The sequence below is a fragment of the Pinus tabuliformis genome, chromosome J (genome assembly GCF_031772625.1).
Source record: "Pinus tabuliformis cultivar Carrire ecotype Pingquan chromosome J, CPIR1, whole genome shotgun sequence".
NCBI classification, from domain to species: domain Eukaryota; kingdom Viridiplantae; phylum Streptophyta; class Pinopsida; order Pinales; family Pinaceae; genus Pinus; species Pinus tabuliformis.
The window spans coordinates 114646463-114718551 of NC_142295.1; the positions used below are offsets into that span (position 1 = coordinate 114646463).

The 72089-nt window shown below is 37.6% G+C and overlaps 1 protein-coding gene, 1 non-coding gene and 1 pseudogene across 2 annotated transcripts; 2 read left to right on the top strand and 1 right to left on the bottom strand.

Annotated features, from left to right (window-relative positions):
- Positions 1-481: 481 nt before the first annotated feature.
- LOC149225804 (pentatricopeptide repeat-containing protein At1g11290, chloroplastic pseudogene) lies at positions 482-7949 on the top strand (annotated as a pseudogene).
- On the top strand, positions 4100-4207 carry LOC149225805 (U6 spliceosomal RNA). Its single transcript, XR_016248499.1, has one exon. It is a non-coding gene; the product is annotated as a U6 spliceosomal RNA (small nuclear RNA).
- A 1338-nt stretch (positions 7950-9287) lies between the features above and the next one.
- On the bottom strand, positions 9288-39577 carry LOC149225806 (uncharacterized). The gene is made up of 3 exons (XM_089380020.1): positions 39391-39577; positions 12569-13020; positions 9288-12386 (listed from the first exon to the last, which is right to left on the bottom strand). The coding sequence occupies exons 1-3, from the start codon at positions 39575-39577 to the stop codon at positions 9288-9290; spliced, it is 3738 nt and encodes a 1245-aa protein (XP_089236146.1).
- Positions 39578-72089: the final 32512 nt, after the last annotated feature.

Genomic DNA, 72089 nt, shown 5'->3' on the forward strand with positions numbered 1-72089 from the left:
ATAGTCGGCCAACATGAACCATAGCCAATCATGATCAACAAATCTACACCACACACATCAGTCGTCAACTAGCACAACCACATTAGTAGATGTGGTTGATATAGCCAATCAACATATGAAAATGACATTGATCAACATATATCAACCACATCTACTAATGTGATTATGCTAGTATATAACTTGTACCATATCATTTTTATCTTCTTACAACTAAAAATAATATATATTCTTTCATTTTTCTTACTATGGTGAATGAGTAACTCATTATTCGAGTAATTTGGGTGATGCATACTCCTTGAGTTTTATTATGACAAGTCAGAAATGTGACTCCGTGTAAAATTTGAAATTAATAAAATAAATAACATCCCATTGTGCCAACCACTAAATCATCCTAAAAAAACACAAATACTTAATTTATTATAATATTGGCTATTTTAAAATTTTATCCTTCGAAACAAACCTTCGTAGCGTGTTAGATTTCACGTTAAAAATAAAAATAACAAACTAAAAATCTAACCATGGACTGCCACTATAGTCGACGACTCTAGTTAATGCCAGCGATGGATTCAAGGATTCTCTTTCACCACCATTACCGCCCTCCATTCGGCATTTCCATAAGGCACATCATTTTTCTCTGCAATGTTCGTCTTCACGGCAATTCTCTTACAGTGTTTGAACATCGCAAACAAACGCCAGACTCTGCTGCACAATCGAGTAATCTCAACACCGATTACAGAGACCATGCATTGGGAAATCCCAATATCAATACTAATGCCTACGCTTCTCTATTGCAGGCATGTACGCACGTGAAGTTACTCAAAAAAATCCATGCCCATATCCTTATCACAGGGCTTCACCATAATAACAACACCCTACAAACCAAACTTGTGACCATGTATGCTGTGTTGGGATACATGGAGTATGCCCGCCAAGTGTTTGATAAAATATGCCAGGGAGATGTTTTCATATGGAATGTGATGATGAAGGGGTATACTCGCAATGGCCTCTGTCATGAAGCTCTTAAGCTTTATTATCAAATGTATGGTACTGTTATGGAACCTGATAAGTTCACCTTTCCCTTTGTACTCAAGGCTTGTGCTGGTTTAATAGCTATGCAACAGGGCAAGGAGGTTCATGGTCATGTAGTAAGAACTGGACTTCATTCAGATGTGTTTGTGGCGACCGCACTTGTAGACATGTATGCCAAATGCGGAAATATGGAGGATGCCCGTCGAGTGTTTGACAAAATGTCCGAGAGAGATGCCGTTGCTTGGAATGCCATGATTGTTGGTTATTCACAGAATGGACATGGGGTTCAGGCCTTGGTGCTCTTTTATGAAATGCAGCTTGCTGGTGCAGTAATGAATCTGATCACCATGGTGAGCGTGATCCAAGCGTGTACGCATTTGGCAGCTCTGCAACAAGGTATGTCGATGCATGGTTACATGATTCGGAGATTGTTAGAGTCAGATATTTTCGTGGAGAATTCCCTTGTTGCTATGTATGCGAAGTTCGGGTACATAGAGATTGCCCTGCAATTGTTCAACAGAATGCCCGGAAGGAATGTTGTTTCATGGAATGCGGTGATTACTGGCTATACCCAGAATGGGTTTGCTGACGAAGCTTTGGAGCTCTTTCATCAAATGCAATGTGCAGAAGTGACACCGGACTTGGTTACAATTCAGTGTGTGCTTCAAGCATGTGCTAATTTAGGTAATCTGCAGCTAGGCAAGCAGATCCATGCCTACATAATTCTTAACAGATTGGAGTTGGATGTCTTTATCGGGAATTCACTTGTGATCATGTACAGCAAGTGTGGAAGTATCGAGTCTGCGAGAGAATTGTTTGACAATATGACTATAAGAAATGTGGTCTCGTGGAATGCAATGATTGCAGGGTGTGCAGAGAGTGGAGATGCGAAAGAGGCCTTGACACTCTTTTATGAAATGCAACTGGCAGGGGTAACACCTACGTTGGTCACTATGGTAAGTGTACTCCAGGCATGTGCTCATTTAGGAGATTTTGAACAAGGCAAATTGATACATGGCTATATAGTTCAAAGTGGTTTTGAGTCTGATATTTCTATTGGAAATTCTCTGGTAACCATGTACACAAGGTGTGGGAGTATAGAACCTGCACATCAGCTATTTGGCAGAATGTCCGAAAGAAATGCGGTTTCATGGAATGCTTTAATAGCTGGATATGCGCAGAATGGACAAGCTAACAAAGCCCTGACACTTTTTCACGAAATGCAGCTGACAAATCTGATGCCCAACTCGGTCACTGTGGCTAGCATCCTACCAGCTTGTGCCTCTTTGGCCGCTCTGCAACAGGGTAAAAGGATCCATGGTTACGTAATCAGAAATGGATTTGAATTAGATGTTTTTGTGGGGACTGCCCTTCTTGACATGTATTCAAAATGTGAAAGCATAGAGATTGCGGAGCAAATCTTCAATAGAATGCACAAAAGAAATGTGGTCACATGGAATGCAATGATTGCAGGCTATTCTTATAATGGGCATGTCAATAAGGCTTTGGCTTTCTTTTCTGAGATGCAACTGGCAGAAGTTCAAGCAGATTCAACCACCATGGCAAGTTTGCTTCAGGCATGTTCATATTCAGGAATGCTGCAGCAGGGCCAATTTATTCACAGTTGCATTATTCAAAGTGGAGTTGAGTCAGGTGATTTTGTGCAGAATTCACTTGTAGCTATGTATGCGAAGTCCGGGAGTATAGATATTGCGCGCAAATTGTTTGATGGGATGCATAAAAAAAGTGTGGTCTCATGGAATGCAATGATTGCTGGATATGTTCAGAATGGTATGGAAAAAGAGGCCTTCAATCTGTTTCATGAAATGCTACAGGCAAGTGTGCCTCCTGACCTGGTGACCATGGTGAGTGTTCTTCCTGCATATGGCCATTTAGCTTCTCTACAACAGGGCAAGTTGATACACGGTTACATGCTTAGAAATGCATTTGAATCGGATGTTTTTGTGGGGACTGCATTAATTGACATGTATGCCAAATGTGGGAGTATCAAGATTGCACGCAAATTGTTCGATAACATGTCTAACAAAAATGTTGTCTCATGGAATGCAATGATAGTAGGATATGGAATGCATGGGCATGGTGAGGATGCCCTTGTGCTTTTTAGACAAATGCAACACAGAGGCTTGAAGCCAAATGAGATCACCTTCCTTTCTGTTCTGTCTGCATGCAGTCATGCAGGCCTGGTGTATGAAGGTTGGAAATGCTATAACTGTATGACTCTAGACTATGCAATCACACCTACTGTAGAACACTATGCTTGCATGGTCGACCTTCTTGGGCGTGCTGGGCATCTAAATGAGGCACTGGACTTAATTGAAAAGATGCCAATAGAACCTGGTGCCAGTGTGTGGGGAGCCTTTCTTGGTTCATGCAGAATTCATCGCAATATAGAGCTAGGAGAACGTGTGGCAGAACTCCTTTTCGATTTAGATCCTGATAATGCCGGGTATTATGTATTGTTGTCTAATATATATGCTGCAGCTGGCAGGTGGGATGATGTAGCCAAAGTGAGAAGAATGATGAAAGAGAGGGATGTGAAAAAGTCCCCAGGATGCAGCTTGATTGAAGTAAATAATAAGCTCCACTCATTCGTTGTTGGTGACATATCACACCCTCAAACACAGGCAATTTATGCCATGTTAGAGACCTTGGCTATGCAGATGCAGGCAGCAGGGTATGTGCCTTGCACAGACTTTGTGCTGCATGATGTGGAAGAAGAAGTCAAGGAAAACATGCTCTTCGTTCATAGTGAAAAATTAGCTATTGCTTTTGGTCTTATCAGTACAAGTTCTGGGACATCTATTAGGATTACCAAAAATCTTCGTGTTTGTGGTGACTGCCATATTGCCACAAAATTCATCTCCAAGATTGTCAAACGAGAAATCATAATGAGGGATTTAAACCGTTTCCACCACTTTAAAGATGGATTATGTTCTTGTGGGGATTACTGGTAACACCCGTTAAACTAAGCAACAAAATAAGAACTTGTATCGCTACAGTTTGTAGCCCAAGCCTAATTTTTATTTAGCTTTCATAGATCAAGGATGTAGTCTCTTTAAAGACATCCAGTAAAATTGGAACGAGACAAAGAAGATTAGCAAGACGTCTGCCTATGGATGACATGACAGAGACAAGTTAAGAAATAGTCCAATTTTTTTGGCATGAGCATGTCCTCTAACAACAAAGTGGTTAAAAGTGTCAGATAAAAGTTGCAAGTTCGATGCTCATATGCTCCAGCTTGCTGCAGTGTGCTAGTCAAACTCAAGTTGACTAATATCAAAACTCGTTTCTATACGCACTAGTTTGCCATTACTCAATTGATATGACTGTTATAACTGTATCAAACCACACTCAGTAATAAATAGATTTCACTTCAAGAAAAAATAAGACAAACATAGATCCATCTTTACCTTGGATCTATTAAGTCGATCAATACCTTGAGGTTTGCTTGCAAATCTTTACCTTGGATCTATTAAGTGCATAGAGGGATCAAAACCTTGAGGTTTGCTAAATAAATCCAAGGTGAAGTATCGATGCAGTGGCGTCACACAAGTCTTTGCAAATGATAATCCAGGACAGAGGGCATACTTCAAGTTATGGCTTGCATGTGTTTGTGCATGGAGGTTAGGTCAGACATGTGTGTCATGCCAGGTGTGAGTTGGGCGTAACAGTGGTGCTGAGACAGGGAAAATCTGGTGGGAATGTGGTCAAAAAGTGCATCTCAGTCATAGCCAAATTGGGAAAAAGGCGGGACAAGTTGCAGAGATCACCATGTGGGAAACCGAGGCACTCGAGGAAGCTAGGAAATCGAAGTGTGGATCGATAGAGCAGGTACACGATCAGTTTTACATATGGCAAAGACGATGAAGGATAAAATGAAGAGTCATGGGAATGAAAGATGCATCCCAACAGAGAGAGATGATGTTATACCATAGAGATGATCGCCATGGCCTTTGGCCTGGCAATATAGGGTCTAGCATATGACAATGGTATGACATTGTAAAAGTCTGCAAATGTAGGCGACATTGGTTTTACGGTGGTCGAGGAACGAAGCATGCGCCCTTGTGGCGGGCCGTGTGCACCTTGAGATCCTGAGCTGTAATCTTTGATACAGAAATCAGGTTCTTCTTAATACCAGGAACATACCACACATCAAATATATTCCTGATCTTTCCATCAGGCAGAGTGACAAGAACATCTCCATGTCCCTTGATCCCGTACCCTCTATTATCTCCAAGGTATACTTTTACTCCAGTGTTGGATTCTCTAAAATTTCTAAACCATTGCTTTTTACCTATCATATGTGAGGAGGCTCCAAAATCTACGAACCAAATATCTGATTCATTCTCCTCAGTGGCTAGTGCAGTCTCAACCATAAATAATCTAACATCCTGGTTTTGATCTGCATTAGCCAGATGGCCTGCATGTCTTCTTTGCTTGTACCTCTCCCCATCTGCCTTTTTCTTATGGCAAAATTTAGCAATATGGCCTATCTTACCACAATAAAAACATTTAGGAGCAGAGTCATGTTTATGCAAGGTTATACCTTGTGGTGTCCTTTTTCGTGATACGCTGCCCTTCCTATGATCAGCCACTGCTTTCCCTTTCGGCTTGAACTTGGTCATCAATGCAAGATATGGATTTTGAGGTTTGAGGGACAACCTCCTTTCTTCTTCTTGTAGCAAGATCCCGGTAAGCTCTTCAAAGCTTGGAGGATTTTCTCTTGCATTCAATTCTGTTATAAACATCTGATAATCATCCGTCATGTCGTTCATGGTAATTGTCACCAGATCATCATTTGCCACAATTTGATCGATATCAGTTAGTTTATCTTTAACCTCCTTTATCCGGGATATGAATGAAGAAACAGACTCATTCTCCTCCATCTTGATGGAGAGAATCTTCTTCCTAAGGTACAAAGTTCGACTGGTGTTCTTGATCTCGTACATTTCTTTGAGAATCGTCCATATGTCATTCGTCGTCTTGCACTCCCGAATGTGAGGGATGATGCAATCTTTGACTGATAACTTGAGGAGAACCTTTGCCTTCATCTCCCTTTTCTCCCAGTCTTGAATTGTTGTATTCGATCCACCAGTTGCAGTAGTTGACTTGACCTCATCACCGGTGGCAATGCCATAGGCTTTCTTTCCTTCAAGCAGAGTCAGGAGCTTAAACTTCCAATTGGTATAATTGGAACCATCAAGCTTATTACTCATTGAGATAAGCTTCTGCAATTTGATTATTCATCTTGAACGAATAAAAAATTTCAATAATTTAAATAAACCCTAGATCTTCACCCCAAATTCTTTTTAAAAAAATGCCCCCCTTATATCAAATAATAACTCCTTCAAAATAATGCAGAGCTCTTCTCCATATTTTTAATTAAAGATTTAGGGAAAAAGAACTTTAATTATCTGAGCGATAATTATTTTTGCACCACCGTGGGGAGGAGGAGGAGCAGCAAACCAGCATCACCTCGCGGAGGCAGCAAACAAACACCACTTTTGCAAGCACTCTTTATTCAATATGTCCAGTGGTTAATGACACCGTCAACTCAACAAACTTGGATCTCATCACTCCAAATGTTTTCGACAACAATTACTACGTCGACATGCAGAACGGTGAAACACTTTTCACCTCTGACGCGAGTCAACTGCTCCGTTGTCAATAATGCTTCTTCATACTATCAACAAATTATCGAGCCCATCGTTGGTCCAGAGAAGCGGTCTCAGCGACTCTGCGCGCGCTCCAGACAGACCGCTCTCCACACCCGTGGTTGCTCTCGCTACCACTGTTACCACGCCCTCTTTCTAGTGCCATGGCAAACAAAGAATCCACGGCCTCTCTCAGCCCACTATGCACAACACTCAGATGCCAACGCTTTTGCACGCAGCCTTCACATGGTAATCCGCACGCAAGATACCAAGCAGCAACCTCTGCTCACGCCACAGCTGCCACAACCACCTCAAGCACGCTTTCAAAGGAAAACAGGCAGCTACAGGGTTGCGCAGCCACCACGCAGCCTTCGCAGCCACCATACAGCAGAATTTCACGGCAATCTCACGGTAATCCCTCCGCGATCAAGCCTCCTCGGTAGACCTCGGCATCCAACAGTGGTGGCTCTCACGCAGATCTCCTCCACGCAGATGCAGTAGAAGATCGGCGTGCTTATCCACCAAGGAGTTGTGAAATTAGTCGCAGCTATACAGCTCGGAATCACGACGTTCCACCCAAAGCTCGTGCCGAGTTTCCAAAACGAGAATTGTGGAAATTCTACAGTGCGCTTGTCGCACTTTACCACCCAAATCTCGCAACGAATCTGCTTCAGTCGCGCCCTTCACTCAGCCATGCAACTTTGATACCATGTCAAGAGTAGCGCAAGGAAGACATGAAATGAGAAACCAAACAAGAGGAGCTCATAGGTGCGGATCACTAGGAGCTACCTCAAGAAAAACACCACACAGGCTTCACATTAATCTCCAATAATAAATAGATACAATTTGTTAGGGACAGCGAATCATATCCCTGAATAATAGGAACTGAATAACTAAGAAAAGGAAAATGACAACTACATAACAAGAAGAGCCTATTCTCCATTAATTCTAACAGGTTCTATATGCACTAGTTTGCCATTACTCAATTGATATGACTGTTATAATTGTATCAAACCACACTCAGTAATAAATATATTTCACTTCAAGAAAAAATAAGACAAACATAGATCCATCTTTACCTTGGATCTATTAAGTCGATCAAAACCTTGAAGTTTGCTTGAAAATCCTTACCTTGGATCTATTAAGTGCATAGAGGGATCAAAACCTTGAGGTTTGCTAAATAAATCCAAGGTGAAGTATCGATGCAGTGGCGTGACACAAGTCTTTGCAAATCATAATCCAGGACAGAGGGCATACTTCAAGTTATGGCTTGCATGTGTTTGTGCATGGAGGTTAGGTCAGACCTGTGTGTCATGCCAGGTGTGAGTAGGGCATAACAGTGGTGCTGAGACAGGGAAAATCTGGTGGGAATGTGTTCAAAATGTGCATCTCAGTCATAGCCAAATTGGGAAAAAGGCAGGACAAGTTGCAGAGATCACCATGTGGGAAATCGAGGCACTCGAGGAATCCAGGAAATCGAAGCGTGGATCGACAGAGCAGGTACACGATCAGTTTTACATATGGCAAAGACGATGAAGGATAAAATGAAGAGTCATGGGAATGAAAGATGCATCCCAACAGAGAGAGATGATGTTATACCATAGAGACGATCGCCATGGCCTTTGGCCTGGCAATATAGGGTCTAGCATATGACAATGTTATGACATTGTAAAAGTCCGCAAATGTAGGCGACATTGGCTTTACCCAGCCACCAGGGCTGACCGCTGTAAACAGTTGTGTTGATGTTGATGAGTGATTATTCAATTCTTGAATTCTATGTATTTGCGACTAGTTGAATGCTTGCGTGAGCCTTGTATATATATTTATGCATCCTGATTGCTATTCTATTTATATGGTTATGTTTTTGAAATCCAATGCCATGGTATCGGTATATATGTTGTGTAATTCCAATTCGTTGAGGGGCGATTTCCCTATTCATCAAGTTGATTTGCAGAGTTTTGTTGTAGTTGAATTGTGCGTATTTGGTAATTGAACGTGTTGGACTATTGTAGTGTAATGCTGTGTGATCAATTGATACTACAGGAGCTTATGAAGTCAGCGTGACTCTGTTTTTGCTGCCATTTGAATTTGAATTGCAGGGAGAGGTGTTGTCTTCTCTAGGATCTATTCTGCAATATTTATTACATTAAGAGTAATGAGGTACATAATTCAGAAATGAGAGAATTTGTAATTGATGTTTTCTAACTATTAGATTTGGAGTTTTTTTTAGAATTCAGCGAAAAAAATTGTTCACATCTTCATTTTTGTTTTTTTTCAGAGAGAAAAAGCAATATTGTATTATATTGAGGATATATAATAGAAACAGATAGTTACAGAAAAACAGCTCTTTGAAGCTGGAGGATCATGATCTTGATAGAGACAATCTACTATGGAACCACCTGGGCTGTTCAAAAAACCAGGAAACAGAGCAAAAGATAACATATACCCGATATATGTGCGCGCATACATCATCTATGTGAAAGACTCAAAGAACTAGATTCATGGCTATTTGACATCCAAAACGCCAAAACATATACAAGTATTAAAAAACAAAAGGGAGAAACTAGAGAAAGAGAAGGACAATCATAAACCGGGAATAGAGAAGTCCTGCATAAAGCATGAGAAATCTCCATATATAACCTTCATGGACCAAGCTCCAGGTTCAAGTAGCAGGCCCTCCTTTGACAGTCTGTCCGCTTGCTGATTCTGAGCACGGAAAATGTGATGAATGGAGCAATCCCTCAAGAGACCCCAAAAGAACTTAATTCTGTCCACCCAACCTGCAAGATGAGGGGCCATTATATTGCAGGATCCTTTGACATGATCAATCATTGATTTGGAGTCGCCAAAGATCGAAATAGATTGAATATCACAAAAGATGCAGAAAGCAAGGAGGCCCGCTAGAGCCCTTGCTTCAGCCAAACTGTTTGTGCCCTTTCCACTGTGCCATGAGATAAAATATTGAAGCTCCTCATCCATCAAGATGTGAAAACCACATCCACAGTTGTTTTGCTGCTCAGCACCATCAAAAAAAGCTCTTGGGAAACCTGCGAGACTAACATCTTTCGCTTCTCTGTTGCATCTTTTCATACTGGGCTGCTTTTTAGGCACAGAGTCATAAGTGGAGATGATGTGTTGCAGGATAGATTTGAGTGGGAGTTTTGACTCTTTGAAAATCTTGTTATTTCTCCACCTCCATGCGCACCACAACACGATGATAAGGATCGGCCTCCATGAATCCCTTTGTCCACACCACCATTCAAAAGCAGATTGAATTGAATCAAAAACAAAATGAGGAAAACCATATAGAAGAGCCAAATCATGCCAGATTTGCGAGAAAGCTCTGCATTTAAAGAAACTGTGAAGATTGGATTCTTCTTCTGCCTCACACATCGAACATCTACTCGGACCGTGCCACATTCTTTTTCTCAGATTATCCCACATCAAATTCCTATTGTGGTAAACCATCCATGAGAAGAAAATAGATTTTGGGGAGCAGCCTAACTTCCAGAAAATTGCAGGGTACTTTGTTCTAGCTTGACTGGACTTTTGCACTATCAAGTCTAAATAAATGTCTTTAACACGAACCGGCAGACTAGCTTTAGGCAGCCGCCATAACAGCTGGTCATCCTGCATGGATCTGTGAAAGCCGCAGCCCCTCAACGCTACCTTGACATGATTCCAGAGCATAGCCAGAGGCGCAGGCATGCCAAGATCACTGGCCTCTTTCCAGAGAGGACAAGGACCACGCCAAGCAGCAATAAGCTTATCCCAAGTGAAAATGCCAATCCTGTGGAAGAAGAAAAGAAGGTTTTCGGGGATGGCAATACTTTCCCGACCATTCCATAAGGAGTCTATGCCGATGAAGATTCTGCTACCCGACTGAAGGGACCATTTCAAATTCTTTATAAAATATTGTTCGACTTTGCGGAAGCTGAGCCATATGGCTGACCCGTAAGATATTCCAATCCTGCCATTCCTGAACCAGTGCTCCAGGGATTTTCCTTTCATATACTTATTTTTGATGGTAATGCTCCACGGCCCATCTCCGAACATGCCTCTCCACAACGATTTGCATAGGAGAGCGTTTTCGAAAGACCTCAGGTCCAGTAAACCCCAGCCACCTGAGCTCTTGGGCAGGGCTATCTTTTCCAATTTTGAAAGGTGAAATTTTCTCTGTATTGATTTACCACCCCATAAGAAATTTGCAGTGACCTTGTTTATTTCGTGAATGATACTAGCAGGGAGGAAAAAAATGTGAGCCCAATAAACAACCAATTGCGTTAAAACAACTTGAGTTAGAACTATTCTTCCCGCCAAAGATAGGTACCTATATTCCCAGGCCGAAATTTTTTTGTAATACCTGTCAATAAGCCACTGCCAGTCTGATTTAGAGTACCCTTTGGCTTTTAGCTGAAAGCCCAAATATTTTAAACCATCCTTGATCGATCTCGTCTCTATACCAAACTGCTCCGAGATCCACTTCACCATGTCCATATTGGTGTCGTTGTGGAATAGAATTGATTTTGCCCTATTTATATGTAACCCTGTAGCATTTTGGAATCTGTTCAGAATGTCACTGAGGCATATCCATGAGATCCTACAGAGCATAGCAAAGATAAGCACATCGTCAACAAATAAATTATGCGATAAGAAAATGTTCCTGCAAATTTTTACAGGCTTGCACTTGTTTTCAGATACCGCCTTATTTAAATGAAGACTGAGAGTGTTCATAGCCAGGATGAACAATAGCGGTGAGAGGGGGCATCCTTGGCGCAACCCTCTTTCTGCACGGAAAAAGGGAGATGGCATCCCATTAATATTAATAGCATAATGCACATTTTCGACGCATGCCATGATCCATCTGATGGCATTTGGATGTAAGCCAATTTTTGCTAATAAACACCTTAAGAACCCCCAATCTAAGGAATCATAAGCTTTTTGTAAATCAATTTTGAGAATGGCAGCGTCTGACTTTTTTTGAAACATAGAGAACAGGCATTCTTGAGTAATTGTGACTGCATCTAAAATGTTTCTTCCCTTTAAGAATGCATGCTGATCCTTTGTAATGAACTTTGCTAAGGTCGCTTTTATCCTTTCTGCAATAATTTTTGTTATGATCTTAAAAGATATATTGCACAAGGAAATTGGCCTGAAATCTAGAAAAGAGTCTGCTTCCACTTTTTTTGGGATAAGAGCTATTTGAGTGGAAGATGTGATCTGGTGAATACTGCCGGAGATCCTTGAAGCTTCCACCATCCTAAGCAGATCATGTTTGATAATATCGAAAAAGTGAAGAAAGAAGTCAATTGTCCAGCCGTCTGGGCCTGGACATTTATCCTTTTTAAAGGATTTCATTACTCCAAGCAGCTCTTCCTCTGAAATGGGATTAAAAAAACTCTTATTTGTTTCCTCATCAAACATTTGAGGAGCCAAATCTATACCCCAAAGAATGTCCTGGAAACCGCATCCCCCTCCTCTTTTATATTGTCTTTCAAAATGTCTGACTGCTTCCTCTGATATATCTTGTTGAGAGAATAAAAATCCTCCCTGACCATCCTTTATTTTCCATATTGAATTTCGCTTGCGCCTTGAGTTTGCATACTTGTGAAAAAACTTGGTGTTGCGGTCCCCTTCGTTGAGCCATAAAGCTCGACTATTAAGCCTCCAGGAGACTTCTTCCTACTTCAAAAGGCTTTGTTTTTTCCGTTCAAGCTCCCTTAAACGACATCTCATACTAAAAGGAGGGGAATTTGCATCCATAGACTCGATAACGTTGTCGATTTCTCTCTGAGTTTCCTGGAGAGCATTTTTATCCCTCTGTCTTTTTTTTTTTTTTTTTTTGTTTGCCACTCTTTAACAACCTTTTTCGTGGCAGACAGCTTATCGCGGAACGTCATAAACGGAGGAGTCGTGTTCTTTTCAGAGAAATCTTTCCATGTTTTAATTACGATTTCATTGAAACCAGGGTCCTCCAAACATATTCGGTTGAATTTAAAAGGATACCCATTTCTGAAACTTTTTTCCCTCCAGGAGAGATAAATCGGCCTATGGTCCGAGATAAAGACATTCCCAATTGAGAAGAAAGGCATGCCCATTTTTTCAATGATGCTAACATGGACTATGAACCTGTCAATTCTTTTTGCAATGTACGCCTTCTCCGCTCTCCCATTGTCCCAAGTGGGCATCATTTTCGATGGGGCTATGTCTACAAGATTCCTGAGCATTAGTTCATTCTTTATGCGCTCTGCAATCGGGTCCCGCTTCCTGCAGTTACCCCAGCATTCTTCTGAGCTAAGTGTTAAATTTAGATCACCTGCAATCATCAGCGATTCAATCTCAAAAATTTCTGAGTCAAAATTTTTTTCCTAGAAAGGAATTCTGTTCTTATATGGGGCATAGACATTTAAAATATTAATAGGGCTCTCATATCCTCTGATGGACGCAGAGATCAGGATGCCTGCAAAGCACTTATATGCTTTTGCTCTGATCCATGCTGGGTCCCATAAGACCGCCAGACCCCCTGAAAGACCCTGAGCCTCCGAAGCAACTAGGAACCAAGAGGGAAACATTTTTCTGAAATAAGATATGTATACTTGCTTGTTGTGCATAGTTTCTTGAATTAGAATGATTTTAGTGTGGACTGAATAGAAAGTATCTTTTAACGCCAAAAATTTGAGGCCTGCTCCCAGACCTCTAATGTTCATGGACATTAAAAAGGTCATTTTGACAATCTTCATTTTTGTTATCTAAACTGGGTTTTTGACTTTATATATGAATTGAGCACTCAGAAAAACCTCTGGGTCACTCAAATTGTGGAGAGTTCACAACTCAAACTTGTGAATTTAGTAAATCCTCAAACTTCTGAATTTAGTAAATCCCTATAGCATTGACCAGAAAAAGTGTCCAAATAATCCTCCAAAAAGTCTAACATTAGCCCAGCAACATAATCTTACATTTAAAAATAAAAAAGTATAAATAAATGTTATTTTAAATCACACAATATTAAATCAAACAAAAAATTTAAATTATATATATATATGCTCAAATGACATTATAAGCTTTAATAATTGAAACATGTTCATGTATATATGTTACAACATGTAAAAAACAATTAAAACAGCTTTGATCCATCTTAAACCTAGGAACCTAGGTCAATGAAGTATAGAGATATAAAATATGAAATATAAAAAATTTCTATATTTATTGATAGGTAGTTTTTTTAAGTATGAAAAAAATAATATATAATATGGAATTAAATAATAAAAAATTTACAAATTAAAAAACTTGACCCCTCCTCATAGTTGATAGTTTGTTTCCAACATATTTAACATACAAAGGGGCAGGATCGTCTCCACCCAAGCTATTAAGCACCTATTGTAAATATCATAACATAATTATGTATATCGAGTCCCTTTAACATCTTGAAATGACATCTAGTAATCCATCAAAAAGTACATCTTGAAATGACATCCAGTAATCTGTCAAAAAGCAGTGTAATAAAAGAAGTGGTCATGCTACGGCAACAAATACCACCCTGCCATAGGGCATTTAATGCCCCTATGGTGGCCCTTTCACAAACATGACCCATGCATCGATTTGACATCCCAAGGTGTTGGCCAAGTCAATTCAACGAGGGGAGGGACCCACCCGTCGCCATGTTGGCATCTGAACACTCCCTGCCATGCTGGCCTGTTCAAACAAACATTTGGGCGCATGCGTTATGAACTTCCAGTTTCACAGGCCATCGTCGGCTCTTATTCGCCTGTGACCAGATCTGTGAATCAAAACCAGCGAGGAACCATACATTCCTAGCATACGAAGCTACTCCCATCGCCATTCACCTTCCAGCAGACGGAGCATCACCGAGACGGAACCAGCAGACCGCCCGTTGAATTGAGGTATTCTACCTCCAGAAACCTCTTCATCTGCAATCCTCTAATCTTGAAGTTTGCACCGAAGCTTCTCTTGAACTTTGCATTGAAGCTTCTCTTGAACTATAAATGAATTTAGTTTAAAATGGAAGAATACCCATGCCCATATTACAGTGCATACCCACGTATAAAAATGAGATGATTCATTTTGAGTTTGAACGTTGCCATATAAAGCAGATCGACATATCCATGTAATAATTCTAAGACATGGAAGGGCATTCATTTATGGGTTTGGGACATTAAAGAATTCATTTTTAAGATCACACATCTTATGTAATGCCTATGTTACACTAGTAAAACCCCAAATTTAACAGTTTAGCCTTTGCAGACAGTGTAACATAAAAAATGATTATTCAGCAAGAAACAAATTCAACCAAATTTGTTTGTTTAAAAAAGGAACAACATCAAGATCACAATTCAAATAACCTCAATGACAAACTCTAATCCCCATGGAAAGCAGTGAAGTTGCAGTGCAAAATCTTATTGCTCTGTAATTGGTAGTGGATTGGAACAAAAGGTTACATATGCCCAAGTAAATGAATTGTCACAAAGAATGAAGAAACAAATCTATTTAGAAAGTGGTATAAAATGAACCAAATTTGATTCCACGAATATTTTGTTTTATAGACCACTACTGATTCCTCCAATTTTGGGAGATGAAGACAATATCTAGGTTGATCTTTCAGGACTTTGTATGAGCTATGATAAGACTTTTCCTTTCTAAAGTAGGGAAGGACCTTACAGCCTTTCAGAACCTAACGTTTTAGGACTGTAAGACCTAGGAGACAGATAGATGATTATATGCACAAATAAAAGATGTCAAATAAACAATCACAGTGATAATAATAATAGAAACTCAGATTCAATATTGAGCCTATTGTTGCATACAAGATGTCATATAAACCTCAACTCAAAAATACTAATGAAGATAGAACAATACTATTTGAAGTTTGGTAAAACTTCTAATAAATAATATTACTAACAAAATGTTTGCAATACGGGAAGCTAAAACAACAGAAGCATCACAAGAGGACCAAGATCCCCCAATTGATCAAGATGTGTCATATTTGAAGGGCACCTTAAGTGCATTTGATATTAGTTTCGAGCAACTTACTAGGAAGGATGGTGCAACCTAATGAATCAATTAGAAAAATTATGATGATGTGTAGTTTAAGCTAGGGGATGTGCAATCACCCATTTCAACTATATTGCAAAAGGAAATTGCAGCTGCTATTGGCAAGCATGAAAGTTGCCCCATGGATAGCATGTTATAAGTAAAGGAGTAGTTGAGAGACAAGCCCAAGTTGAGTCTTCCTTATGCTAACCCTTGTCAGAAAATATTTGGCTTCCCTAGTTCATTTATTCAGGGGAAACGATAAATATCAAGAATGAATCTCCCTGCTCACATTGAGGCTTTACAATGAGGGGTATCCTTTTGCATTTTTTTTTCGGATCAATCCCTAAAGTGAGAAAATAGTTTATAGGCCATTCTTATTAACGTACAGACCCAGTATGACCTCTGTTAAGATGGACTGTAGTGATAATAAAACAACTAGTGCAGGGCTCTCAAGCCACCGTACGAATATGGATGCCTAATCAAATGAGGTTGTGTTTGAACCTTCAACTTCCTTGACTCAAAATTAAAATTTTAAGACAAAAAACATATAGGATTTTTACTCTTGCAATGTTTTGTTCTTTGCTTGGATTGTTGTGAAAATAGAGAAATATATATATATTGATTTATATGCTTTTCATTTTGGACATTTCATTTCAGAGTCAACTAGTTTTTGAAAAGTTATTTTCATGGTTTTATGTTATGTTTTCCGAGGATTTTGCATATTTCTGCCCATATAATTAACTCAATGAGAAGTCTTAGCGTCTGTGAAAGCCTCTTTCAGACAGGCGATAAGGTTTTGTCCTCCTTAAGAGGGTCCTAATAGGGCTTAATGTCTCTTGCTTTCAAGTTTCTTGTACATTTTTATTCTAAGGAAAGAAATGAGCCTCCCTCTTAGCCCGAGAGATAGAGTAAGGTTGTTGGTACTAGGCCAGCCCACAAGTATACTCACTTAAGGGTTTACAAGGCTTGAAGCCAATACAACAATATTCATAGGCATGAAGCCATTACAACAATATTTATCAAGGTGTTACAGTTCATCATGTCATTAACAGGGATTTGAACCTGGGTGGGGGAACATAGCAGCCATTTTTCCCAACCACCCTTGAGACAATGCAATGTGCACTCAAGCTGCAAAATTTGGTTCATTTTTAGTGGGGATCCTAGAGATTGTTAGTGGAAAATCTTGTTTCACATTTGGGCCTCCTTGATGTGCATTTCATTCTATAAAGGGTATGACCTTTCTCTTTATTTTGATCTGTGGGCACTGGTCATCTCTCTCTATTTCTCCGAGAGTGTTTGTTTCTTTTAAAAAAATCTTTTATTTTGTTGAAATATGTTTCTTATATTTATTAATAAAACAATAAGTGACATGCATAGATACAGGAACATACTACACAAAAACTTAATTTCATGGACCCAATTCCAAAAACCATAAAACCCTATATCCAACAAAACCTGAAACTAGAAAGTCAGACTACTGTAAAGGTAGAAACATGGAAATAAAAACCATAATTAACAGATTAGACAAACCCTCCCTTTAGAAAAATCATATGGTGTCATGCAAATGAGCAACATGACCACTACAATAGGCAGAAGCTAAAGTCGACCTCCCCAAAAGTAAAGATCTTTAATTTCTCTTTTTAAATTAAATTGGTTTGCAGAGGTGGATGAAACAAACTTCTATGATTTTTATCCTTGTTTTATAAGACTTACTGATGCAGTTACTTTGCCCTTCCCTAGTTGAGAATTAAGCAAGTAGCTCACAATTGTGACTTACATAATCTTGTCTTTTTAATCAGTGCTATCCCTTTTTGAAATAAATAGTTTAAAATAAACAAATACTGTTATGGCATAGTTTACAGTTTGTCTATAAAGTCAATGCAATGAAGTAAAATGCTAAAACTATACTAATTATACTAAATGATTTCTTGCATATATGACAACATTTCACATTTTGATTTTTAGCAGGGGCTTGGTGAATTGTTTGAGGTCATTTGAATATCATTTTTCTTGCTTTTTCTAGTTCCAAAAGCTCAGGTTAGCGAGCTGAATAAAATTCTCTCTTTACTCACCATAGAGCACCAATAAACATGGTAGTGAAAGATGGACTAGTGGTCAAACGATTGGATATGGTGTTCTTAAATCTTAATTTGCAGATCTGGACACCATATATCCTGTAAAAAAGGGATATTTGCATATAGTAGTATCAAATTCCAATTGAACCATGAAATCCTAAATTATTTATTTTTGATAATTTATTGATGTATAGAACTCAGAGTTGCCTACATTTTTTGAAAGACACAAGATGAGTGCCCCCATATGTTTAGTTAATATTTTTGTGGACAATGAAGGTGTGGTATGGGAAATTTGGAAACATTTCTTCATAATATGAAATGCCCCTGTATAGTTCCACAACTTAAGTAGATTAGAGTATATTAGGTATTTACCAGCTAAGGATGGAGTTAACATGTTCATTCTGGGAAATAACTTTGGATCATCAGAAAATAGGACCAAAAAATGTCTTCTCAATCATGAAGTTATCTAACTCTATCCTTGAGTTAAGTTACATTTTCTGAAAGACACAAGATGAGCACCCTCATATGTTTAGTTAATATTCTTGTTCCCTCATTTGTATAGGGATTCGAAGAATGAAAAAGTGGGACCTGATTAATGAGTTGGAGGTTGAGGACCCAGAAGGAATGACAGAGTTTTTAGTGGAAGATTTGACATGGACAGAAGTAAAGGGAGACCAAGTCACGATTATTTTGTATTGTCGACTTGAGGATTTTATAAGTGGGGAGCAATTGAGGGGAAGTGCACCTACTTATTTTGTTGCTAAAACTCGACGAAGTAAAGATGTGAAGGATATCAAGAAGACAAATTCTTTAACATATCTAGAATATGTTCTTTCTCTCTCTCTCTCTCTCTTTAATATATATATATATATAGAGAGAGAGAGAGAGAAAGAATTTTGATTTGAAGTTCACTATGTCAAACATGCATAAATATTTTATTTAATTTGTTGTAAATTCTTGATATTCAGATATTGGTGTGCCTATGGGTTGAATCATGTACAAGCGAGTAATGTAGTTGAACTTGAATCTACAACTAAAAAACGTCTTCCATGTCACAACATTAAAGTTGGTTTCCAATGTCACTTCATTATGAAATGACTTGCTTTTAGACCAAATGATGTTGTTCTAGTATATATAGCATGCAAACATATTGATGAGAAAAACGTTGTTTGTCATGGCAATGAGGCAAATGACATGCCCAAGAAATTCAATTATGCACTGCATTTAACAGAGAATATACAAACTAGTGTTGAAGATTTGATTCGAGATGGTTTTAATGCTACGATGATATGGGACAAGTTTATTTCTAATGTAAGGTATGGATCCAGTGAGTTGTTCACAAGGGCACCTAGAGATTCTTTATGACAAGACAAGATGTGTTAAACATCTACAATAATATCAAAAGGCTAGAGTATGCGAGGGATGAAAATGATCCAAGAAGTGTGGATTGTTGGGTTAGTGATTGCCGAGAAAGATTTGTCTCTACCAACAACAAGATATTGTTAAAAACATCTTGTTCATTGTAAGTATACAAACAAAGTGGATAATTTCAATGATGGTCAAACATTCACACAACAACATGATATCAATGGACTCCGCATTCAACACTAATAAATATAGGGTAAACATATTTAACAAAACTTTATTTATTCAACTTCATTTTGATGTTGTCCTTTTATATACTTATAATTTTGTCTTTTTTGTAATGTAATATCAACTTTACACCTTAATGGTCTTTTATGATCATCATAATGAGATTCTAGTAGTTTGGGTAATATCATCACGGAATAGTACTCATGATATTTGTAAATGGATGTCACCATTATTTGCAAATGGAAAAAAAAAAAAAAACATTCAGTTTGACATGTCCAAGCTTTCATCACAAATGATGCGATAGTAGAAATTGAGGCATTAAAGTGAAATGTTTATTCTTTTTAGAAAAGATAGGAAGCAATAATGTTTATGGATATTCTCTTTTAATGTTATGTTATTTCAGGACTTGCACAAACTTTACTTTATTATTGTGTGTATGGCATGTTTGTCGAGCATGGTTGAAGAAAGTTGGGAATAAAGTCAAGGAAAAGGAAAATAAAGTATGTATCTTTCATGCTTTAGGAGAAATTATGCTTTCGTGTAAAGATGGTGAATTTGTACAACATGAAATTGAAAGTTTTTTTTTTGAATTAAAAAAAAAACTGCATTTTTTTATTATTTTACAACCAACTGGTTAGCCAACAATAAATTATGTAAGTTTTTTGAAGTTGGGTTTTATCAGTTTATTTTGTAATAGACCATTTTCAATTTTTTATTTGCATCTAATATATGTATTTTTTTTCCATATATGTGGGCAAAAGCATAAAAGAACTTCCCACACTCCAATCAAGATACAAATAATGTTATTGAATCTTATTACCAGTATCTAAAGCAAAGGTACTCTTGTGAGAAGAAAAGTGCATCCCATAGAATGGTAGATTGGTTATTGTCTTTGTTATTGAAGAAAGTTGAATTATATTACATTCACATGCAATGTTTAAAAAATGTTGGTTTTATATGAGCTACAAAATCTGAGCCACCATTAAATGTAAGTAAGTGCAAAGCAAAGAATATCTCAGATGAAGAATGTGTAGCTGACGGAAATAGTAAATTTGAGTATTTGGGTCGTAGCCAAACTATGAAGACTTGTGGTACATGGTATAATTTCATCTATAAAGGGTTCAATCTACACTTTTGTGATTGAAAATGAGCCTTAAATGGAAATATTTGTAAACATGTTTTAAAAGTTGAGATGTTAATGACTATCAATGTTTTGGGGGGTAATGTACTGTCTAATGTCTCTAATTCTATTACTGAAAGGCCTAGAATTTTATTTGATTTGAATGAAACACTTGTGATGACCTTAGAAATTGAAACGAAGCTTCCACCTTCTTCTTTCAATTTTATGTATCATAATGAAAACCACATTTATGATATGGAGGATTTATCATATCATATTGATTCAACCATTGTAAGACCAGATAATGCCTTAACTAATGATAATGAAATTACACTGGTTATTTCATCAAATCATATGCAATTGAGGAGTTTATTACAAATAACACCCACAACTCTAGAGCAGGCATATGCAATAATAAATTGGTAGAAAATGTAAGCCAATAGTACAATAAATAAAAAATTGGTGTTGTAACTCCATCCAATATCACTACCAAGAGATGACATAGTTTTTTGAGCCCAATAAAAAAAGAGGTAACGTGTTCATATGTTGAAATCAAGAAAATATAAACCATAATTTCTAAATTTTGGATGGAGTCATGGAAGAAAAATAAGCATGAATGAACAATTAGAGATATCTTCTACAAAAGAAATAAATCTGGAGCATACATCTAGAAGGGTATAACATTCTATTCTACAAAATATTGGTATGGAAATTTCAATTTATGCATCATTTTATGTGAAATGAAAAATATCATTATCTTCATTGTCCCATGCAATTGCATAACTATGTGATATTTTTATTGTTACAGCTGAAGATCCACATCTCACAATATATCATGTTGTTAAATTCAATTATTTGATGAGAATATTGTGGAGAGTAACTCTGTGAATCCAAACATGGGGAGTACATTGATTATTTTTCCATTCGCTTCACCGCGTCCACCCCTCCCCTTTGATTATCGAACCCCATGGTTGTTTCCACCATATGCACCAAGTTCATTCATTGGGAACCCTACCTCAACCCTTAACATTTCGGTTCCACACCGTAAAGTGATGCACCGTATCGTACAACCCATCGGATTGTATCACTGTCCGCGCCCTATACTTTGTTCATTTATGACATCCAATATGCCTCCATCCATCCCCCTAAAACCACTCATCAATTACACACTTCCAATCAATGATTTACCTTGAGTTGCACCATCTACTGAAAAAAGACAATCTTCTCACATGCCTTCGAACTTTATGGTGATAATAGTTGGTTGATGAAAATGTTATCAATTTCATGAATGAAATGTGTATAAATCAAAGTTATTATTTATATTTTAAGTGAACCTATATTGGTAATTTGTTTTTTAATGGTTGAATCAAAAGCATTTGACAACATTCTTCTTATTTTGTTTTACAGAAAGTAGCAAGTGAAAATAACCATTAAAGTGCCAACAATCAATGGCAAGATGGAAGATATTCTAGCATATGAGTATTCATGGAGAAAATATGGGCAAAAACCTATAAAAGGCTCCCATCATCCAAGGGCAAAAACTAGGCACTCTCCTTTTAATCATAGAAACACAAATGATCTTCCTATTGGTCTTCCAAGAGCAGGTGCTTCTCCACTAAATTTGTATCAACGGTCCCCAAGGGAAGGTTGAATTGATTAATGACATTGTTTCAAATATGATCATCTGTGGACTATCATTGATTTGCATTTTTTATATTTACAGATACTTTTTGAGGGTTGTGGAAAAAATGACCAAGGTATCTTACGTGCATGACGGGTTGAACGTGTCTTTGTATATTTCCAACATTATGTAATTTTAAATTTGTGCAGTTATGGTATTGATTTATTGAAAGCTTTTGGTTGAACTATCTAGCAGATAAAATATGAGTGTAAGTGTTGATGTCAAAGCTATAGTTACCCTCCAAGTACAAATAATAGAGTTCCTTGCATGAAAATAAAACTTCCGTCATATGAATCTATATTTTCTCCTATGTTGTCCTTTAAGGTTTCATATTCAAATTCATAGTAGTAATTTACAAATGTTCAAAACAGCGTAAATAGTAGAACAAATGAGATTCATTTCAAAGATTCATTTTACTATCTTGAGTTCTTTATTTGTTTTTAATATCGACTTCCCACTCACATTGTCTTGGTATTGATAGTTCGAGGCTTAAAACCATTTTTCACAGTGCTACATGCCATCATATGTATGGGATTTTGTTTGGGCTCTAGGGTCAAAAAAATGTTGAGAGATGGTCCTAAAAGATAGTTAATAAATGTTCTTGTAAGCTTGGGTTATAAACACCATTGCAGGGCTCTGGTTTAAAGGAATTGTCTGTTTAGAGACTTGAGTTCATTTACATGGCCATTTATTTCTTAAGGTCCATTGCAAATTAGATTTTAAACATAATTTGTGTATTATGGGCTCTCTAAAGTACACCAAGAGTTTTTATTTTTTGTTTTTTGACTTGTTCACACATTGGTTGATCCACATGTACTAGTCTAAATTTTAAACTCTTTGTTTGGCCTCACACTTGTCTATCTTAACTAATATAACATTTCTTCTATGGTGCCCAAGATTGTACAACTAGATCCCTCTATGGTGCCCAACGACTCCCACATTATGTTCACATTGGATGTAACTTTAGTCCCTCTGACCTACCAATGAAGGACTTCTCAGAAATATCAACATATGATATCAACAAAAAATAACAAGCAAAATAGGAATGTATTATTTATAGAAAGGAATAACTGATTTCTTCTCAAGGTAACAATGTAAAAACAACCAGAAGGAAAATATTTTCCACCGGATAGGAAAAGAAATTAATAATACCTAGACTACCATATCAAAAGACAACTAGAGAAAAAAAACAGTACAATAAATAGATGTGGAATATCACATAAATGAGAGATAATTGTTAAATTACTTGCTAGAAGAGGCAAGAGAGTCAAAATTTCCAATGATAAGCAAAGCCAAAATTTATTTTCACATCAATGATTACTCTGTTAGAGGGAATATTAGAATCGCTAGGGCAGACACCTGTAAGCCAAAAGAAAACCTGAAAAAGAAAAATCCATACAAATACTTGAAAGGAGCATAACAATTACTGCATACACTAATAACCCAAGACATGTTGATTGTGATAGTCAGGTATGAAGGAAGCTCAAGATGTTGATCCTAAACTACTACAAGCTAGATATGGTCATCTTTCTTTCATGAAAGGAGCATCCACATAAATAGGCACAACATTTATTTTAATACTAGGAATGAGGCCAACTCAGTATGTTGATTATGATTCCTAAAATTATGAAAAGGTAGATGTTGTCATAGTGTTTCCATGACAGAAACAACATCATACATGCATAGACACCTCTTAGAAAAAAGAGTCATGGGTGACAACTCATAAACTATAAACTAGCGCCTAATAATAATAATATTTCAGATAAACAACTCTTCTTTAGGCATCCCAATTTGCCCACGGATTTCCAACAAGATCACAATTGGAAATATCAATGATCACACCCACTTAGATTCCTAATCCCTAAATTGTTGCACAAATATGTTCCACACACATGCATAATACCTTGGCTATCTAAGACATCGTCTCTTGGCATACTATTCCGACCACATGAATAATAGCAAATTTATGATAGAGACTGGTAAATAAAGATGCTAGTCAAATTATTCAACCAACATAATATAGACCAAAAAAAGAACTGAAAATAAATAAATAAATAAATAAAATAAAATTCCTAACAATGGTTGTATTGTAATTTGCGCTCTGGGGTAGAGTGGTAAACACAACCACTTAAAAATACCAATGACATCAACTTAGTATTTCTAAGAAGTCCTTCATTGACATTATGTTCACTCGAGATTCGTAAACTTTTATATCTTCTCTCGTCATTCATGAGCATCACATCACCTTACTGCTTTCCATATGACATTCATGTGAATAGTAAACCATCAAACCACACACTAGTGGGTGGGATAAGAGGATTAAGTACATTGAATAGAAATGGATAACTAGGTTTGATATTTATGTAATTATTTTCCCTTATCATTCATGAGCATCATGTCACCTCATTGTTTGTTAGATGACATTCATATGAATAGTAAACCACACGCCAGTGAGTGGCATAATAGGATTAAGTATATTGAATAGAAATGGATAACAAGGTTTGATATTTATGTGAAGTGTGATAATGCAAGGACGCAGATTTTAAGAGGATCAAATACATGGAATATAAAGAAATAATTTTCTTTGATATTTATCTCAAGTCAGATAATATGTTTTAATAATATGTTTCAATATGTTTTAAACCTTCCCTTTCACTGTTATGGTTTCTCATTCACTATTTTAGAGACAAACCATGAGTTTGTAAAGCTAATCCTATAACCCATTTAACATGGTCTGAAAATTTAACATTTTATGCCAGGGGTTTACCCCAAGAATTCATAAACCCAATTAACTTACATTTTTATTGAATTAAGGCTTTTGTGATCCATATCAAATTTTTGAGATATGTTTTCAGCGATAACCACATCAAAATTCATTTGTCGATGCATTTCAAACCAACAAATGAATTTTGATGTGATTAGTGTCGAAAACATGTCTCAAAAATTACATTTTGTTAATAATGACAATGGGAGAATAAATCATATTATACTACATATAGGATGCAAGTTAGGATTGTATCAAAATTAAATGATAAAGATGTTTTAGTATGGTTGATTAATAAAATTATTGTACAATTTACAGTTCAATCTAGAAACAAAGTTGTAGAGGCATACCAAGTAGTAACCTGCTAGAGCTTATAACTTCCAGCGCTAATATCCATTTTGAGCAAACTCATAGTTATTGGAAAGATATTTTAGAAAGGAAAAGAATTGAGGGTTCAGTTTTTGTAGAGATACTTATGATCACACAAAATAATCAAAAGAATAGAGTTGTAGCCTTTGTTGGACTAGAAAATTTTCCATCATGGATGATGCACAAGACCCATATGAAAATGAGGCAGATGTCATGGGTAAAAATCTGCATGTTGAAAATGCTAAGACAAAGTCCAATCTGATTGTGATCTGTTGAATTAGCATTAGCTAAATTTGAAACTGATATTTATATCCAAAATCTAGTGAACAATAGTTATAATTATATTGATGGAATAAGACAATTGTGGACCATTATATATAGACAATGCTTACTCTATACTAGAATATTCAATAAACTCCATATTGGACACAAGCCTAGTATTATAATTTTTTAGTGAACACTAATTAAAGATAGAAACTAATAAGAACAAATGTTCCTAAAAACAAGAGGATGTATTCCATGGCAATTTAGGACGATGTGTATAGGTGTCATGTTGATGGTGTTGGACTCGCCAATATTCAAGGGATCTCCCCAATATGAGGTCCCAATCAGACCTCACATCATTTGGTGTAGGAGTCTCATCTAGTATAAAGGCTCGGTTGCCAAATACTTAAATATTTGTCTTGGCTCTAGATGTCAGCACAAGAGAGTTATGCAATGGTATCTTTGAAAAGCAAGGTGAGTGTGCAGTGCAACTGTTTCTAGGTTCTCTTACTGCATAAGGGGAAGAAGAGTGAGCCTCTAAGTGAGAGATAATAGTACCACCCAGGAAAAGACACACATGAACCAAAAGGACCTGTCCAATATCCAGCGGAATAGTCCACGGTGGATGCAACAATCGTTACAAACAATAAACAAGGGAATATTCATCTAGCATCCAACGGAATAGTCCACAGCGGTTGTGATAGTCATTATAACCAATAAGAAAACAAAGTTTTGTCTAGTATCCAACAGAATATTCCACAAGGATGAGAGAACAATAGAAACCATTACAACACATTCTCAACAAGATAAGCACTAAAATAACTGAAATAGTTCAACTATATTAGTACATGTGAAAGCAAACATGAAATACAAACGTTCACATAATAGTCTTACAAACATTCATAAGTCATGCATGAAGAATGTGTTGGCCTTATAAGGATTTTGTTATTAAGAAAAAGTTACAAGACCCATATTTACATTGTACATCACTAGCCCCAATAGTGGGACATTGGAGCCACTCCTTGCTCCTCAAAGAACGAGTTGATCTCTCTAATGGCTTACGGGAGGAGCCAAGGTGAAAACTATTTTTCTCATACAATGAGGGTGTATATATAACCAAAGGGGTGATGCCTAACCCTTGTGACTCTTTGACTACCCTCATGATTGTTCAACTTCCTATGACTTTTCAACTTACATGACTCTTCATATTCAAGTGTGTCCATTGGACTTCCACTTTGTAATACATTGGATTTACAATATACATGGCCCACAATAGTGATGTGTCATATGACAACCCGTAACACGACTTGACATGACATTGTTGACATGGACTCGCTAGATAATGAGGCAATGTCAAGTCGCTATTGCTGCTAAGTGATAGATGTGTTCTTGGATATTCTTTCTCTTCTCCTCTGCATAGCTTGATGATGCGGGGTATTCAATGATCTTTGGTCTTGGAAGGTGGTTGCACACTTGTGTTCCTTTTTCTTGCTCTTGGTAGGTCCACTCATCCATTCAACTACAAGTGAGTCTTTAGGCATGCTTCCCTCCTTCTTCTCCTTCTTCATCATCTCGCCATGACTTGACAATGTACATGTTCCTGCAATTCACTCATGGTGGGACGACATCAATCCGAAAAATCCCTAGTCTAGATGATGCATTAATCCATGAAATGAGCCCAAGACAAGTGATAGGTTGGGAGAGAGAGCCCAAGACAAGTGATAGGTTGGGAGAGAGGGCCTAGTAATTGCACATTGCGCAATTCCAGGTGACATGGAGAGAGCTTGATCACTAAGACTGCGCAGAGCGCATCTTAGGCTTGACTGAGGAACTTTTCAACACAGTCCCCACTAGGGAAAGAAATTGCATAGTTTCCACTGGGATTCAGGATTGCGCAGTTCAGGAAAATAGTGGGTGATGCAGGATGAGGCCCTGAGGGGTTAGTTCTGTGAAATTTTCGGAGGCAAGGGGGATTGGGCAACAAAGAGACCTTGAGGACAAATCTGCATAATTCGCGATATCAATGAGCTTTGGCTAAGGGAGGTCACCAGAGGACACCTCTACGTATTTCTGGAGGCCAAGGGAGGCTGGGTTATCTGTGCATTTCGAGATTCTAGCAAGCAAGGGGAAAATATTGAGGACTAAAAGTGTGAAGTGCATAGTTCAAGTCAAACTGGGAGGAACTACTGAACAATTTTGGGGGTCAAGGAAGGTTGTTGGCCTCTGGAATTGCGCAGTACAACTGCCTTAGAGGACAGTGACTGCACATTGCGCAGTTCTAGGTAGCAGGGTCACACCATTGAGGGATAATACTGCATAGTGCGTAGTTCGGTCGGGGCTCGATGAAGCTAAGTTTCCTGGTGAAGAATATTTTCTTAAAAATGGCTAAGTGCGGGAGAAAGATAGACTTGTGATGAAATTGAACTTGTGATCACACACTTATCATACTTCGATGACATGACAACATAGACCATCAGAGCAACAAACAAACAATTCCCTCTATGTGACTACCTCATGACAAGAAGCGACAAGTGCGACACTTAAGGTAGACTTTAGGACGACCATGACGACACTTGTGCGACAGTGCTCTAGAATTTGTGTATGATGCGACAGATGTTTACATGGCTAGGAAAACTCATATACACAAAGACCAACCTTTGAAACCACAAAAAGGGTTCTAAAACATGGAAAAACAATCAAACATGCCAAAAGACAACAATTAAACCAATAAGCGAAAGGATTCAAAGAACCATGGGAAAGCTCGTGAAATGAGCTTAAGTTTTTGCAATAATCAAGGGAAAGACCAAGGAAGGCTCTGAAATTTGAGTGCAAGCCAAAATTTTGGAGGGTGTTGCAGCAGCTACAACATGTCCATATCCTTTAGTAGCATTGAGATCTCTTAGTTGTGACTCCATGTGGAAGTAAAAAAGAAAATGAGACAATTCCTCTCTTGAAACAATCCTTATGTATATCCATGCCTAGCACTATCAAGTTTCAAATACGAAATCCATTATAGTATATCAGATAATATTGTAACTTTATGTATGGTTAAACCAATATAGTGAAATTGTTCTGAAACTAGTATAGTGCAAATTCCCTACTCCAGAGTTGATCACATTTGGTAGGAAATGTGAACTGGTGAATTTGTAGTTTCATTTTAGTCATTCTTTATGGAATTTTTTAAATTGGTGGTGCTAATTTTGTTGGCTTATAGAATTACCATAGCCTTGCATTAATTAGTGAATTGCACCTTGAAATCAAAATAACATTTCACCATGTTCAGAAGTGTTGTATTTAAAAACCTTGGACCAATAAGTTGGTTTGTAATCTAGTTAAGCAATAAATATCCATTTATAATCCATTAGGTATGTTATTTGTATTCCTTTAATGACAATGGTTGATGGTGTTGGAGTATTATGTAGCATATTTTTACCTTATATGTTTATTTTTTGTCAAGTGCACCAATAAGAAAGAGAGTCTATTCTCTAACGATGAAACATTTACTTATTTTGAATCCTTTACTTCTACAGAACGTATGCTTTTCATCACATTTGATGGTTTTTCTCCAATGTAATGACAAATTTCCCGTTGTAAAGGTCCAACTTTAGACACATGAGGAATTATTGTTCCTTCTTATTAACCATTATATTTTGCCTTATTACAAACTGTATTGATAACATGTGATCCTTGGTAGGGTTTGGGCAGAGTTGTGTGATAGAAATTCATTACAAAATAACAAACCTCTTTCCAACAAATATGATTTTTAAAACCTCTGCCTTGGATCATACTCAGATGGTGTGTTAGATAGGGAAAATTTGGTGGCACGTGCACCCCATAGCAGAGCATGTAGCATAAAAACTCTAATTGCATTCATCAATAACAAATATGGTAAAGTCTATCAAAACATATAACATGAGTAGACATTTAAGGTGAATGATACTACAAATAGTATATTAAAAGGTTCTTCATTAGTGAAAATTACATACACATTAAAATGGAAAAAGAGTACATTAACAGGTTCTTTAGTAAAAGAACCATGCTACGAGAGTCCCAAGAAAAATGATAACAAGAATGTATATACATATTGGGGACCTATACTGATGTTGATCAATGGAATAAATGATGACTCTATATCATCTCTGGCACCGATATCTACACTTCAAATTTCTCCAACCACTAGATCAATGGACATTCTATGGATATCCACATGGTGTTTTAATTATCATAAAAGAATGAAATCGAGCACTCCATATTTTTGCTTCTTTGTAGAGGGGCTTCAAATTGTCTGCACGAACTTGGTAGATGTCTTTCATGTGATTACAGATTAACTGTGAGTTTGTCAATATTGTTATGTCACTAACCCCATATTTTTTGGCCTCTTTTAGCCCCGCAACAAGTGTAATGTAGTATGCTTTGTTATTGGTTGCCCTTCCCACACTTCCCATATTCTATAGACCACATGATTTTTTGCCTTAATGTGAAGGATAAATTTTACAGATGCTTGACCCAGATTTGGGCAGCATGACACTTCAACGCACATTTTGTAAGCTTGGAAAAATTGCATAATGACAACACAATAGATTCATATTAGAATACGCAATATGATCAAATATCCCGATTGAAATTGATTATCTTTTTGTCTACCTCAATTTTGAATGCACATCATTTTCAGCAGTAGTGCAATCAAGGTGCAAAATGATGTAACTAAATTGAAAAAGTAAACCAAAGAAAGAACTTTTTGACATGAAACATTATCCATGTAGAAAATAGATCACCATAAGCAAATTTAGATGATTTAAGGCCATTGTTCTTCATTTCCTTAGTTCATTTGAGTTTTTTAGCTATAAAACCACCATGCATCCATGTATCCAAAAGATTAGATTCATTTTTGGCCTTTCATTTTCAGTGGCCTTGCTCTATGAATCAGCAAAGGCGTTCCATGGGGCTTTTTTTCCCTCAATGTCATTTGTACCAAGATATTTTCAATGTATCACTAATGAAGGTAAGGGGATGAAGATAAATGCACGAGCATAAGTGCAAGCAGAGAAGTGCAAATGAAATTTAGCATGACCCTTTTGAAAAAGTTCATTAAAAAATATCAATAGCTTGACCAGAGCTCTTTACATATCTAATGCATTGTCCAGAACTTCCATGAAATATGTATGATTAATTTTTTTATCAAATAGAAAAATTCTTGAAGGCCATTTCGGTGTGACTAAAACAAAAAAATATCTTGACATGAACACCAAAATATGCTCGTAACTATTATTCTAACAACAAAATGGAAGTCAAAGACATAATGGCAAACCGTAGGTGTGATTGAGAAAACTACTCCACCTAGTTCAACGGGACATGTAGACTCTAGCTATCATTGACATAGCGCAATACATCCAATTCAATGTATAAGAGAGGAAACATAATACAAATATTTGTTTTGGCACCTACATGGACTAAGACTACAAAGAAACAAATAGCCAACAGAGTGCAAAAACTATCAACAAGTAGCCACTTGCTCACATGGACCCTATAGCACCACTACACTCCCAAGAATCACGACCACAATAGAACCTATTCCCGACTGAAGTCTTAGTAAGGAAACATTTCATTTATAGTAATTCCATTGACCATAGGTTACTACAAACAAAGAGAGACCTTTGCAGTTAAGAACAAAGCATAATTAATTGTAGATATAGTTGGATGACACACTAGATGAAATGAACAATCTACAACAAAAAAGAATGCAATGGGATATAAGATTAATGCCATAAGAATAAAAATCATAATAATGTGGCTAGAACTATAAGAAGAGGACAAGGATAGTGGTAGATCAAATTCCCATTTCATATATATTCAAGTATGTTTAATGAAGAATTCTTACAATGGGGTTTTGATATAATGATCACTCTAGTAAAAATCATCCATTATGCTCATCAAGATTGCACCTGCAAAACCACTAGGAGCCCCCTTCAACTACATTGATAGCCTTCTTTTGCTACACATTATTGCTCCATACATTAATTTGGGAACCCCTTTCAGCTACTTTGATAGACTTCTTTTGATACATGTTGTTGCTACATGCATTAGTTTGTGTTGTACTTTTTATGTTTCAAGTTGGCTATCAATTTCCTAAAATCCGAATTGAGCAAAAATGTACAAGTAGGATCCCAGAAGGTATTAGCGCTTAGCCATTTGAGGATAAGGGAGAGTCCAAAAGGTGGAAGATCTCAATCATTGAGGATAAAATAAAAATAAAATACTTTTCTTTGATATTTATTTCAAGTCAAATAATTTGTTTTAAACCTTCCCTTTCATTGTTATGGTTGCTCATTCACTATTTTAGAGCCAAACCATGACTTTTGTCAAGCTAATCTTAGAACCCACTTACCATGGTCTAAAAATTTAACATTTTATGTCAGGATTTTACCCCAAGAATTCATAAACCGAATTAAATTATAGTTTGTTAATAATGACAATGGGAGAATGAATCATATTATACTACATACAGGATGCAAGTTAGGACTGTATCAAAATTAAATGATAAGGATGTTTTAGTATGGTTTCTTAATAAAATTATTGCACAATTTACAGTTCAATATAGAAACAAAGTTGTAGAGGCATACCAAGTAGTGACCCGCTAGATCTTATAATTTCCAACGCTAATATCCATTTTGAGTAAACTCATAGTTATTGGAAAGTTATTTCAGAAAGGAAAATAATTGAGCGTTTAGTTTTTGTAGAGATACTTATGATCACACAAATAATTAAAAGAATAGAGTTGTAGCCTTTGTTGGACTAAGAAAATTGCGATCATGGATGATGCACAAGACCCATATGGCAATGAGGTATATGTCATGGATAAAAATATGCATGTTGAAAATGCTAAGGTAGAGTCCAATGGATGCAAAAATGAAGAGACTCTTCCAAATATTATAAAGATCATGAGGAGCTTCAGGCTATATATCCAATGCTATAGAGAAAATAATGAGAGTTTAATCAAATAATGATAGGTATCATCAAGATCATTAGGACTTGTGGTGTTATTGAAGAATTTCAAATTTAAACTTGACATAAGGAAATCTATGAAAAGGGGTCTAAATTTGTTGGATTAATAAATTCTATACCATTAGAATGTTGCCCCAATTCTATTTGAAAGTAGATGACCTAAGACTCAACTTGGGCCTATCTCTCAACTTCTCCTTTACTTATAACATTCTATCCATGGGGTAACTTTCATGCTTTCCAATAGCAACTTCAAATTCCTTTTGCAATATAATTGAAATGGGTGATTGCACATCCCCTACCTTAAACTGCACATCATCATAATTTTCCTAATTGATTCATTAGGTTGCACCATCCTTCCTAGTAAGTTGCTCAAAATTAATATCAAGTGCACTTAAAGTGGCCTTCAAATATGGCACATATTGATCAATTGGGGGATCTTGGTCCTCTTGTGATGCTTATGTTGTTTGAGCTTCCCGCATTGCAAACATTTTGTCTCTAATATAATTTATTAGAAGTTTTACCAAACTGCAAATAGTATTGTTCTGACTTCATTAGTATGTTTGAGTCAAGGTTTATATGACATCTTGTATGCAACAATAGGCTCAATATTGAATCTGAGTTTCTATTATTATCACTACGATTGTTTATCTGACATATTTTATTTGTGCATGTAATCATCTATCTGTCTTCTAGGTATTACAGTCCTAAAAAGTTAGGTTTTGAAAGGTTGTAATTTTTTCCCTACTTTATAAAGGAAAATTCTTATCTTAGCTCATACAATGTCCTGAAAGATCAACCTAGATATTGTCTTGATCTTCCAAAAGTGGAGGAATCAATGGTGGTCTATAAAAAAAGTATTTAGAGTATCAAATTTGGTTCATTTTATACCACTTTTTCTAAATAAATTTGTTTCTTCATTCTTTGTGACAATTCATTTACTTGGCAGATGGAACCTTTTGTTTCAATCCCCTACAAATTCCAAAGCAATAGGATTTTTCACTGCAACTTCACTGCTTTCCATGGGGATTAGAGTTTTTCATTGAGATTATTTGAACTATGATCTTGTTGTTGTTCTTTTTTTAAACAAACAAATTTTGTTGAGTTTTTTTCTTGTTGAATAAGCCTTTTTTATGTTACACTACATGTCAAGACTAAACTGTTATATTTTGGGTTTTACTAGTGTAAGATAGGCATTACATAAGATGTATGAAAGTTTTATATATATCTCAAAAATGAATTATCTAATTTCTCAAACCTATAAATGAATTCCCTTCCATGTCTAATTCGAAATTAAACAGGAATGCAACAAATTATAGATATAACCATAAATACAAAAATGCAGTAGAAATAACGCTTCATTTCATTAATATCATAATACTGAAATATGCTTACAAACAAAATGGAAATAAACTACATGTGGTAGCTACATGCCTCTGCACTGTGTTACAATGAGTCTCCAAGGCCTATTTATTATTGAGAACTAATGGAAAACCCTAAACATCCAAAAACCTAACCCTGGGAGATGAAGCGTCTCTAAAAAACTAAATTTATGTAAAATTAAACACAAATAATGTAAAACACAACAATTAAGATTAATGATTAATTAGTTAGCAATTAATGAAAAGGTATGTCCCTAAGGACATAACTGTTCGTGAAAGGGTACTTACCTGGCTATATACACAGGACCCTCATTCTCATTTCTAGTCATCCTACATTCATTCTTTTAAACAATATACAATTTACAATTTCTATCCTACGATGGATGTCTTTGTCTACAAAGTATTTTAATATTTATGTTGTGTATATTGTTAGTGTCGGCATCTTCATCCCTCCATCAGTGATCAAATTTCTATTTTTGCATGCATATTAGGTGTCCCATCCGATCAGCTGCATTCCATTAGGTCATGGATCAACTGATGGTAGTGGTTCATGTCAATTTCCCTCATGACATTCACCTGTTGGCCTGTTTTCACATGTTTTAGGTCATTTACTGTCATTTTGTTTCATTTCATTTACAAAAGTCAGTTTTAGGGTTTTAGTCTCACTAGGTCTAGGGTTTGCCATCATGGTCATCCAAAACTCAATAAAAGGTCAGCAGGCACATGAAGAGGTTTTATAAGTTCATAGAATCATAAATTCACTGATGATATGCTCAATAAATGGTTTTTACCTCAAAACTCTGTTTTGAGGTGAAAACAAAGTTTTTTATTTTATGTACAAATTTTATGTAATTTAAAGTGTTTCTATATGTAATAAGTTCAACAGCTGCTCTTGGTCACCTTGCCAACTCCAGCCACTGCAAAAAAAAAAAGCATCTATGCATCAATCCATCAATTGATCAAGAAAAGTTACACTTCAAATGAAAAACAAAGTTTTTAAGCAAAAGTGACTAAGACTTTATAAAAGTGGGCTTGAAATAAGGAAAAATTAAAAGGCATCCATATATAAAGTGAAATTATGCTAGTCATCTATTTCATTGTGCAAAATACCCTTGAAGAGCTAAAATCGCGATTTGGAGGCAAATTGAGAAAAAGAAGGTGAAAACCTTGTTTTTCTAGCAAATCTGCCTGGCGCTGTGCATTAGCGGGTTTCAGTCAATGTAAAATTACAAGGGCGCTGCGCATCAGGAGGGCGTTGCACATTGGGCCCAGTGTGCTGCACATTGGCCAAGAAGGTGCCAAAACCATTCCAAATCACCCAAAACTCTCTCAAAAGCTGCATTTCTCTCCTACAAGTAAGTTCTCATTGATCTTGAGCTGAATTTGGTCTTCTACATGTTTTCTTCATGAGTTTTGCATCTTGAAAATCAAACCGTAGCTTGTCTTCATAAATTTCCATTTCATTGTAAAACTTTCACTCCATAACCAAAACCAACATCTTTTTCCCCTTTTCTATACTTCATTGCCCTAAATCAATCCATTAATTCCATTCTCCCTATCCCACTCCCCTAAGAAAACTCATTCCCTTCATCAAACCCTAAGTCCCTCTCAAAACCCTAATTTCCCAAAACCTCTCCCTTCATTCCCCAACTCCATTCCACGTTTGTAAAATCTCTCCATGCTTATCTTCCTTGTCCTCACCCATTATCATTTTCCATCATATCGTCATCACATCACTTCCCTAAGACAAGCACCATGACAAGAAGCTGTGAATCAAGTTATGAAGAAGAAACACTTAGTGACAGCTCAAAGGAAAGAAATGTACAACCTAGGAGACCTCACAAGGGTGGAAAAATTATTAGAGAGGAACCTATTAGCATGATTGAACTCCTTGCTTGCCCTCTTGCTACCACATGTTTCAGATATCAGTCTTGCTTTGAGTTTTGTGAGATAGTTGAGAGGGTTAAATACCATCATGAGTTAGCATGGCAGTTTGTCATTAACATGGAGAATAATGTGGTGCACCTTGCTGCGATCAATTTCACTCTTTCATCAGCTATTATTGCAGAAGCTACTAGAATGCCAGATGTAGGGGAAAAGTGGAGCAAAAGGCAGAATATCAGTAAGCAGCATTATGAAGCATATATTAACGCCAAATATCATGGTAAACTTAGCAGGGTGTTTCCTTTCAAGTTCTTGGAGGACCGGTATGTTCCACTCATGAAACTTATTATCAAATACTTCACATGTGAGGGTAGGTTCTCCAGACTCTATGCCTACCATATCAGATTACTGATGCACTTCAACAAGGTCAAAATGATGAGTATTCCATATTTCATATGTAAAAACATAGAGAGGATGACTGTGATTGCAAAAAGAAAACCATACCCACAGCAGCTCAACAATATTTATCACTTTGTTGTCATCAAAATTGTTGTTTTGCATCAGCTCACTCAGTTGGGAGTGTCATGGGAAACTTTCATTGCCCATGAAAGCTTCAAGGGGCCTCAAATATTTGCAGATCCTCAAGAGGAAGGTGAACCTTCCGGGCAACAAAAAGAGCCTGAAAGCAAAACTGAAGAGGCTCATATTCTTGTGTTTGTAACTTATGAAAAAGGCACTAGGATGCTTTTTGCAGCTGCCAAACGAGTACTATCTCCACCAGGGGTGGAAGGGGTCTCGTTTTCTTCACCAGACCATAGGCAAATGATATCTTCACCAGGGGTGAAAGGGGCTTTGCCTTCTTCTTGAGCTGAAAAAGTACAAGACAAAGACAAAGGAAAGCAACAAGTGCATGCTGAAGGCCCTACTGAAGGGCAAGATAGGGATTTTGTTTTGGTTGAGGAAGATGACACTGATTTGGGCTCTCAAAGCTCAAGACTCAAGGATATGATCATCAAAGAGAAGGAGGTTGAAATCCAAGCCTTATCACTTGACCTTGAGAGGGCCAAATGGATCATTAAATTTCTTGATCAGGAGAACAAGCAACTAGAGGAAAAAAAAGCTATTATGGAGCTGCAATCAATTAGAGAAAATAGGCAAGTGGCAAAAATAAGAAAAATCAAGATGACATCCCTTGAGCAAGAAATTGAGGCTGACCGAGAATCACGGTTGGAGAGAGTGAATATCCACCTTGAGAAGCTGCTTGATAAATCTAACAAAGAGAAGAAATTGCTGCACCACATGGCTTATCATTACTTATCTCGGAATAAAATTTGCAATACAAGGATAAACAACCTAAAAGCTAAGTTAAAGAGAGCCTTGAGAGACAAAAAGGAACAAGATAAACTTAAAATTTTGGCTAAAGCTTCATTGGCTCAGCAAAGCAATTAGTAAGCTTGCCTCTTGCCAACTTTGAAGAAATCTTGGGTAAATTTTGTCATTTCACAATTTTATAATGCAAAACACAGGAATTTTCAGCTGATGCACAGTGCCACCGGCGCTGCGCATTGAGTTGGATAGGTATTTTGCAAAATGACTTGCATTTTTGGATTCCTCATGGAAAAATAATGAAACCCAGAAAGTTTCATAAGATTTGGAGGAGATCTAGATCACCTAAAGGGCAAAAAACACCTTAAAAATGCCCTCTCTACCACTTTTTGGACCCACAGGAACCCGTCTTGGGAGAAATGATTTTTGAAGGGGAAAATGACCTCCAAATCCAAAAATTCTAGTTGTACTAGAAAGTAGACAAGCAGATCTTTCCAACAAGCTATCTTGGGCCTGATTTGGTGAAGTGGAAGGCCTCCAAATTCATCCTTGAAGTGCCACTGCGCATTAGGCTCAAGGCGTTGCACATCAGGCAAAATTTTGCCAACTTTGCCTAAAAACTCAGAATTTCGCCTAGTTTGCTGAAAGTTGACTTTTTCTTCTCTCTTTGGTAAATTAATGATGTAATATGATGTACTATGATGTAAATATGATGAAAAATGACTTGAGGAGGTAGATACATCAGTTAGAATTGGTTTGAGGATGAATGAATCAGTTTCCATAGTTTTAGAGGCAAGCTGTTCCACTGCCTATTTTCTAGTTCCTAGTTTAGATGTTGTTGAAACAGCTCCTTGACTCATGGATTCAACCCCTGATGGCTAGCATAGGTGGTTTGATGCCTATATCTTGTACTTTCTTAGTCATTTGTCAAGGTTGGACTCTTGTGGATGCATTGAGCTACATTGTAAATCACTTCTGCAGTTTGGCAAGGAAATGAACCAGGGTTTTGCAACATTTTGTGGGATTCTTGTGGTAATGTGTATTGGCATTGTTTTCTCCTCTGTTATTTAGTTTCTCTTATGTGTATATGTGCCATCATCTATCTTTTTCTGCATAACTAAATGAATCAAGATTAATAGGTGGAATCCATTGATGTTCAGTGCTCTGCCTTGGGGTTACATTTAGTTTTAAATGTTTTCTGTTGTTTGAAGAGGACTCATGAACCTTGCATGCCCTCTCCAACTCCTCACCAGTCTTTAGACTCACCATAACATCAAATTCAAAGTGCTAAAACACTTGCCTACCTCACCCCACAGAAACCTCTGCAAATCTGAGTTGATTTCCCAGACCCAAAGTTGTCTTCCTCATCTGATCCAGCAACCAACCATTAAAATAAATCAAATCCTCTGAGCAAATATACCTAGCCTAAAATCAGCATTAAACTTTCAGTCATCTCAAGCCTTAGTTTCCATATTCTTTTTGAGATTGACAAGGAGAGAGCCCTCTCCCGACCTGGTAGGGCTAGCTACCAGGTTAAGCGTGGTTTGATGTTACCCTAGATCTGCCTTTCTTCAGCCTAAGGTAGATTTAGGCGCTAACATATATGACTTTTGGTCGTTACATTGGTATCAAATCTTCGTCTCATCTGGCATTTGGCCACCAACCTGTCATCAACTGTGTTGTTATCTTAATTCTAGCGTTTCACTACCAGTTTTAGAGTTTCTCCAACTTATTGTTAGGCCTTTGACCATTAAAAAACAATATATATATAAACTCAAAAAAAAGAGGAGTATATATATTAAACAAAAATCAATATATACATTAAAAAATATATATATCTAAAAAAATATTAAAAAATAATATGTATATATATAATTCATTTAAAAATAAAAAATAAAAATAAAACACACAGTCACAAAAAATACATATTAAAAACAAAATTTAAAACAAACAAAAAAAACACAACAACCAGAGTCACCACCCAACGGGTAGCCACCGATTGACAGAGCCACTAACGACGTCCCCCGTGGCAGCGTCTACCGCCATCCAACACCGCTCTATTCGAACTGCCAAATGCCTTGCTGCCTTTTGCTGCCCAAGTCACGAACAACTACCAAAGTCGTCGTGTTGCTACGTCTACCCCAACATTTTTAGAAACATCTATGTCTGCTCCCATACTCTTGGCTCCCCGCTCCACCTGTTCCGTGTTGTGTCCGCTCCCGACTCCCGCTCTGTCTGCTCCCTGTTCTGTTGACCCCTTCCACGCTACGTTTGTTAGCCGTCCATTGTTACATTGCCCACGCAACCTTTTTGATGCTCTGTCCTCGTCGTACTTCGCTACTGATGCCCTGCCTATTGACACCATACGATCGATCGATGTCCAAATGTTGTCCGACACGGCGGTCTTATTGACATTTTCCACGAGTAAATTTTGGTGGGCCGGTGTGTGATAAGTCACGCCTTTTGGGAAAAAGCAGTAACTTCATCGTGTGTCTATATATATATATATAACTTCATCAAATAACTTAATTAATTTTATTAATTAGTTTATATAAGTTGATTAATTTAATTAATTATCTTATATAATTCGATTAATTAAATAAATTAAATTATAAATGATTTAATTAAAAATATATAATATATATATAATTACTTAAATTATAAAAAAAATGGAAGGGTTATAAAAAAAAGAGGTTGAAAATAATAATAATAATAAAAAAATAAAAAATGATTGTATAATACCTTAAGTCATTTCGACAAAACAAATGGGATAAATCATTGAAAGAAAATGATGGAGCTCAATTCTAAAATGACGGAGGAAGAAAAGTTTTCTTATAATGGTATTTCAGTTACAGATCACAGAGTAATTGCATTAAAAGGAAGTATCCAAGGAAGAGAAGTTAATGTCTCCACCAGCCCAAACAACGATAAAATTTATATCAACATCAACTTGGCAAATCAACTATTAATTCCAGAGCTAAGCATTGGTGTAAGGAAAAATATTTTTGACCAAAAAGAGTATAAAATTAGTGATCTACAAGTGATAGTAGGTCATTATGAGTACATATCTCAATTTCATGTTTTAAGGACGGATAAAAAGACTGACATCATACTCGATCACACCTAGTTTAAGGATTTGGGTACATTCATGTTAAACATAGAGAAACAAGTTTTGACGTTTCCTTATAAAGGGAAGATGGTCACATTTCGAGACATAACAAGTAAATCAAAATCAATGAAATCTTCATTAGAAGACCTTAAGGATATCTCAGACTTGATGTTTCAAGATAACGAAAAAACTATATCAAAGAAGAAAAAAGAGCTGGAAGAAGTCATCTGCAGTAAAGACAAAGAAATTTCGCGCCTCAAAGATCACCAAGAAAAACTAATCGAACAAGTCAAGAAAACTAAAGCATCAAAGAAAGAACTCAAGGAGTGTTTATTAGAACAACAAGAAGAAAATTTATGTTTAAAGAGCCTTAACCAAACATTAGTAGAACAAATCAAATGTTTAAAAGACGAGAAGTGTGAAGGCCAAATAAAGTTGACTCAGAGGATAAGGAATGCTTACGTCTAAAAAATCATAATCAAAATCTACTCAAACAAATTAAAAAAACTTAAGGATGAAAAAAAATCATTGATGAATAGGTTTAAAGGACTTGTCATGAAGGAAGTATCAAAGTCTCCAGATGTAGCAATCCAAGCTGTAGCAAACATCAATACCACTAAAATCGTATTTCAAGCAAATCCAAACCCTATTGAAGTGAAAAGGTACTCAGAGGTTTTCGTTCAAACAGAGGACACCCCAAATAAAGATTCAGTAGTTAAGTCAACAACAACAATGCCTGATGGAAATCAGGAAACTGCCATAAAAATGTTTAAGGAAGTTCAAACAAGAAAAATTCCTTATCTACATACCAATCACAAGAGTAGAAGCCTTATTAAATCTACAAATCTATATCACGCAGAACATAAACAAACTCATGTTCTGAAGAAAACTGGAGTGAGCTCAATCCAGTTATACAATAATTATTCACCACACAACTCCAAGGATTAGAACATTCCCCAGAAGATTAATCTAGGATGGTGCGATCCGTTTTAGTACGACAATTATGTCTATCACTCAAAGCATCATATCGTTTTGTATCAACAAAGATGAAATATTAGAAAACAAGAAATATTTCAAACAACAAAAGAGATCTGATTCATCATCAATAAGCTTTGAGGACAAAGCTTTTTGAAGGGGAAGGCAATGTAACAAAATAAATTTATATAAAAATAAACACAAATAATGTAAAAGACAACAAAGATTAATGATTAACTAGTTAGAAATTAATGAAAATGTATGTCCCTAAGGACATAATTGTTCTTGAAAGGGTACTTACCTGGCTATATATACAAGACCCTCATTCTCATTTCTAATCATCCTACATTCATTCTTTTATACAATATACAGTATACAATTTATATACTACCATGGATGTCTTTGTCTACGAAGTATTTTAATATTTTCACTGCGTATATGACTTTTAGTCGTTATAGCGTCAAAATTGTGGGCCTTGTTTGGGTAAATTGGTACATCACTTTCCCAGGGTCGTAACTTTGGCATATGATCTTCGTTTGGCTATCATAATAACTTGTTTTGAAGATATCGAAGAGCCTATGGTTGAAATTAAATTGATTAAAATGGTTGGGACTTTTTTGGTCTCTCCATTTTCCCTAAAAACGTCGTTTAGGGCCTCAAAATGGCATCGAAAGTTTAGGACCCGGAAAAATACCAAAAATAGTAAATTGTGCTACGATTAAGGAAACTGAAAAACTAAAAGAGAGTGTTGGGGGTCCAAGTGGAATAGGAGGGTGGCCACCAATGTCCACCTAGGTCAGTCCTCCCCCCTTAGGAATCAATGGTCCCCATTACGTTGAGTGCCTCCATGAGATGGGGAAACTTCTTCTAAACTTGGTCCCTGTTGAGCCACTTGCCTTGGTGTAGGAGTTGGCCAGCTTTGATGATCTGAAATGGGGCACTAAAGGCTTCTTGTCAGCTTACAAGAACCTCTCCCACTCTAAAGCTTATTAATTTCCAAGATCTAGCTTATGATTAACTAATTGCGAAATTAAAAGTGCTTGTAATAGGTGTATGCTTATGTTTGCCTATAAACTGGTTAAGTGCTTATGTATATTAGCTGATATTTAAACACACAGAACAGTAAAATGCAGCTAATAAACAAACACATAAGACAATAATATAATTAGGAGTTCACCCAAACCTCTGGGGCTACATCTCCATGAGCTCTAATCAACCCAACTAAGCTCTTTGGGATTATGGTAATCTTTCTTTTACAAGTTCCACACTCAACTCCATTGGTTTACAACTGAACATATGGGTCTAGAATACCATCTTACCCCTGGCTGTCCTTAGTCTGCAGACAGATCTAGGCTTCTCTGGACTTGACTCCTTCAGTCAGTGCTCTGAGCTTCTTGGGCTTCTGGCTTCTCTGACTCCCACAAAATTCTGTATTGTCTCTGGAATTCCTTCTTTTGTCTTCAGCACATTTTGGACATTAGCAATAGTTTGATCATTTCAATCTTTTTGCTGTTCTGAACTTCATTACAGCATCATGGCTCTTCGAAGTCCTCTTTGAGCTCTCTGGCTCTCAGGCTCTGCCTCCAACCTCTGGTGGCTATGCCTCTGTCAAGCACTCTGGCTCTGCGGCTCTGGTGGCTATCCTCTCAGCATCTCTGAGTTTTTCTGAGCTTCTCCGAGCTTCCTCTAGGCATGAATCTGCCTGAGCCTCCAGAGATCCACTGCTCTCTATGGTTTCTGTTTTCTCTCTGCCTCTATGCATCCAAAACTTTCCTTGAAGGGAAAATTGGCTTCTCTGTGTTATTAGTGGTTCGCTCGACCTCCAAGCGACCTCCCAGCGACCCCTGGTCAATTGTGCTCTATGTTTTTTTGTAACACATCGGTTACAGTCCTCCATCATTGAAGAACTCGACTGTTTCTTTACAAGAATCTGTTTACATATGGAAAGGAACTGGTGCGCATGGCCACCCAATCATTTTGCCTTCCTCTGGCCGAAATAGCCAAATAATGGAAATACATAGGAAAACGCATCATGGAGCATTTAATAGGAATTCAAATATATGCAATTGCATCTATAAACCCATCAAGTCCACCATTCTATCATAAATCGCAATCGCATAGGCGTATGGCCAAAAAACCCAATACACGGGAAATACACAGAAATCCCATAAATCCAAATTTCAAAAGTTATGAAATCACGCTTATAAACTCTATCGGGTCCGCCTTTTATCGGAATATTGCAATCACATAGGCGGGAGGTCAAAACCTCAATATACGGAAATACAAAGAAAATCCGAATAAACCGGATTTCAAATATTATTCAATCGTGTTTATAAACCCATCAGGTCCACCTTTTATTGGCATATTGCAAGTTGCATATCACAATGTGCATTGGCCCTTTGTATCGGGGATCACCAATCGCCGATATCAACGTATCGCTATCGGCCCCATCGCTATATTAGCATATCCCAATATCATTGTCGCAACGGCCCCAGGGGTCTTCCCTTTCACTGTGCCAATCGTCGATTGCTGACCATCGCATATTGCAATCGGCTCGCCCAAGGTCCCGATATCGCATGGAAGCCTACCTTCGATCTGATATATCGGAGATCGCTAATCAGAGGTCCTTAAGGCCTTTGGTCTAAGTCTGCCCTTTGCACCTCTTCCGATGTGATTTCCTTAAAGAGCCTTTAAGTCCATTTTTATATGAAATGCCTCCTTCTCTAAGAATAATGGGCAAACTTCTTTTTGCAATAATTTCTTCATCCGAAGTCCATTCTGGTCCATTCAAATTGCAGTAGATTCAGATTGAAGAGATCTATGCAATGGGACTATTTCCAAGAGCATCCCTTGACTTTCGTTTTCCTCATATTTACAAAGGATTTGTGCCATTTAGCACCTTTTACCTCTTATATGAAGTCTTTTAGACTTAGAGGTTTATCCAAGATCCATTTTGGATCACACCTTCCCACTAAAAATATTTTGGTATCAAAAAGTCTGATATACTGATCTGAACATTAGATGAGAGCACAACACCCTCTTCTTTCAGCCTTCATACACTTGCCTGCATGGCTAGTGCCTCTGAACCAAAACCTTTGAACACTCCCTTCCTAGATGTGCCTGTCCTCCTGGGAAGAACTGTCTTCCTCCTTGACTTCCTGCAAAACTCCTGTTGAGAAGGTTACAGAAGGTAGTTTGAACTTCTCTGCCTTGATCATTGATCCAAAGTGGCTCAAACCAATGTGAAGTTACATCTGTTTCACAAAATTTTCATTTGTACCTGTTTGACACACTGTCAACAACAACTTTTAACTACAACAGAATTACTGACAACAATTGGATGGCCTAAACTCCTGCTTCAACAAAAGAAATAGATTTCACATCTTCTGAACACCTCCATTGCTTTACATCTGTATACAAATGAGTGACTAGATAACAAGCCAACGGAACATGCCTTTAAAATAATTGACCCTTCAAGTCAAGCATGTCTTTACATCTTTTTCTACATGCTTTTCCAAAGATGAAACACTTCATCATTATCTCCATCTTGGAGACCAGATCAACTTTTCCCAAGTCAATATTAACATTACATGCATGTTTACAACAAAGTAATCAACCCTTCAAGTTAATCACAGATACATGTTCAAATACAAGGAAATCATCAACATCCCTGTGTTCATGCATATCATGCTTATGCATGCATTTCATCCTTCAACTTTCGCTTAAGCACACTGTACTTTCGAAGCTGAAATGAACATAATGTTGCAGCAATAAAGTGAGTCTCCTACTCAACTTTTTCCATTCACCTTATTTGTAAAACCCTACAACTTGCATTTCATTAAAAAAGAAATGCAAATAGATGCATTATATCAATAGACATGCAATCTTAATTGGATAAGAATTCTAACCATTTCTTACCAATCCATTTCAAAGGTCCTTCTTTTGTATGTACATCAGCTTCAACATGTGAATCATCTTGAAACACACCATTCATGGTAACTTCCTTTCCATTTCTGCCATTTTCTCTTTCCACCTTCTTCAACTTTTGTGGAAGCATTATTGGATTCAAAGTCCAACATTTTGCAGCAATATGTCCTTGCTTATGGTAGTAAGTGCAACACATGTGCATCTTTTTGACAACATTATTTGCCTTATCTAGTGGACCTTTGGCTTTCTTGCTTCTTTTCCTTCAAAATTTTCCTGTATGTGGCCATTCTCTTCCAACATCTAGAAACATTATGGTTATCCAAACCACAAAAGGAACGTGCAATTCTTTTCCCATGCTTATATGGAAATTTATCATGCTTAACACAATCAAAAGGAATGTGTTTAGAACCAGATTTATACCTTTCTCTTTCACCTTTATTGCCTTTGTGAGGAGGTGAATTGAATGAAGAAGTAGCGCCCTTTGGAATACCATCAACCTCTTCAATGGTTTCAGAGTTCCCACAACTCTCTAGTTCAAATGTATGCTTATGAACACCTGCATCCTGCAAATGATGTTTCAAGCTATTGCATTCTCCAAGAATACAATCTTCACACTTTTGAGGTAGAAGATCTGAAATGAAACTCCTTCTTGGAACTGTTTCAATGGCATTCATGGCAGCTTTGGAACTTTCTCCATAAGACTGTCCATAGCCAAGACCCAAATACTTAGGCCTTTCCTCAACCATTATTGGCTCAACAATACCTTGTGCATGTTTTCCCAAGCCTTTTCCTTCATAGCGCATCTTGGACATTAACTTGGACCCAATGCCTCTGGTATGTTTTTCAAAAGAACCAATATAAAAATTCTTAGAGAAAATTGAAGACAAACATAATTGTTTACCTCTTCTTCAAGCTGATACTTGACTAAGGCTTCTTTGGCAACAAAGAGTTGTGTCTCCAACTCATGCATCCTTTCCAGGTTCATATTTGCAATATGAAGTTGTCTCTCCATTTCTTGCAATTTGTCAGAAAGCAACTGCTTCTCTTCCTTCATGGAATTCAACTACTCTCTAAGTATGATGCTCTTCCTTCCATCCTCATACATTTCTCTCACCATATCCATCATGATGAATAAGTCTTGCTTCATGTCTTCATCAAAGAATCTTGTGATGAAGGAAGAATTTGAGGACTCACTTGTAGAAGTTGTCATTATCAAAATGAACAAAAGAACTTCAAACAAGATTAACAAAGAGCTTATTCAAGCAACCTTTTGCAACAAACCTCTTGTGCTTCAAGGATTGCTTTGAGGTCCTTTGGGATAAGAAGAATGCCTTCAGCCCTTCTTCCTTCTTGTCCTCTCCTGGACTTAGCTATCAATAGCTTTCACCTCTGCAAACTCACACAACAGTTAGTTTACAAACAATCAAACAACTAAATTCTTTCTACTGTTTGAACACCTTTCAAGTTAAACAAGCATATAGATTGCTCTGTCAATCAAGCATTCTGATCTGATACCACTTGCATCATGATACCATCTGCTATGGTATAACTTACTCTGATATAAATAGCTTTGATATCACCTTCTTTGAAGGTGGGGTTAATCAACAACCATCTCCGATACCACCTGATCTGAAATGGCGCACTAAAGGCTTCTTGTCAGCTTACAAGAACCTATCCCATTCCAAAGCTTATTAATTTCCAAGATCTACCTTATGATTAACCAATTGCGGAATTAAAAGTGCTTGTAATAGGTGTATGCTTGTGTTTGCCTTTAAACTGGTCAAGTGCTTATGTATACTTGCTTATGCTAATATTTAAACACACAGAACAATAAAATGTAGCAAATAAAAAAACGCATAAGACAACAATATAATTAGGATTTCACCCAAACATCTGGGGCTACGTCTCCATGAGCTCTAGTCAACTCAACTAGGCTTTCTGGGATTATTGGTAATCTTTCTTTTACAAGTTCCACACTCAACTCCATTGGTTTACAACTGAACCTATGGGTTTAGAATAACATCTTAACCCTGGCTTTCCCTACTCTACAGACAGATCTAGGCTTCTCTAGACTTGACTCCTTCTGTCAGTGCTCTGAGCTTCTTGAGCTTTTGGCTTCTCTGACTCCCTTAGAATTATGTATTGCCTCTGGAATTCCTTCTTCTATCTTCAACACATTTTGGATATCAGCAATAGCTTGTTCATTTTTATCTTTTTGTTGTTCTGAACTTCATTACAACATCATGGCTCTTAGAAGTCCTCTTTGAACTCTCTAGCTCTGAGGCTCTACCTCCAACCTTTGGTGGCTATGCCTCTATCAAGCACTCTGGCTCTGCGACTCTGGTGGCTATCCTCTCAGCATATCTGAGTTTTTCTGAGCTTCTCCAAGCTTCCTCTAGGCATGACTCTACCTGAGCCTCCGGAGATCCACTGCTCTCTGTGGTTTCTATTTTCTCTCAGCCTCTATGCATCCAAAACTCTCCTTGAAGGGAAAACTGGCTTCTCTATGTTATCATTGGTTCGCTTGACCTCCAAGCGAACTCCCAGTGACCCCTGGTCAATTGTTCTCTCTGTGTTTTTGTAACACATCGGTTATAGTCCTCCATCATTAAAGAACCTGACTGTTTCTTTACAAGAATCCATTTACACATGGAAAGGAACTGGCGAGCATGACCACCCGATCATTTTGCCTTCCTCTGGCCGAAACAGCCAAATAACATAAATACACAGGAAAACACATCATGGAGCATCTAATCAGACTTAAAATATATGCAATTGCATCTATGAACCCATCGAGTCCACCATTTTATCGCAAATAGCAATTGCATAGGCATATGGCCAAAAACCCCAATACACGGGAAATACACAGAAACCCCGTAAATCTGGATTTCAAAAGTTATGAAATCGCGCTTATTAACTCTATCGGGTCCACCTTTTATCGGCATATCACAATTGCATAGGCGAGAGGTCAAAACCTCAATATACGGGAAATACAAAGTAAATCTGAATAAAGCAGATTTCAAATATTATTCAATCGTTTTATAAACCCATCGAGTCCGCCTTTTATTGGCATATCGCAAGTCACATATCGCAATGTGCATTGGCACTTTGTATCAAGGATCACCGATCGCTGATATCAGCATATCGCAATATCATTGTCGCAACGGCCCCGACGGTCTTCCCTTTGACTATGCCAATCGCCAATCGTTGACCATCACATATCGCAATCGGCTCGCCCAGGGTCCCGATATCGCATGGCAACCTACCTCCGATCCGATATATCGGAGATAGCTAATTGGGGGTCCTTAAGGCCTTTGGTCTAAGTCCGCCCTTTGCACCTCTTCTGATGTGATTTCCTTAAGGAGCCTTTAAGTCCATTTTTATAGGAAATGCCTCCTTTTCTAAGGATAATGGGCAAACTTCTTTTTGCGATAACTTCTTCATCTGAAGTCCATTCTGGTCCATTCAAATTGCAATAGATTTAGATTGAAGAGATCTATGCAGTGGGACTATTTCCAAGAGCATCCCTTGACTTTTATTTTCCTCGGATTTATAAAGGATTTGTGCCATTTAACACCTTTTACCTCTTATATGAAGTCTTTTAGACTTAGACGTTTATCCAAGATCCATTTTGGATCATTTGACAACCTGATATAGTTGGATCTTCTGTTGGAAAGTGTTATTGATATGTGTTTTCATGATCCGATCAGTTGTGGCATGTTCCATGTAGTATGGGTTTAGCTTTGTTGGTGTGAGTTGTTCTACAATGTCGGATGTGTCCAGCAATGATGGAAAGTATGGTTGAAGGCAATCTATATTGTACATTGGGTGCAAACGAAGGAATAGTGGAATGCTAAGCTCAAAGGCATTGTCCCCTATAGCCTTGGGGATGGTGTATGGCCCATATCGGAGACGGTGAAGCTTGCGATGGGGTCCAACAAGGTTCTCCTTCTACAAATGTAACCAAAATTTGTCACCCACCTAGAACTTATGCAGCAGCCGATGATGATCATGGTGTTACTTGTACTTATCATTGGCTCTGTCCAATATATCTTGGACCTGTTGGCAGATGTGTTGAATGCGCTCAATGAAGTTGTTAGCCCTATCAGGTTCAGACTAGACATGAGTCAAATCTTCCTGAGTAGATGCAAATGGTATGGCCACATCAATGGGACATAATGGCTGAAATCCAAACCCTACCTAAAAGAGGTTGTGGAGAGCTCTATTGTAGTTTTGTTGGATATAGGGGATGCTTTCATCCCATGTGCGTGGATGCTTCAAGTTGTACATGTGCATAATGTGTATGATCTTCTTGTTGATGACTTCTATTTGGCCATCAGTTTGGGGAGGGAAAGTCATGGACTTAGTGCATTTGGTATCCATAAGTGACCAGAGACTTGACCAAAATGCACTTAAGAATTTGTTGTCTCGATCAGAGAAAATGGACTGTGGGATCCCAAATTGTACCCACACTCGCTCAAAGAAGAGATTAACAATGGCCTTTGTTGTGATACTCTTCTTGCAGGTCGTCGTAATGGCCATCTTAGAGAATCTCTTGACGACCACAAAAACACAATTGTTTTTGTGCTTAGTATAAGGAAGGTCCGACATGTAATCCATGGAGATGGATTCCCAAGGTCGACTAGGAGTAGGCATAGGAGTATATAGGCCTTTCTTCTTGATGGTTGGTTTGGCAATGATATAGGAAGTGCAAGATTTAATGTACCTCCCAATATCCTGATGAAGGTTCGGCCAATAAAAATACCTCTGCAATATTGCCACTATTTTCTCTACTTCGAAATGTCCAGCGACCTAAGTGTAGTGCATCTGCCAAATAATCTTGGCACGCTCACTTGAAGGAACACAAATGCATCCCAGGTGGCATAACAATGCATCCTAGAGGTGAAAATTTTGAACTTTATTACCTTTTAGGAGTGTCTGGTATGTGCTACCAAATTTTGGATCGCTCTCATAAATATGCGGCCACCCCAAAGTCTCATGTCCACAGGAGTCGAGCACAGTGATCGACACAATGACTAGCGGTCGACTGAGGAAGTCTGCAACATTATTGGTGCTTTCCTTACTATACTTAATGTTCAAATGGAATTGTTTCAGGTATGTGGACTATTTCTGATGGCGATCATTCTGTAACTTCCCTTGTCTCTGTATGAGTTGCAAGGGTTGGTGACTGTGTGGATGACCATTTCCTTCCCCACAATGTAATGCTTCCATTGATGACAGGCCTGCACAATGGAATACATTTCTTTGTCGTAAGTGGGATACTTTCAGACTGTGTCTGAAATTGTCTCATTGTGGTAATCTAACGGATGCCCCTTCTGATTAAGAACTGCACCAATAGCATAGTCGGAGGTGTTTGTCTCAATCTCAAATGGTTGTTGCAGGTCTGGTATTGTGAGAACTCATGCAGAGCAGAGGTTATGCTTCAACTCGGAAAATGCCTTCTGTTGGGTTTCAGACCAAAAAAACTTTGCTTTCGCTCCACCCTTGGTGACTTGACTTAAAGGCCAAGTGATATGAGATAACCCCAACACGAACCTGTGGTAGAAATTGGCAAGACCTAGAAATCTACAGAGTTATGTTAGAGTGGTTGGGGTTAGCCAATCCTAAATGACTTATATCTTGGTTGGGTCCACATGCACACCCTTCTCATCAATGATGTACCCCAGATATTGAACCTGGGTCATGCCAAAAGTGCATTTCTCTAAATTGGCACACAACTTGTGTTGTTGCAGGGTTTGAAGGACCTATCGAATATGGTGGAGGTGCTCTTCCCAACTCTAGTTGAAGATCAAGTTTTCATCAAAATACACCACCATGAATTCATTAGTGAAGGGTCGCAAGATGTCATCCATAAATCTCATGAAGCTTGCTGGGGCATTTGTCAACCCGAAAATCATGACTAACCATTCGAAAAGGCCCTCCTTAGATTTGAAGGCAGTCTTCCACACATTGGAGGGTTCGATAGGCACCTAGTGATAACCGGGCTTCAAGTCAACCTTGTTGAAATATTTGGCCCCCTTGAGTTGGTCCGGAAGGTCATCAATCCATGGGTTGGGTACCTTTTCCAGACAGTGACCTTGTTCAGCGCTCGATAGTCAATACAGATTCACCAACTCCCATCCTTCTTCTATACCAATACAATTAGGCTCCCACAAGGTGATGAGCTTGGCATAATGTGACCTTTCTGCTACAGCTCCTAAATATTCTCTTGATCTCATCGTTCACTAGAACATAGCATTGATAGATCATTCCATTGGGTAGCGGTACGCCTAGGGTCATATCGATGGAGTGCTTGACCTGACAGTGCAGAGGTACCCCTGTAGGTGAGGCAAAAATGTCCCTATACTCCTCCACGAACTTGTCCATCTGTTGCTACTATGCGAAGGAGCCCTGTCTGGCAGTCATGGCCACAACCTTCTTCTTTCCTTGAGGGCGAATCATAAGGAAAACAAATTTTTTAGTCTGGGAAATGATCTTACTACATTTCTTTGTAATGATCAAAGGGATGGAGGTAGGTGGGGCTACCTCTGGTATCTTGTACAACTTATTTCCCAAAGTAATAATCACAGAGCAAGTTCTAGACTCATATACAACATGTCGCTTCCACAAGTATGGTTGTCTTAATAATACATCACAAACTTCAATATGAGCAACATCACACAGTACCTCATCCATGAAGGGCTTGATGTTGTAGGGAAGGCGACATTGCTAGTTGACACGGAGATATCATCCTTGGTGAAGCCACCCGATGGTGTACAGATGTGGATGTGATGTCGTTGGTAGGCCTAGTTGCTTCACAACCTCTACTGAAATGAGGTTCTTTTGGCTCACGTTTTTGACAATGAACTGTTGCAGAGAACCTTTCACCCACATCTATGAGTGGAAGAGGCGTTCCCCCTCCTTTGGATCTTCAAGCTCATTCTTCTAGATTCTGGTGGTGGCCATTGTGGCACTAGGCTCCACATCAGTGATATGCTTCCATTTGTCATTCCCATTGTCAGGTTCTGACTTAAAGTCGAAACATGCATCTGATTCAGAAGCCTTTAGCTCGGCCACTAGTGACTGCTTAGCCCGACACTCACTTGTGTTGTGAGTGGAGCTCTTATGGAATTCACACCATTTTCTTGTGTCCTTCTTTGTCTTCGTGGTGTTGTTCTTTACTTGCGGCTTCAGCGGGTTGTCTTGGGCTGCCTTGCCTTGAAATTGCCCTTTGCTCTATGGTTTGGGGGCTCCTTTTCCTTGCTTTGGTTTCCTATATCCAAAGTCTCGATTCTTCTGTTTAAAATTCTACTCAATCTTGACAGCATATCGGTGTGTCATGCCCAACTAGGAGATGTTTAGGAACTCCATCTCATCATGGATGTACTTGCGTATATATCTATGGTACTTTAATACCAAATTCCGCTCAGAATCCTTGATACCCAACTTACTGTGAAGGGTATGGAAAATATTTGTGAACTCTAGCACATCTTGGTCCCTTCCCTACCGTAGTGTGGTCCACTTTATGTATTTATCTTCATAGCTCCTGATAGGGTAATATTGTTCCTTGATGGCGTCTCGGAAAGAATCCCAAGTGGGTGTGGCTAAAAACAATGAGGATTCCTTCTCATCCTTTTGTTCACAGTAGGTTTCCCACCAGTCCTTGACGTGTGGGGCGGCTTTGAGAAGTGCAAAAGTAATCTTTTCCCTATTGGAAAAGTCATGAACTGAAAAATATCCTTCCAATAGATTCAACCATTTATCTACAATGTTTGTATCTATTTGGCCCTCAAATATGAGAATATTGAAGTTAACTTGTACCTTAAAAGGAGTGGTTCCTCCAGAGTGGTTGTTGGATGAAGATGTGTCGCATGTGGGTAGTCGTAGAAGAATCTGGGCAAAGTTATCCATCATCGCGTTCCTTTTTTGCTCGAGGGCTTCCTCAAGCAATATTTTGAAAGGATCTCCTGCCCCCTCATCTTTATTTTCTTCCACCATGGGAGGTCGTCAAGGTTTGCGAGGCTAACCTTGCAAAGGTTCAACCAAATCGAGCCCTAACTCCTTATACCCTGACCTCGTTAGGGATGTGCAAAGAAAAATAGAGAAAGAGAAGACAACTCTAATACCACTGATCTGAACTTAAACATGAACGCAAAAAATTATAGATATAACCACAAATACAGAAATGTAGCAGAAATAACACTTCATTTCATTAATATCATAATACTAAAATATGCTTACAAACAGAATAGAAATAAACTAGCTCGGGCGATGGTAGCTTATCTCTAAGAAGAGACGTGGCAGCTACATGCCTCTGAATTGTGTTAAATGAGGCTCTAAGGCCTATTTATTTTTGATAAACAATGGAAAATCCTAAACATCCAAAAACCTAACCCTAGGAGACGAGGCGCTAAAACTGTGGGTCCCATTTGGGTAAATTGGTACATCAATTTCCTAGGGTCATAACTTTGGCATACGATCTTCGTTTTGTTGTCATAATACCTCGTTTCAAATATTTCAAAGATCTCGAAGTGGAGGCCCAAAAAAAATTAAAAAATTTGTATGACACTATTTTGGTCTCTCTGTTTCCCTAAAAAGGTCGTTTAGGGGCTCAAAACGACTCCCGAAGTTCAGGGCCCAAAAAGCTGCCAAAAATAGTAAATTGTGCTACAATCAAGGAAACTGAAAAACTAAAAGAGACAATGTTGGGGGTCCAATTGGAATAGGAGGGTGGCCACCAATATCCACCTAGATCATTGTCTTAGAACTATTAATTGGATATGTCAATCTGATTGATATGGCAATGTTCAATCTCAAAATGAATATCTCATTTTTATATGTGGTTATGGATTATCATATGGACATGGGTATTCTTTCGTTTTAAACTAAATTCATTTACAGTTCAAGAGAAGCTTCAATGTAGAGTTCAAGAGCAGAGGATTGCAAATGAAGAGGTTTCTAGAGGTAAAATACCTCAACTCAACAGGTGGTCTGTTGGTCATCTCGGCAATGCTTTGTGTATTGGAAGGTGAATGGAGATGGGAGTTGCTCTGTATGTTGGGAATGTATGGTTCCTAGCTGGGTTTGATTCGTAGATCTGGTTGCAGGCGAACAGCAGCCGACGATGGCAAGAGAAACTAGAAGTTCATAATGCGTGCACCCGAATGTTTGTTTGAACGGACCAGCATGCCAGGGAGCATACAGATGCCAACATGGCAATGGGCAGGCCCTCCCCTCGTTGAATTGTCTTGGCCAACACCTTGGGATGTCAAATCGGCTTATGGGTAATGTATGTGAAAGGGCCACCATAAGGGCATTAAATGCCTTATGGAAAGCTGGTTATTTGTTTCCATCATGCTACTCTCACGGAAGTGGTTGGCATTGGGATAAACCATTTATGTATTGATGTCCTAACAGCATGAGAGGACATTTTGTGTGTTGTTAGGACATATCCAGAAATGTTTTGAATTAATTGTTGTAAATATAAGCTTCATAATTTTAGATTGTTCATTTAAATATGGTTTTTGAGGACATAAATTGATTTAATTTCATTAGTGAAGTAATTATATGTTTTGAATTAATTGTTGTAAATGTAAGTTTTATAATTTTAGATTGTCTATCTAAATGTGGTTTTTGAGGAAAGAGATTAATTTAATTTCATTTGTGAAATAACTATAGCAGACTTTCGAATTTTTTATCTTAATTTGGTGAAATATATGAGTTTATTTCTTTTATAAAATTTTGACATTAAAACCTAACACAGTGTTAAATTTGGCATTAAGTTATGTCTTTTCCTCACAAAGCAATATAATTTCATATTTCATTTTATGCAAAAAAAAAAAAAAAAAAAAAAAAAAAAAAAAAAAAAAAAAACAAACAAACAAACAAAAAAACTTATAAAATTTTAATTAAAATACTCAAATGTAATAAATTTAGTTATACATTTCATTAGGGATCATTATAGAAATAAATTGGTTAACATTCTTCATAAACATTTCAACTATACGTGACTAAAAACAAGTCCTCAGTTACATGTGTGTCCTAGTTAAAACAAATTTTAATTTTTATGAAGTTAGAGTACTCGAACAGGGTATCTCGTTATTTAATAATTAAAAATCCCTTTCCCTAGCCTTTCAACAAAGAAATTTTACTACCTATCATTTCCCTTAGGAAACCAACCAAAATTTAAAAAAAAAAATCATCAATCTAATTGATAAGTAGTATATGGAGTTCTCCTATTTCATATTGCAAAGTATCATCTATTTATGAAATTTTAATTGTAATCCATGATATTCAACAATTAAATTCTAATTTTTCATTGTAGTTATACGTTTATGAAATTTCAAATTTCCTTGAGGCCACATGCACAATAACATTTGTGGGATTAATTGTTCAATGATACTTAAATTATTATATTTTCCAACTGTCAACTACTTTTGAAATAATGAATCATCAACTCAGTAGCCTTTGTTCAATGATCCTTGCACTTCCCTTAGCACATTTCTAAAATAAATTTGTAATAATTTGTTTGATTATGTCTATATTTTTATAGATTCCCCAAGAACCATCGATTTTGTTCAAAAACTAATTGCATTTGAATTATCCTTATGTTTATAGATAGTTCATATACGTGCTCTTACATTACAAGGAATATATATTAATTTATGTTAAATATGTTTCCATTTTAACTTCCCAAATATTAAGGCTTTCATATCCAATTATTTGCTTTTCGAAAAAAGCTTCTTACCTTCCTTGTTTATTGGCATATATTTGCATTTTTTATTTTATTTTTTAAGGAATTGCTAATAATATGTAATAATTAGTATTACTCTATTTTGAATTACTAAATGTAGTCATATGTATTTCTCCACAAAATTCAACATTTACTTTCCTTAGGTCATAAAGCACACTCCATGTACTAGTGCCAAGAATTTTTTTTATGTCAGCCACAATAAACAATGAGAAAGTTGGATTTGAGCCCAAAAAAAGAGGAATTATTTAAGCAAGACAAGGACTTTGTGCAAATTAGGGAGAAATGTAAAAACCTAATAAAATGAGATAAAGGTATAAGTTACATTAGTTTTTTTCATATGTTTATTATTCCCTTCTTTGTCGGGGATTGTAGTACTCGCCTCGTGGTCAAAGCTTCTTGATTTTCAATTAGTTTTCCAAATTTTTTGTCGTATTCATGTGCATAACCAAAGTTTATGGGATTTTGTTTTTATTTACGATTTTTCTTAAATTATTAAAAGAATTTTATAATTTTTGAAAAATGCATTTCTTATTTTTTGATTGGACTTGAGAAATTTGATATGATATAATAGCCCCAGTGGAGTGTCTTTTTATTTTCTTATTTTCTATTGTCTAACAAATCATTTTAAAATGAAAAAAAGGCTAATTTTGTAATTGGTCATTCTGTTGGTGAGTGCTCTGACACTAACATTGTTATGCTTGAAACTGTCACTACTCAACCTAATGATGTCAAAATTGACATGGTGTCAGGTTCCTTACATAAGTGGGGTGTTTTGGGGGAGCGGGGAGGCTAAACAAATATGTGGAGGAAGATTTCATTGTGCTTCCTCCGCACTCCACAGAATGAAAGCTTCTTCCACACAATAAGGTGTGGGAAAATGTTATTTGGTTTGGATTGGTTCATTTTTTCCCTGCTCCAAGAATCACTTCCAACCAATGAGCAACATCCCACCTACGAGTTACATCGTTTTGGATATATTGTGCTAAACTTCGCATGCTAAATTTGCTCTTATCACATGACTTCTCGAGAAGGCAAAGTCCATTGGTTTGTATATGTATTCTCTAATGGTTTTATGTATTGATTCCAAAAAATAGTGTTATATTCACGAATTATGTGATAGAAAGGGACAAATCAAATAATGTTACACCAATTCACAATTATGTTCCACTTAAAAAATCCTATTGACAATATTCCTGTGACAACCATCATTTATATATTCGCATTTGTATCATTATTCGTAGGCTTTCTATACTTGTAACCAACTAGTTTCTTTTTAGTTTTAATTGTTAGGCAAAACATTCCAATGGAGTGTAACATGTATATCGTCTCACACCTCCATAAGATCACGTTAAGATACCTATCACAAAAAGGAAAACATGTGTTTGAGTAGAAACAAGGAAGCTATCCATAATCCATGGATTGTTGTTGGCCATCAACACTATTGGACTCCTCTAACCACTTAAAAATAATTGAAGTTTAGTACAATGCAAAGGATCCTAAGACTTGATCATAACATAAATTTACATCTTTTTCCCTCTGCATACAATATTTGTATTCACCCCAAGTGTCACATACATTTCCTCTGCCTACGTTATTAGTCTACCCACTTAAACCCAATCTAGATTCATCAATCACAAGTTTACGACAAGTGGCAAGAGGATATATATATATATATCAAACAACCTCGGGTATATACATATACATTGTCATGGGACATGTATTCCAAGCTGAATAGAGAGGAAAAGCATTATATTGGGATCCACTTGTGGTTTATTATTTTCTATGGAAATTGGCATTTGAAAAGGCAAAAGGAAATAAATGGAAATTAATACAATAAATAAAGGAAAATAAGAGAAGATGAAGATATGGGAATATGCATGTAAAGGAAAATGAAGAAAAAGGAAAGGAAAAATAAAATAAAAATGAGAGATGACATTCACACACACTCTTGTACATTATAGCATTCACTTAGAGAAGAGGAGAGCAAGAGAAAGAGAACAAGCACTTGGACACAAGGAAGGCATAAGCAAGAAAGGAACAATCAAGGGACTGCAAGATGAAAGTTGGACAACAATAAGCAAGGGCAGAAATCAAGTTGAGAAAGAGAAATCAACAAGAGGATTTTGTAGGTAACTGGTTACATGTTTGGTTATCTTTTTGGGCTTTGAATGCATGGTTCATGCATTTGATTTATTGGTCATTTTGATTTCAATTGCATGGGATTTTCCTAGATTGATAGTGGTATACAACCTTTCATTTCCATTTCCTGGATAGCCATGGTATAGTGGGTTTTAATTTTGGTTGAGCTTTGGATTGCCAGTGGTTTTGAATCTTGTTGAGGTGCTCTCAACAAAATCCCAAGGGTTGAGAGTGGAGATAGTTCTCTCCATGAAGCTCTTGACAGGTGGGTGGAGATAGAAGAATTCCTATGGATATGGTCAAGAAATCCTGAGGCATCCAAGTTTGTATTAGTTTTGGTGATTTCTAGACCAGTTTAGGTGAAATCACTATGGCTTGAGGGTGGAGGTGGTTTAACCTCTGGATTCCCTGGTTAGTTTCGCTTTGGTTTATCCAATGCGATCCCATATTCATGCTTGGGATATGGCATAGGGGTGATTGGTTGAATGAAATATTTGTTTCGGCCCAATCTATATTCGGGCGATACATGGAATTCCCTGACTTGGTTGGTTTTATGCATATGTTAGTATGTGTTATTTCTTATTGAGATTAATGAGCACAATTATTAGTCATTGTGTTAATTTTATGACTGGTTTGTCATGGATTCATTCTAGTTAAATGTTGGTTATAGGCATGGTACGCTCTTATTATATGATGTGATCTTGTTATGGATTATGTTCATGGTTTGATAAATTATTTAATGGGTATATGAATCCATGAGCTAACAAGTGTTTGTTGTAGCCAGCTTTAGAGGGAAGTAAGCCTTCTTGATAATTCTATGATGAAATTAATGAAACAGTGAATAGATATGCATTGATGACCTACACATGTTATGTTTACAAAGTGTTTTTCTAAACGTTTATCATGTGTTGGACAAGCTTGGACAAGATCTAAGCCTAAGTATAGATTATGCATACTTGTAATTATCATTGATAGAGTGTTGGAAAGTTATGGGTAGTGGCATGTAGACTAGCCTTGAAATTATGGCATTGAATATGTGGCCACAAGCATAGGACTAGAAAATCTCGGTTGTATTTGCATGGAGGATGGATTGTGCATGCAATTGGAGCCTTATTGTCACATGGACTAAACTGCATGCATGCGGTTGGGTTGTAAATCTTAGTTGAAAGTGGTTCCATATCAGGAAGAAGGTCACTAGTGGAATCAGGCTATTAACGGTGTGATCAGGTGTTGTTCCTGAGTGTTGCAGTAAGTGTTTGTTTAAAATGCAGTAAGAAAATCTATTTTTGACTTTTCCTTAGTCAAACTATATTAAAAATAGAATCTATATTTCAGCATAATACTTGGAGGTAGTTAACTAAGGTGACATGTCTCTTGTCACTTAGTTAACTCAATAAATTCAAGTTGGGGAAGCTTGAGTTCAGTTCTACATGATTGATTGCTATGTAACAATCTATTTCAGGTAATTTGAGTTATTTTTTATTTTAATTAGTTCTACCTGTCAGAAGAACTAGTGGAGGTCAATTTGTGGAAGTGGAACTTCAACCACACTCAGTGATCAACCAGTTAACTGATCAATCAACGCGGAGAATTCGAGTTACCAAGTTGAGATGAAGATTCCAAGCAATTGTATTATTTGTTGTAGAATATTCACATGTGTACAGGTCGTGCATGCAATTAGAGATTGACCTAAGGCTATTGCGCAATTCTTTGGTGTGAAATTCCTAAAAAATAGGGGAAATTTCCCAAGGGAACAACGCAAGTAATTAGGGGCTTGGAGGGCTTGAAATTTTCTATGTGTTGGCCAGAGTTAGTCAGTCAGGCGGAGGGATAAACTATACGCTTCCAGGGTGTGCTCAGGCTTGAGAAAGCATATGTATTTCTTCTCTATTCTTAGATTAATGCAATATAGATAATAAGGGTTTTGAGCAGTTGCATTCCCTAGATAAATATTTGTGCCTGTGTGATGTTTCCTTTTGCATGTCTATGATTCTTGTTTTATATGGTGAATTAACTTCCGAATATTAGTAGAGTATCTTCAATTCTTATGATTTAGCAAATTTCATGAGCAGTATCGAATCTACACACTAATTTCTACATGGTATTGAAGCTGGAAGAACTGTAGAGCAGAGATTTCGAAGTTGTCATTGCAGGACATTCGAATTTGAAGATCAGGTTGCAGGTTTTCTTCAGGAATGAGAATATGGATTTCAATGGAATAAGGCTCAAGTATTCCCTTGAGGGAAGCTCGAATTAAGTTGCATGGACAGACTGCATGGAGGCAGTACTAGAGGATAACGGGTTGAAGGAATTTATTGATAATGATATTCTGAAACCTGCAAGATCTTATGCAAGGGATCTAGCAGAATGGAAGAAGTGTGTTGCTAAGGCGAGGAGGATCATATTGGAGGGGGTATGAGACCATATTTTCTATAATCTCCATGGGAAAGATACTTTGTATGCAATGTGGAAAGCATTGACATATTTGTTCCAAAATAGTAGTGACCACAAGAAATTGGCACTCAAGGAAAAGATTTGAAATATCAAGATGCAAAGGAACGAGACCATTCCACAGTACTTGAGAAATTTCACACAATTTCATGATGAAATTGGTCAAGTTGGTGTTACTGTAGAAGAGGATGATTTGGTGAGCCTAACCCTTCTAGGCCTTCCCAAGATCTGGCATAGCTACCACAATTCGGTGAATGGGAGGGAGAATCTACCAAATTGAGAATGCTTGTGGTCTGACTTGGTACAAGAGGATATAATGCAAAAAACTAGAGATGGGACCTCATCCAAGGGTGAGGATGAGGCGAATTATGCCTTGGCTAGAAAGGAAAAGAAAGGGAAAGGGAAGAAATCCTAATCCAAATCAGATTCAATTCAAGGGGGGAAAGAAGAAAGACTTGTCCAAAATCAAGTGCTTTCACTATCATGAATCCGAGCACTATGCAATGAAGTGTCCACACAAGAAGGAAATAAAGAAGAACATAGGAGGAGTAGGGGGTGAATCCTTGGCTTCACAGTTCTAGCTTTATTTTACCCTCATTGCATACATGGAAAGCACAGTGATGGGTAGTGTGTGGTATCTCGATAGTGATGCCTTATTCCACATGATGGGGAACAAGTAATTTTACAATGACTTGGAGGAGAAGGATCTTTAGATGCGCATCAAGATGGGAGATGATGGAAGTTGTAACATGACCAGTATTGGTACAATCACTTTTTAGAGGGATTTGACCTCCCATATCATGATCAAGGATGTGATGTTTGTACCAAGTCCGAAGAAGAATCTAGTTTTTGTAGTTGTGTTGGAAGACTGTCACTACAATGTGATATTCAGCAAAGGAAAGGCTTCCTTGAGTCACATATCCACGTGAGAAGTGAAGCAGATTGGGGTCCAAGTGAAGAACCTCTACAAATTAGATGTGGAAGATTGTGCAACATTGAGCACAAAAGCAGAGAAGGTGTAGAGACGAGATGTCAATGAATTATGGCATAGAATACTTGGCCATTTGCATCATGGTGCTTTGAAGATCATAAATAAGATTTCTATAGGCCTCCCTAAAGGATAACTAGAGAAGCGGGATACATGTAAAGGGTGTATGTTGGGGAAGTTCACAAAATACACCTTCAATGATTGGGACAACAAGGCACATGTAGTCCTTAAAAGGATCCATTTTGATGTTTGTGGACCTTTCTCGACAACATCCACTTCCAAGCACAAGTATTATGTTATATTTGTAGATGATTTCTCATGGAAGTGTTGGATCTACTTTATGTAGAAGAAAGACCATACATTCTCCAAATTTGTTGAATTTAAAGCACTTGTTGAGAAAGAAACAAGCAAGAAGGTGAAGGCTCTCAGGAGCGATAATGGAGGTGAGTAAGTGTTGAATGATTTTAAAAATTTATGTGCAAAGGAATGCATTCGACGAGAGTTGACAACACCCCGTAACCCACAATAGAATGGGGTTGCTCAGAGGAAGAACAGAAGTATTGTGGGAGAAGCCAGGGCGATGTTGCATGACCAAAGCCTACCACTTCACTTGTGGACAAAAGAATGCATCATAGTGGTCTATTTGCAGAACATGAGTCCTCACTGGATTCTTGGGATGTGTACACTAGAGGAAGCTTTTTCAGGAAGAACCCAGATGTGTCACACTTCAAGTACTTTGGATCATCAATTTACTATCATGTTTCCAAGGAAGTAAGGAAAAATCTAGAGCCAACAACAAAGTTGGGCATATTTGTGGGGTATAAAGAAACACCTCACAACTATCATGTGTACTTTCCATCCATCAAGATGACAACAGTTAGAAGGGATGTGAAATTTTATGAGGAGAAGGTAATGAGGTGTTATATTGAGAAGGAGATTCAATTGTAGCTTGATTAGGAGCTTTTGACTGCGAAGGAATAACCTAAGGAAGTTATGTAGCAGCCACACGGAGAGGAGCAGAGAGTGGAGACATCCACTCAAGTAGAGAGATCCAAAGAAGGAAGGAAGTGAACTAGGGAAGATGATATATTATTGCATGATGCTAGAGATAATGTGGGAGCACCCACATCACAGTGTAGGTAGAGGAGGTCACCCACATGGTGAATCATCCCCCAAGGTTGAAATCATCATCTTGAGTTTTATTGGTTCTTATAAATTTTATTTTGGTTGTACATTTTTCTTAGGAGGCCCATTATAGACCTCAAAATTCTCCTAATGGTTGTTGCGGTACATTCTACCAAAGTAACAAGATGTAGATATTTTCACAAAGGCTTTGTCAAGAGGTAAATTTGAGTTCCACAAGTATAGGATAGGGGTGGTTGATAATACCTTTCTTACTGGGAGGGAATGTTGAAAATGTTGCAAGAAATCTAGTTTAGACTTTGCCTTGGTCAAACTAGATTAAAATTTGATTTCTATTTCAGCAGAATACTTGGAGGTAGTTTTGCAGCAGCTACAACAACCTCAAAAATTTTGGATTTCACTTAATTTTGTAGCCTTCCTTGGTCTTTCCCTATATGATTTCAAACACTTGAGCTCATTCCATGAGCTCTCTTAGAGTCTTTTCACTCTTTTTTCTTGTTTGGTCAACTTTTGTCTTTCGGCATGTTTGATTGTTTTACCTTTCTTGTGGTCCTTTTCTGGTGATTTTGAAGGTTGGTATTTGTGTATTCGAGTTGTCCTAGATATGAAATCATATATCGCACTCATGGACAAAGTTTCAAGCATTGTCGCACAAGTGTCGTCACAATCGCTCTAACTTGAATCATCTCAAGTGTCGCATTTGTCGCTTTTTGTTCTAGGACAATCTCACAAAGGGTAATGCTTTTTCTTGTTGTTCTGATGGTATATGTTTTCATGTCATCAAAGTATGTGAAGTGTGTGATCACAAGTTGAAGTTCCTCATACATTCACCTCTCTCCCGCACTTAGGCATTTCTCCTAAAATCCTTCCAACCAAGCAACTCACCTTCACCGGACCACGACTGAATTGTGCACTGCATAGTCTCAGCCCTCGGTGATGCAAGGAAGGAAAGGAGAAGCCTTCCTTAATCCTAGAATTGTGTAGTAACTTCTCCAAACCTGACCTGAACTGTGCATTTCACAAGATCAGTCATCAAGCTTCTTCCCTGCCTGTCGGAATCGCGTAATGCATAGAAGACCAAGCTTGTCTTGCCTCCTAGAACTATGAAGAAGTGTATCCTCAATGTCTTCCCTCAACTAGGACTCACTGATCTCAAGAACTATGCATACCTCTCCTCTAAGGCCCCTCTGCTGCTCAGTCCTTCCTTTCCTTTGAAAACTACACAAACCTGCCTCCTAGGGTCCCATCCTGCATTAGTTACTAGTTGTCTCAACTGTGAAATCTTGCCTCCTAGTGGCCTCTACACAATTTTCCTCAATAGTAAGGATTGTGCTCTGGAGTTCCTCATCCAAGCCTCAATTGTGCTCTATGCAGTCTTAGTGACCAACATCCCAGCCTGTCACCTAGAACTGCACAATATGTAGTTACTGGGCCCTCTTTCCCAACCTATCCCCTATCCTGGGCCCAGTCCATGGATTTGATGTCATCCCGTCATAAGTGAATTGCAGTAACATGTAGATTGTTGGATCATGGTGAGACGATGAAGAAGGAGAAGAAGGAGTGAACATGCTTGAAGAATCACATACAATTGGACGGACAAAGAAGCTTATCAAGAAGAAGCGAAGGGAACACATGCATGCAACCACCTCTCAAGACCGAAGATCATTGAAGACCATGCATCATCAAGTTATGTGAAGGACAAGAGAAAGAACATCCAATAACACATCTACCACTCAGTAGAAACAACGGCTTGACATTGTCATTTCAGCAAACTAGTCCATGTTAGTAGTGTCATGTCAAGTCGTGTCATGAGTTGTCAAAGGCGAAATCACTATTATGATCCATATGTATATTGTAAATTAAATCTAATGTAAAGTGGAATTCCAATGGACACACAAGAATATGAAAAGTCATGTCAGTTGAAAATTCATACAAAGTTGAATAGCCATGAGGGTAGTAAAAGAGTCACAAGGGGTCAACCATCACCCCTTGGTTATATACACCCCCTCATTGTATGAGCAACAGACTTTTCACCTTGGCTCCTCCCGCAAAGAATATAGAGTTTCAATCAGTTCTTTGAGGAGCAAGGAGTGGTTCCAATGTCCCACTACTGGGGCTAGTGATGTATGATGTAAATATGTGTCTTGGAATTTTTTCTTAACACAGAAGCCTTCTTGAGCCAACACTTTTCCATGCATGACTTATGGATGTTCGTATGACTATTATGTGAGCATTTATATCTCATGTTTCTTTCACATGTACTAAAATAGTTGAACTATGTCGATTGTTTTAGTGCTTACCTTGTTGGATGATCCAGGTGGATATTCGTGGCCACCCACCTATTTCAATTGGACCCCCACCATTTTTTCTTTCATTTTTTTAGTTTCCTTAATTGTAACACAGTTTACTATTTTTGGTAGTTTTTTAGTCCTGAACTTTCGAAGTTGTTTTGAGGCCCTAAATGACGTTTTTTTGGAAAATCACTAGTGGAAAATATGTGTTTTTAACTTCATATTTTATTATTATTAGTTTTAGTCCTCTGATAGATATTTCTAACGAGGTATCGTGTGCGTCAAATAGATATCGTATGACAAAGTTACGACCCCGAGAAGCTGATGTACCAATTTACCCCAACGAAGTCCATAGTTTGGCGTTTCATCTCCTAGGGTTAGGTTTTTGGATGTTTTGGGGTTTTCCATTATTTCTCAATAATAAATAGGCCTTCAAGCCTTATTGTAACACAGTTCAAAGGCATGTAGCTGCCACATCTCTTCTTAGAGATAAGTTAACATTGCCCAAGCTAGTTTATTTCCATTTTCTATGTAAGTATATTTCAGTTCTTTGATATTAATGAAATGAAGTTTTATTTCTGCTGCATCTCTGTGTTTATGGTTATATCTGTAATTTGTTGTGTTCTTGATTAAATTTGTATCAGTGGTATCAAAGCAATCTTCTCTTTCTCGATCCTTCTTTGCATGTCCCCAGTGAGGTCAGGGTATTAGGATTTAGGGCTCGATCCGGTTGAACCTTTGTAAGATCATAATCGCAAACCCCGACGACTGCCCATGGGGGAAGAAAATAAAGATGAGGGAGCACAAGATCGTATCAAAATATTTCTCGAGGAGGTCCTCGAGAAACAAAGGAATGTGATGATGGATAAATTTTTCCCAAATCTTTAAATGGTTGCCCATTGGAAGCGCATCCACATCTAGAAACCACTCTAGAGGTGCCACTCATTTTAAGGTACAAGTAAACTTTGGCATTCCCATATTTGAGGGCCAAATAAATGCAGATGTCATAGATAAATGGTTAAATCTGCTAGAAGGATATTTTTTTGTTCATGATTTTTCTAGTGGGGAAAAGGTTACTTTTGCTTCTCTCAAATCTGCCCCCCAAATCAAGGACTGGTGGCAAACCTACTGTGAGCAGAAGGATGAAAGTACACCCTCACTGTTTTCAGTCACACTCACTTGGAATTCATTCTGGGATGCCATCAAGGAGTAGTACTACCATGTTGAGAGCTATGAGGATAAACACATAAAGTGGACCACACTGTGGCAAGGAAGTGACCAAGACATGTCAGAGTTTACCAATGTTTTTCATACCCTTTGCACGAAGTTTGGTATCAAGGATTCTAAGAAACATTTGGTACTCAAGTACTACGGATGCCTACACAGGTACATCCAGGATGAGATGGAGTTCTTGGACATCTCCTCGCTCGACATGGCATTCTGATACGCTATCAAGATCGAGAAGAAGCTTAAACAAAAAAAGCGGGACTTTGGATCTGTGAATCTGAAGCAAGGGAAAGGTGGCCCCAAATTGCAGAACGAAGGACAAAGCCAAGGCGGGGTGGCCTAGGACAACTTGCTAAAGAAACAAGCAAAGAAAATCACTGTGAAGCTAAAGAAGGACAGGGGAAAGTAATGTGAGTTCAATAAGAGCTCCACTCATGACACAACTGAGTGTCGAGCCAAGAAGTCACTAGTGGCTAAGCTGAAGGCTTTTGAATCAGATGCATGTGCCGACTCTGAGTTAGAACCCAACAAGGGAATGACAAAGGGAAGTAGATTATCGATGAGGAGCCCAACACCACCATTGCCACCACGAAGATCTAGAAAGAGGAACTCAAAGATCCAGAGGAGGAGGAGTGCCTCTTCCACTCCTAGATGTGGGTAAAGGGTTCCCCACTACAGTTCATTGTCAACAGTGGGAGCCAAAATAACCTCATTTCAATAGAGGTCATGAAGAATTTTATCTTACCGACCATAGAACACACACAACCATACACCATCAAGTGGCTTCACCAAGGACATGATCTTCGCATCAGCCAGCAGTGTCACCTTCCATACAGAATCAAGCCCTTCACGGATGAGGTATTATGTGACGTTTCTCCTCTTGATGTTTGTGATGTATTATTAGGCCAACCATACTTGTGGAAGAGACATGTTGTGTATGATTCAAGGCCTCACACTGTTATTGTTACCTTGGGAAATAAGTTGTATAGGATACCATAGGTAGCACCACCTACCAACATCTATTTGGTTACTACAAAACAATGCAGTAAGATCATTTCCAAAACTAGGAAATTTCCTTTCCAGATGATTCGCCCTCAGGGAAATAAGAAGATGGTGGCCACGACCTCCAAAATGGGCCCCTCCGCATGACAACAACAAATGGACAAGGTCGTGGAGGAGCACGAGGACATCTTCACCTCTCTCACAGTGGTGCCTCTGCACTGTCAAGTCAAGCACTCCATCGATTTGACCCCAGGTGCGTCGTTTCCCAATGAACCAATCTATTGGAGCTCTTTTCTGGAGAACACCGAAATCAAGAGGTAGATTCAGGAGCTGTTGCAAAAAGGTCACATCCGACCCTGCCTTGTGGGAGCTCGATCATGTTGGTAAAGAATAAGGTTGGGACTTCGAGACTCTATATAACTATCGGGTTGTGGAGAAGTAAAATTATAAGTGCAGACACGAATGAATTCCTCTAACCCGATAATGGGTCTAGCCACAACAAATACATTCTATGGAAGATTTCCTTAGGTTAGAATCAATCAAGAGGCCCGACCTACCTCGTGGTCGCTTATCCTGCTTAATGATGTCATCGCTTGCTCGCTCCAGCAATCTCTCGCTTCCTTCTTCAAGTTCCTGAAACAACTAAACAACAACAACACACAAACATAATAATAGAAAAATTGCAATTCAACCTATTTAATGAGTCAAGAAGCATTAAGACACGAATATGTAATATTACAAAACATGTAGGAAATCAATTGATGGTTGTATATATTAATATCAAAGAGAGATTACAACTAGTCGTCTTGACGTTGTAGTCTTCATCTGACAAGACCGGGTTCCCACACACTTCTGCTAGCACTCTGTGATGGCTTCAAACAACAATAGTTTAAATGCTCTTCCCTTTAGGCTTCTTGTAGAATTTCCCACTGTAGATCAACAGATTATGCAATATACTAAAGAAAAATACAAGATCTAGTTCTACAACAAACTTGTGGAACCTTAATCGATTATGAGCAAGATCAAATAGAACACATATAGCTGAGAATGAGAAAGAAATGACACATGAACACAGAAGTACACTCTGGGGAAAGCCTCAGTTAAAAACCCCGATCTTTGTAATATCATACAAGTGGAAATATGTCCGGGTTACACAAAGCTTTAGCTCATAAGCTATCCATCTCTCAGTACAATCCTACAATTTTGCTCATAGACTAAATAGACACAACATATGCCTTCCCTCAACCCTCCAAGCCTCCTATTTCCTTGTGAAGTTTCTCTTGGGTTCCAATGTGTGCCACCTGTGTGAATTGGCCTCTCACACAACTCATCAAACTCTGAAATAACTGCACAGTCTTGAAGGAGATGATTCCTTCTGCATGGATGAGTTTCCTAGATAGGAAAAATCCTCCAACTGATAGTACATTGTCCCTTCATCTGATCTCAACTGGGTCTCTCACTGAACTGACATGCATGAGTTATTTATGAGAGAATATTCAGTTATCTAAAGTGCAGCAGTTGCATGCATGCAGCATTAACTAACTGAACTCACAATCAGTTCCACAAACTGTTGGAACTAATCTAACTGGACTTAACTCAGATAACTGAGCTAACTAATTACAACTCAAGGTATAACTCATCCTGATCTCCTTAATCAAGGGATAACTTCCTCAATCAATGGAGAAACTGTTGCATGTCTTCACAAAGACTTCATGTTTGATTTCCTACAACTAATTAACTCAAGATGAATTAATTAATTATTTTACAAACAACTGCTAAGATTAAATTCAAATTTTACTTCTCAATTTTAGTTCAAGGACTAACTAAAATTAGAATCTATCCCGAAATGCTATTTATAGCAATGCTATTTTTAGAATTTCTATTTTATCATTCCTTGTTGCTATTTTCAACACTGGTACCTGAGATGCTATTTATAGCAATGTTATTTATAGCATTTCTATTTTTAGCATTTCTTGTTGCTATTTTCAACCTTTCTCTCCAAACCAAACACACTTCTCCCTCACACAACTATATGGCTATCACTAGTAATAGCTTGCTTGTCTAATCAAAATAGTATACTCACACTCAGCCAACACTCTAACTAGCTTGTGCTTGGGAAGAAGGGAGGTTTATATAGGAAATATGGCTGGGAGATGGATCCTCTTCTCATGGGAGAAGGACATATCCCTTGAGGTAGTTCCATCATTATAGGGGAAAGGAGCCAAAACTGTCATCCTCGACCCCATCCAGCCAAACCATTTACCAGACTTCCGTTACAGATCTTCTAGAGCTGGAAGCTTTGGCTCTAATTTAAAAAACTTTCCATAATAAGACCAGCGTGACTGGAACACAACACAATCGCACCGATCGGCGTAGGGAATAGTGATAATCTTTTCACATCGGCGTGGGGGAGACAAAGGTCATTAGCGCAGGCCTTGTAAACTAGGAAAACCAGAAGTTTCAGGGGGAATGGTGGAAAAAGGAAATGATCTACTCATGAAAAGGGACATAATGGGAGTTTCTCCATGAAGGCAAAGCATGTGGGGTTCACTGTAGAGGTCCTCCAAGATCAAGGAACAGGGAGTATAGGGACAGTGACAAAATGCTGTGTCACATGGGCACTGAACAAGATTAGTGTCTGGAATAGGTACCCGACCCCATGGATTGATGACCTTTTGGAACAACTCAAGGGGGGAAAATATTTCAACAAGATCGACTTGAAGTCCAGATATCACCATGTATCAATTGAACCCTCTGATGTGTGGAATATTGCCTTCAAAGCAAAGGAGGGCCTTTTCAAATGGTTGGTTATGCCTTTCAGGTTGACAAATGCTCCTACAACCTTCATGAGGTTAATGGATGACATCTTGTGACCATTCATCAACTCATTTGTAGTGGTATACTTGGATGACATCCTAATCTTCATCTAGGGTTGGGAAGAGCACCTCCACCACATCTGACAGGTTATCCAAACACTGCAGCAACACAACATGTGTGCCAATTTGGAGAAATGAACTTTTGGCATGACCCAGGTTCAGTATCTGGGATACATTATTGATGAACAAGGGGTACATGTGGATCCAGCCAGGATCCAAGTCATTCGGGATTAGCCAGCCCCAACCACTCTAACAGAGCTCCACTGCTTTCCGGGTCTTGGCAATTTCTACTGCAGGTTCGTGTTGGGGTTCTCTCATATCACTTGGCCCTTGAGTCAAGTCACCAATGGAGGAGCAAAAAAAAAATTATTTTGGTTTGAATCTCAACAGAAGGCGTTCGCAGAATTGAAACATCACCTTTTCTCTGCACTAGTGCTCACATTACCAGATTTGCAACAACCATTTGAGATCGAGACAAATGCCTCTGACTATGCTATTGGGGCATTCCTTACTCAATAGGGGCATCCAGTGGCATATCACAGTGAGACACTTTCATACACAGTCCAAAAGCATCCCACTTATGATAAAGAGTTGTATTCCATTCTGCAGGTCTGCCGACAATGGAAGCATTACATTTTGGTGAAGGAAACGGTCATCCACATAAACCATAGACCCCTGCAGTTCATACAGGCATAAGGGAAGCTGCATAATGATAGACATCATAAGTGTTCCACATACCTGCAACAGTTCCATTTAAATATCAAGTATAAGAAGGGTAGCACCAATAATGTTGCAGACTACCTCAGCCGACCACCGATCATGGCATTAACCACCGTGCTCAACTCTTGTGGGCACGAGACATTTGATTGGCCACTTCTCTAAAAGTGACCCATAATTTGGCCACACATACTAGAAGCTCTTGGAGGGTCAGCAAGTTCCACATTTTCACCTCCAGTATGCACTGTTATGCCAACTGTGACACCTTTGTGTTTGTTTGGTCTTTACTTACTAAGGTAAGTTAAGCTCTTAATTCTTTTATCAACTCGGGAAAGTACACTTAGAGGTGCTCACGTATATAGATCTAGAAGGATCTAAGGTTCTAATGACAGCCTAGTGAATGAAATTAACAGTGCTCCCTTACAAGAGATCCTTCATTGTCTTTTCAATCACTCAAGCATCAATCTAGATAAAACAAATCTTATGAAATTTGATTGCCTAAGTAACAGAAACATAGTATTGATGACTGATTAAAATCCTACATTTCCTTACAAGAATATTTCTCAATAGAATTTTTTCAATCATAACAATCCAAAGTAATTTCAATAGCAAATTAAATCAGACAGTGAATAAGATTAATAAAGTTGCAAACCAATAACAGTTGAATATTTTACAAGAATCATCTATCAAACTGAAAATTGAATTTAACAACTACAATCTGAATCACTTGCAAATAAAACCAGAGCTATCTTCAAAATCAAAACTAATAAGCAAGTATGGAAATTGTATGATAGCAAGCATGGATATCAATTTCAAGATCAGAATTGGTTGAATCCTTTTACAAGGTTCTTTTCACAACGATTGCAAGCCTTTCAATTGATAACTTTAATAGTCATAGCCTTTACTTCTGCAAATAAAATAACTTCTAATTACCAAATTCAAATATGCAACTAGTAAGAAAACTTAATAAAAACAGAGTGTACCAGCGTAGTGATGAGGGCCCTTCAACACTTCACAAGCACACTATAAAACGATTCAGAAGAATGTAACTACTGGATCTTGAGACATAAACTTGCTGATGAAGTTTGTATTAAGTCTAGAATCAAAAATACACAAACTATCTTTTCATACGTTCACTTGTTGTGAAACATGTCAAACAATGGAGCATTTATAGGAAGTCGCAACTTCTGGTAATTTTCTGAAAAATGTCATTTTTAACATAATAATTTCAAAAACTAATTCCAAGCTAAAAATAATGATAATGACATCATATCATTTA

What these genes read in the sequence shown, in the direction of transcription:
- LOC149225806 (XM_089380020.1), bottom strand. Translation starts at nt 39,577, where the DNA reads ATGGTGTCAATAGGCAGGGCATCAGTAGCGAAGTACGACGAGGACAGA. An exon ending in GGTGGAGCGGGGAGCCAAGA is followed by an intron (nt 13,021 to 39,390) that starts GTATGGGAGCAG and finishes TGATGATTGCAG; the next exon opens with GTGATCTAAATTTAACACTT. An exon ending in AGCTGTCTGCCACGAAAAAG is followed by an intron (nt 12,387 to 12,568) that starts GTTGTTAAAGAG and finishes CTTTTGAAGTAG; the next exon opens with GAAGAAGTCTCCTGGAGGCT.